This window comes from Larimichthys crocea, chromosome XXIII (assembly GCF_000972845.2).
Source record: "Larimichthys crocea isolate SSNF chromosome XXIII, L_crocea_2.0, whole genome shotgun sequence".
Lineage (NCBI taxonomy): Eukaryota > Metazoa > Chordata > Actinopteri > Sciaenidae > Larimichthys > Larimichthys crocea.
Genome location: NC_040033.1, coordinates 17,780,123 through 17,852,211, shown reverse-complemented (window position 1 = coordinate 17,852,211; position 72,089 = coordinate 17,780,123).

The window sequence follows — 72,089 nt, the reverse complement described above, 5'->3', positions numbered from 1 at the left end:
TGACTTTTTTTTAAGTAATGTTATAGAAATGCCTCTCTGTCTTTGGAGCTTTTTGCAAACAGTGGGGCCCTTCACCCAGCCGAGCACAGGCCAAACAATAAGAGGTTTATCCAATTCAGTCTGGCATGTGGGCCTGCCTTTCTGAATGGAGAAGGTAACAGCACCTGGTATCTCTTGTGCCTCCATTACGCACTGCCAAGATTGGAGAAGATTGCTCTGCCAGAACAATAATGTGGACATCCACCATGAGCGTCCATCACCCTGCACCCCATCCTCTCTACCAAATCAATGGATGTGTGTGTGTGTGTGTGTTCATGGGTTTTCCCACCTTCCAGTCTGTCCTTTATGAAACAAGTCATCACAGGTCTTTATCTCTCTTGGGCCGTGTCTCTCTCTTATAGTATTGGCTTTCCTTATCATGGCTGAACCAACTGCTTCCCCCCCACTTCCCCTTCCACTTCCACACCATAACTGCCCACCCTATACTTATATCCTTCACCCACACCAGCTTGCAATGTAAGATTCTGAAAATCGTACCTATATCCAATGATCCTGCATAAGCTGTTCCCAGATTAGGAAGTTATTATTAATTCTGCACAGAATTTGACCAGTCGCAGTACAAGTTGCACATGTCGTGTAACAGTACAATTTTGATCCTGGTTAGATAAATGTTAATGGAATCACTATGATAAGTGAATTCAGTTATGTAGGTGAAGCTCCAATTTTGTAAATTTTGACATGCAATTTCACACCAATGACCAACTGCATCCTGACTTGACAGTGCTGATCTCTGACACAATGAAGAAACCAGGTAGTCTAAAATAGGGAACATAAACTAGTCCAGTCCACTCAGGTTAATGTGTTCACATTCTGACAAAATAGAAGGTTTGCACTGGAAATGGCAATAACAAGACAATGAAAGAATGAATGAAAAGTTGGTGAGTAGTGAGCAATCATGAGCAATCATTATTTACCCCAAGTAATGATTCTTTCATCCACTTTGTGATAGTGACAAACACGCAGAGAATGTCCGAACAGGAAATTGCTTTGCCAGATTACAGAATCTAAATTAACACTACTTAAAAGAGTAGGAGGCCTTTCTTCAATCAGCTATATAATATTTTGGCCAATCACCGTCCACCTGGTCTCCAAATTGCCTCTCTTAACCACTGAATTCTGGGGTGTTTGAGGAGGTGCACATCAGCTCTGTTGGAGACGCCACAACACACAATGTAGCCTTAAATCCAAAAATGTCCGGCTACTTGTCCAGGCTACATCTTAACCTTGCATTCTCTACATAGTGCCACACGCTACAGCCCCACAGGCCCTTTGACACTCCTGACATTCATGAAGACCACCCATTCACCAGCACCCCCCACCCCCAACCCCCTCTTTATTTGTCATTCCTTGGAGAGGATGTTGCTGGGCAGATTGGTTGGTGGGCTGCAAGGCATGACCTGAGCCTGTTTGGTTTGCTGTGCAGTAACCGAGGTGTAATGCGGGGTGACACGCATGGTAAGAGGATGTGATGTCTTATCACTCTGCTCTGTGCAGGAACAGGAATCAACTGGGGGCTTTCATTAAGCACTGCTTGTTGTAGTGCATATTTCTTTGAAAACTGTATCCTGCCACAACATGCTCATATTTCATGGCAAGAGCAGAAACGAGAAAATATTGGGCACTTGCATATATACACAGCTCCTATGTGACTGATGCATGGACGTATACAAACAGTAAATATAAATCCACTCAGACCTTTATTGTAGAATAATACCTAATGTATCTACACCCAGAGTATAAAGCTGTCCACCACATTCGGGTCATTTTATTAACAGTAAAATGCAGCGGAGGCGATAATGTGGTGCAAATTACAGCACACTTGGTTTCCTGCACTGCCACTAATGGCTGTGAGTACAGTCTTTTCATTGCACAGTTAAGTTTAATAGCATTATTAAATGAGGCGAAATATATCACCGCACTCATATGATGTAAGAGTGGATCTATTTGCATGGGCAAAGTAAACAATGTGTTTAATGGATTATTGGCATGCCAAAGGGATAATCAACAGGTCTGTCAATGAAACAAGAGGTCCTGTATTGTATCACTAATAGGTTCAATGCTAGCAATCACTAATTAGAACACACGGATGCCAGGGAATGCTGTCAGGGGAACAGATACTGATTGTGTAATGGAAAAACTAGAGAGGGAATTTTTAGTTATCAATGGTCAAGTAACTCAGTGTTATTCAAATGAATAAGTCATAATCTATGAAAAATGTATGAAGACGTACGTGAAATATCTGTCGTTGGATCTATATGCTGCAAGGCAGAGAAATGCATCCAAGCTTTAATCCCAGGATCAGAAAGTTCTGCAGTCTGGAAAAGATATTGAACCGAATCCTTTAAAGGGCAGAGATTGAGAGATTTCATCAACTAAAAGGACAGTGTGAGTTCCTGTAGAAAATAGAAACAGCATGATGACTCAAAGGACGACTCAACGCCTCAGATGAGACACAAAGGTTCAGAGACAGTTCACTTGCTGACACCCAATAATCAATGTGCTTTAGCTTGACAGCATCAGATGAGTTTCTGGGACACTGCACATAAGACCCACGCCGTCAATAGCAACAACTTTACTTCGTCTTCACAAGTTCTGTCATAGGTCAATAAAGAACAGTGCGTCAAAGGTTTTATTTTGATTGACTCTTTCAGATAATCCTCCAAGAGCACATCCTGTTTTAGCAATCATTTACAGAAAATGTTGTGTCTCATGAATGCAGGAGTGCTTCTTTATTGCAGGATTTCACTGCAATACAAAACAAATAGGCTATTCTTCCTAAAAATGCACTTGTTATCAAGTTGTCAAGGCAATATTTCAGCTTTTTATTTGTTCCACCTTTCTACAAAATGGATATTTTATGTGTAATTTACCCCTTCTCATATTTTTAGGACGTTTTCTAATCTCGTTCTAGAAGGAGTTAGCGAGCAGAGCGCAGATATCGAATGAAGCATTAACACAACTTGTCAGTACAAATGTAGTTCATTGTCAATGGAAAAAGACGCATTGGAAATGGAGCTAAATTCCTTCTATTTTTCCGACTAACACACAAGTGGGAGAAAAAAATGTCTTCCTTTTGCATTCATTGCCACTGACACACACTGAAAAGCAACGCACAGCGTCATAACCAAACACTCAGCTGACTTCTTTCCAGCTTTCATACACAGGAATCTCAGCACACAAAAGCTCCGATGTTGCTGCTTTACAGTGAAGCTGGCAATTGTATCCCGAAGGCTCTTCGGCGGCTTAGAGAAATATTACATTATGTATCGGCTCACCCACGTACAATATTTCACACACACATCGTAGAGACTACTGTATGCTTTCATGCATTTGACCTTGACTTCAAAAACCATCTTTTGTGTGTGTGCTGACAGTGCTGCCTGTCAGTGAGTGACTTGACTGTTGAGTTGTGTTTTTACAGGCTTCACAGATTTACATGCTCAGCAGCCGGGAGACTTAAAGACAAGAGAGAGGGGGTGGTATTGAGGGGAGGGGTGGGTGAGTTACCTATCATTTGATGATGCCTCTCTTGCATAATCCCATGCTTTCAAATGGAGTGAAAGTGCTGATGAAGCCACGGAGCAGAACAATTGAAGACAGAAAGAGAAAGGGAAAGGGGGGAGAGGGAGAAAGAGAAAGAGGAGAGACTGCCCTCTTCTTTGGTGTATCAATGTAAACTCCTGACAAGGCAAGCCTTCCCTTCTTCACCAAGTTTGTGTTTTCGAGGCTTGCATTTTGACTGGATCAGCATTCTAATGAAAGGATGCGGTACCCCAAAGCTCTGTTTGAATCCCTCAAGAAACAGTCAGCAATTGTCTCTTTTGTTAATATGCAACTTCTGCTGTGCACCTGTAGAGAAACTCATGGGATAAGATATACGTTCTCATCCTTACAGCGGAGGAAGCGTAGTTCTTCGCCCCTATCAAACTAGTTTTAAAGCACGGAAGAGACAAGTTGAAAACTTAAAATTCGAACACATTTTGGCCAAAGATTAAAAAAGTAGGATGTCTGTAACTCCTGCTGAACTCATTCATCTTCAGCTTTTCTCCCTTCATACCTCTTTCTGCTTCCCTTCATCTACTGGGCCCTGCTGGAGCACCAGAATCCTTTGGATCAGGTACAGAATCAGCATGCAATGTACTTGAGGCTAGCGCTGTTACACTCTGGCTCAACCTGGAAAACATTAACATCTCAAACCTGCACAACTTCAAAACTGTTCTCCTTGGTCTTGATGTAACGAAACAGCCTCAGGCTCTTTCAGACTTCTGTTACGTGTGTGTGTGCATGCATATCAGCGTGGAGCATGAAAGCATTTTCCATTTGCAAATTACGTCTGTGGAAATGGGTGCTGACCAGCTGGTACCTTATGTTTGTCAGGGCCTTGGCTCGTTACACGATGAACAGCAGGAAACCCTGGCAAGTGTTTGCTGTTTTACATTACCAAACAACAATGCAGAGCCAAAATCCTTGTCGGTATTACATACCAGTTATTTACACACTGCAACAAGCGCACGTACATGGGGATACGATTCAGACAAAGGTGTGATGGTGCATATTTTTAATTCTGCTCCCTTCACGCTGTGGCTGCTCTTGAGTTGAGTTGTTCATGAAGATCCTCGCTTGCTGAACAGCTCAGGGTGACTACATTAGTCTGCACAGTAGGGTAGGTAACCTTTTCCTTGCTAAAGGTCATAATAACTTGTTCAACTGACCTATGCCTTTGTCGTGTAACAAAAACAAAGCCATGCAATGACTTATTTCTGCTTCTAACATTTGCATTTTTTTAAGGTATATACAGCCATGACTATGCAAACCATGTTGGGATAATGCGAGTGGTTGTCCACAGGAAGGCGTAGGGGCAGGGCATTGGAAAATTTGGGGAAATGAACCATATTTCACAAACTGCAGTAGAGCCCATTCTCTGCTGCTCTTCATCTAACAACTCACTGCTTCCATTTCTGCTTACTAATTTTCCCTGCAATACATTGAACTGATCTGCTAAATAAATAGACCCAAATATATCCACATATTTTTGTGTAAACCATTTTTTAATGGAAGAGTAGTATAGCAAAGAAAGTTCTGGTATCTCCCTGACAAACACACTGCATTATCTATAGGTGCTTTGCAATAAAACTCCTCCTGCCGGTTCACTGGTGGAAAACGTCTAATATGCAGCAGCAGCAGGAATGTTTATTTTGCATTAGGAAAACTTTAACACAGCTCCGATTTAGCTCTGAAGGCAATTAGTGAACAGTAATAGGGATAATATCTAAAAGTAGGAACCGAAACATGGGTGTGAAACAAAACGACAGAGACTCAGTTAGCTGTGTGATGAATATAGTGAGAATCTTGTCACCAGCACATCACATGTGTGATGTGATGTTCATCCGTTTAGCACCAGATATAAGTCTGGTTTAAGGAACTGAACCACCTCAGAATGAGGGTGTCTGTCAGACGTTTAAATAAGTTTGGAATCCACCTCGCCCTTCACCCTTTATACGTCAGATTAAGGGGAAGTGTCAGACCCTTTATTTAACATTCCAAAACCGACAATATGACATTCATACCCACCTCACATTGTGACTTTGTGGAGAGGAGCCAGGGGTTGAACTTCCCTCTGCAGCTATCTTTTTATATTCTATACACAACTGTCACTACATGTGAACAACCAAGTGCAACAGTATGAAGGAATTCCGGGAAAGACTGACTGTCTGAAAACGTGCCAGCTTTTCACTCCGCTTTAAACACTGATGCCAGTCCGCTCAATTATTATTACAGTGAGCTGTACAACACAGATGACAAAATGCCATTAGTGCAACATTTATTAGTAAGTGTGTGATTTGTGTCATAGCAAAAGTAACAGATGGCCTTCAAAGATATATAAAAGAATAAAATATACTAACTACAGTCATCAACATGCTTTGACCTTGAAACTCCTTCCGGAATGATGAATGAATTGAATGAGCCCCAGTGAAGCGACAGTCGGAACTCAATGCGACCTTGCTTAAAGATAATGGCATAGAAATACAATTTCTCATGAATACATTTCAGAAATATGAATACAATGAATGTACATACACTCTTTCCCCCTCTTTACAAAGCACAGTCTAACTGGTAGCCACCAGCACTTAAAGCTGAATCTGCAAATCTGACTGTACTCATCACTGCATTAAATATGCAACGAGAAACATCCGCTGGGACTTGTACTGTCTACCTAATATGATTGAACAAACTAGGGCAGAGAACGCTGCTCCCTGTCTATTTAGAAGTTCGGCTGGCAGCCCACGAAATCAAACTTCCGTGTACTCACTAGTCTGGGAACTACTTGGCAAGAGATTGACATATCGAAGGGTGAGGCCTGATAAGTGAAGCTGGCATTTGTTTGAACGTTTGGCCATTGCCTCCCAATAGCTGAATTAAAAGTGGACAGGGAACTGACTTAAAGCAATCCACAAACAGGCGACCACTTCCCCACCTGTTCCCTCAATGAATTCATGCATTTTTTCAAAAGAATACAAATCAAAGTGACTGTCTCCCAACAAAATGATGTTATCAAAGGATGAGGACAATGCGGTAGCGGGAGGGAACTGGGAGAAATTGTTGTTTGTGTTTCTTCAACATGGAAAAAACATAGAAAAACAGAATGATTGCACTGGAAGATCAGCCCTTTCTCTTGTATTTTCTTTCAGATGAAAGACTCATACCTGTTTTATCACAAACACACACATTTGGCTTTGCACTCTACCTTCACAGTCCAAGTGTATATCAAACATTCCTCCGCTTTGCTGTAATTTCTTTCACATGATTTTCTTCTCTCCTTTCATTCCATCTTTCTGCATGCCGGGGATATGAAAACAGAGGTGGAACCTGGCGACTGAATTGTTCTTTATTCATGCTGTCTTCCTGTGTAAATACGGAACTGTCATGTGTAAACTGAATTCTGCAGCTGGTGGTCACAGAGAACTTGCATGGAGATGTGGGATACCTTGGGGATACCACACAATCCCACACTCGTTCCTGTCACATTTTCCTGCCATTCAATCCCAAACACACCTCCTCTAAACAGGAACAGGATCTCATGATCTCATTATTGTGATTTTGTTTGACTGTTGACTGAAACCGGCATCAATGGAATGTATGTGATGTTTAAACACCATTATAAATTCTTTTGTTTGTTTTTAGGTTCCTGGGTTTTTTCATGTTACCGACTGGTTCAAATATAGATCTAGGTTAAATGCTGAAAGAAGTAATCAGCATTGCATATGTTAATTACAGATATGAAGATAGCAAACAGCTCCTTCATAATGACCTCCCCTGGGCCTCTGCATGGTTATCCAGCAGTGTGCTAATGGGGTTACTCTCAGTCCTCTGTGGATTTCCTACCATCACCATCATATGAAACCACATAAGCATTATCAGAGTAAACATGGTACATTTACATATTCATTATTACAAACATGACCTAAAATAGTACTATTAAAACACTGACATCAAAGTTAGAAGATCCTTGAACATCCGAGAGTTTAAGAGTAAAAACAAAGAGTTGAAAGTAAAGTGTCAGGTATTATTCCATTATATGCAGGTAGCAAGCCAGGCAGATCTTCTGGTCTCATACAACTCATTTTTGTAGTTTTGACCATCATTTCTATTGAGAATAACTAATCAGCTTATATGCTGAGATCTGGGAACTTGAAAACATTGCTAAAAAGACTTGTTAAAGGAGCAGTGTGTAGGATTTAGTGCCATAGTGGTGTACTTTCTGATGGCAACCACCTGTGAAAAATGTGAAAGGCCCAATCTCGACCCAGTGTTTAGTTTGTCAGTTCCGGGCTACTGTGGAAACATGGAGGTTCAACATGGTTCAACATGGTCGACTCCATGGAAGAGGACCCGCTGTGTGTAGATAAAAGTCTCTAAGATTCTTTTTTTTTTTTTTTTTTGCACTTTTTTTGTGCAAGGCTGTTAACACAATGGACATTATGAAAAAGTTGTTATGGCAAATGTGTGTGCATTTTGAGCACTTTTGAGGCTGCAGAAGTGGGTCAATCTCCACAAGTGGCCATATTAAAATGCCCAATTTTACAGCAGAAATAAACATGTTTACAGCCTGATTCAGGCAACAGTCTACACAATTTTGGTCTCTATAGCTCATTTCCCCATTCATGACAACTGTGAGGGGGGTGAATTGTTTTTTAACTCACCCGTTCCAATGATATTAAGGCTTAAAGTTACACATAATTAACAGCGCCGTCACTTGATTGACAGGTGAGTGCTGTTACAGATGGCTTATTGGAGCACCCAGGCATCATTTGGCGTCATCTTTGAGGCAGAAGAATATATTTTCAGCTTCAAAGCGCTTCAGAAACCTATGGGTGACGTCACTCTGTCCATTCTTTATACTGTCATTGGTCTCCACCAATGCCTAGGAAAATTATCCATCTCTGTAGCTGCTAAATGCTGTATACTGAGAACAATGAAAGTGAACCAAAACAGTGAAGTTGTGGCTTGTAAAAACCAAAACAATAAGCTCAAAGATGATAAAAGGGGGAGGGTAGCAGGATAGTTGGGTGATAAAGTGATCTCTTTTGAGATTACGCTCATCTGATGAATCGTTCACGTAAGAATATTGATTATTTCATCGCTGTGTATATTTGAGGCAAAGCCACCTCCTCAGTCTATCTTTCAACTCCTCCTGCATTCCCGCCGACCTCTATGCTCTTCCTTTTGTCCTCTCTACGTGGAGAAAGCTATCTTGACAGAAGGAGATAAGCATCGACCAAACACAAGCAAGAGGTAAGAAACGGAGAGAATTTTGCCGAGTACACACTCTCCCGTTGCAGCCCCATCTTGTTTGTACACTGGGGAGGTGGCAGAATCTCATGTTTCACCAGCTCTTGTCGCGTAGCCTCACCGCTACACCGTCTGCTGCTGTCATCCTTGTATACCTTGTTGTTAAGAACAGCATGCAATGTGCAGTTGGACTGTTTTGCATCTTTCAGGTTAAGGTTTGCGCTGCTACAAACAACAGAAATAGGGGAATAAATCAGACCAGCAGAGTCAGGCATAGGATCTGCTTTTCCACGGTTATTTCATGCTCCATCCTTTGTCTCAGGCCTTCTTCTCTGAGCCTCTCAACTGATGTAACATGACTCCCGGCTGATGTCTATCACGATCCTCATTACACCTCTGTTGTCCTCTCCCACATAAGAGATTCTCTGTCTCAGGTGGTCCTTGTCTCCCTCCCTTTCCCTCTCCATTCTTCTTTACCATCTCCATTTTTTTTTACAAAAAGCCTCTCCTATAAAGAGATGTGGCAGCTTGTATGAATTTAAAAAGGTCAGGCTTCTAGTATTGTCATGGTACCAGAATTTTGACTTGTTACCTGTAGCATTGGAGCAAATTTAGTACAGCTAGGTTGAAATGACATTTGGGTGTCTGTGGTTGTAGCAGCACTGGCAAGAACGATTTGTTTGGAAGGAAAAGAATAAATCTTGAGCTGTACCCAGAATGGCTGAAAAGAAAACGAAATGGACGGCTCCTAAAAATTATCTAAGTGAAAAGACTTGCCACGCTGTTTGATTGTTTGAAGGGACGTGTGGTGCAAAAAACGCCACAGTGAGTGCTTAAATGTTAACCAAGATAAGATAATTAGATTAGCACTTTGACTCAATGATCATAGGCTTCTAAATGAAAGAAATAAAAGCCACATTTAGAAGTAGTAGAAGTTTTCTGTGCAACAGATAAACAAACACAAATGAAACATCTCAAACAACTTAATCCTCAAAGATGTTCTTCAAACTCTGTGATCTTGACAGAGTCGCTGCAATCGAAGGCGCACTCTCCACAGCAATCAAAGAACCTCTCCCAGTACTTTGAATGGTCTGTGATGATGATTAGTTGACCATGTTGCACATCCGAGGAGTGGATGCAGATGTGGCTAATTCCAAAAGGTGCATGGAATGCTGATTGTGTGGCACCAAGTGCTAGCAGCTAATCAATACAGTTAGCATTGCTAGCCCTCGTTTCTGCATTTGAGAGCTCAGCACCTGTGACTGTAGCCCTGTGCTAATTTCAGCTTGATTATCATCAGAGCTCATCTGTTTCCTTGTATTCCAAAAACTCTCCAATTAGAGGACTTGGGTGCTGTTAAATTAAAGTATACAGCACTATACTGTATACAGCAGTAGAGACAATTATTCATCTGTGGGGTTTTATGTGGAAACCTCCTTTGAACTACTGTATGCAATCATACTTTCAGCCGAGAGAAGAGAAACACAACTTGCTGAAGTGATACAGAGTGAGTCACATAATGCAGGATGTTATTTTGTAACTGAAATCTTTCTGTCCTCTAAAGTAGTTCTACTCCATTTAATGTTTCAACCTAGAAACCTGAGGCTGCAACATTGTCAATATTTCATTTCTACTTTCTACTTTCTACTCATATTCATGCAGGGTTATGTTTACCATTAATGACTTGTGCTTTGAATTTGGTAAAGGCACAGGAATATCATTTGAATAACAAAATAAGTACCTCTGTATCATGCACACAGGCCTGTACAATAATATATAGCCATCACACGTTTTCTATGTGAAGCCAGTGCTTGCGGCTATCATTTCCCTGCCTTTGTTTCCCCCTCTTTTGAAGCAGGAGACGAGCCAGAGAATGACTCCAATAATGCAGAACCTATTTCTTACAAATCAAAAGAAACACCCCACCCAGTGTAATGACAACCATCCTCCTCGCCTCTGGTGCTTCTTTTTGCTCATCACAGAAAAGGAGGTCATGAAGGTTGGGGTGTACAGTATGTGTGTGCTGGTGTTTCCTGTGGTTGACAGTGTATTTACTGTATCGTGCCATCAAGCTGGTCAAATGACCAACAGAGATTATAAAACTATATAATACTGAGATTCTCTGCACTGCACTGGCCATGGAACTTCTCTCGGTTGTGTTTGTTCAGCCACAGTTTTTGTGTGTGCTAAATATACTGACTTTTACCTTAATGTATGTCTCTACTATTTTAGATGTATTTCTTTTCTCTGACATTAGGAGGTCCGCTCAACAGGCCTTTAGGGGTTGTTTGGGGTTCTCCTTTTCTGACTACACTGAACAATTAATTTTCTGAGAAACAGTTTTTCTTTATATTAATTGTATTAACAAACAGATTTATACACACAAAGAATGAAAACTTGATTACTAGGGCCACATGACATGAACTTAAATCCCATGCTATTTAATTCTACTATGTATTTAATCCCTCTCTGCAGATGGTCACCTGTCGTGGGAGTCTGCGCTCAAACCACTGATGGTTAGCCACTGTGGCTAGAGTCCTAATTAAGCCAATGCGGAAATATCGTTAGCCAGCATCGTAATGATGCTAATTGTTTGCTTCAACCCAGGAAAAGTGCATCATGGGCATAATGGGATAATAAGAAGCTCTAATGTGGCCCTCAATGGGATCACACCTGCTTATTACACACTGAAAGCTATATTTAGTCACTGTAGGTACTAATATAAATTAGCCATATGTATACATGTGCTTTGGATGTTTGTGTTTATTTATACTCCAGTGAATACCTGTGCATCGTTCAGGCTATTTGTTTTTCTGCATTGCAGTTTGTAGGTTTTGTCTAGAGAGGAAGGGAGAAGACGAAAGAGGAAAGAGAGAGAGAGGTTGTGGAGGAGGGTAGGGCGGGATTGACTTTCATATTCGCAGCGTGAATCCTGCAGAAAGTCATTAGCCACAACAATAGAATTTCTGCTCTATTTGCCCGGCATATTTTTCCATCTGGCCTCTGAAGTGTGCCACCCTCAGTCCAGAGTCTAAAGAAGTGCCCTCACACAAATAACTCAGTCCACTGCTGTTACAAACATGCGCTGTCCTCCATGTGAGGATGTGATGGGAATACATGACAATGTTTTCTCATGTATCTTAGGCAACAATATGATGGGACACCTAAGGTGAGAACCCCTCTGTCATGATTGCCACGAACGTCTGCTGGACTGGTGATTTCAGAATAGAGGCCTCTTGGTTTGACGTCTTATCCAATGAATTTCAATATGTGAAGACATCAGCATTTAGTCTTGCATGGTTGAAAACCATTGGAGGCCTGGGGTCCATGCTGCAGTGCGGGGCTCATCATTACCAAGTGAACAATGCAGTATCATTCACATGGAACAGAATAGGCTCTCTAAAAATGAAATGAAAAATAATTTTCCCATTGTGTCTGCATTGAACTCACGGTAATCATCTCTCGTTGCTCTCCAACAATTAAACAGCTTTGGGAAAACTGAGACGCAATAATGAATCCAAACAAAACAGTCCTCCCACTGAAAGCCCAGTATATGGGAACTATGGGTGGGAGAGCTCTCATCTTTCCTCCCATCTCTCCTTCTATTGGTTGCTTTGCTTTTTCACTCTGTCTCCTGTTAGCAGTCCAAGAGAGAGTGGGAGGAAGGAGGAATGTTTCCTGGCACGGGGGGGTCCTTTTGTTGTCTTGGTGACTGCTGCTCAGCCATCTCAGGGCCCTAATACATCATCACCCTTACTCATGAGGCTCTGATATCATTCTCTATAGAACGCCATTCTGTTCTACAAACACAACCCAGAACAACGGACCCCAAGAAGCCATTTATCCCAGAAAATCTGTTTCCTGGCAATTATCCACCACCTTAACATTCACCAGAAATGTCCCTGTTTCTCTGCAGTTATTTGAGAGAAGATTGTTTTTCTATGTGTGCCCACTGGCTTTGAAGTGCCTGTTCTGCACCCTTTAAATATCTCTGTGTTTTCCTCCAAGACAAAGCCTCCTTCTAATTTCTGTGGCTGTGTGCAATCTTGGCGGACAGCCTTCAGATTTACATAGCGAAGTGGCCCACCTGCTCAGTGTTTGTCAAGCAGAGAGAGACGGATACAGTGTCTTTGTTTAAGATTGTAGATTTGATTAGAAGATTACTAATTCGTCCTTACAAAGCTTGGGTTACTTGAGTGCTTCATGTTTTTGGATTTAGAAAGATCCTGCATTTCTATTCCTGTGCTGTGTAAGTAGATAGCCTTATGTAAACAGAGCTATCTGTAAAAGCTACAGTAGACTTCTGCGGAAAATGATTTAAGGAAGCACAAGACAAACATTGTAATAAGTTTCAAATAAACATTCTTTAAGTTATGGAAAGGTCTCCATTAACTCTGGAATGCACATCTTACTTCTCCAGTGTCTGGCTCCCTCAGCTTTAAATGTACAAAGACCTTTTATTACTCCAAATGTGAGACCTTCATTCAGTGTTTTTCATTCTTAATTTCTCTTAGAATTTCCTGCTGAGAACACACACCAACAAATGCTCACGTGTGCACGTTTAAACACACACACTAGCGTTATGAAACATTTCCCGGGAGGCTTAGTGACTGAGGAAGTGTCATGTAGATCATTTTCTCATTTCTCCTTTTGATGAAAGCTTGTTTTGAGAGCCCCCCACCCTCTCTGAAGGCAGAAACTAAAGGGACTGGATTGAATGAAGACACTCAATGGGATATCATAGCTGTCAAGGCAATATTACATTCCGTGAATTGTTTCTTGGACCATTGTTAAATTGAATTACACTGCAACTGAATGATCAACATCATCTGCATACAAATACGTATTTAGATTATGCAGGGATTTAATAACAAAACTCTAACTCGCCGTTGCAGTCTGAGCATAAATGGCAATCTATTGCCCCCAAACCTGGTTTGAACTATATTCAAAGTCAAAGCACTGAAATAATCTCCTCCACTGTGAACTGACCTATTCTCAGTAGCGTGTGGAAACCAATTCATTCCTGCTTCCCAGATATGTGATGTGACTCCAGTCTGGCAGGGGTGGACAGGAATGAACAGAGCGATAAGGAAGTCCAGACCCAGTCGCCCACTGCCCATCGTAGGAAGGCAGACGTGTGACAGATCATAAAATTAACAGGCTGCTCTTTTTTTTTTTTTGACATACAGAGCCACTGCACAAACAGAACTGCTTCCCAGAGATAGCAGGCGAGGCAATCACCACGAGAGACGAGTGGAGGAGGGGGGTGAAGGGGGTAGAAGATATGAGGAAAGAGGAGGGTGGAAAGATGAGCCACATATCCTGCTAAGAAGAAGTACTTTTTCCGGAAATTTTACCTAAGTAGAAGCAACAGGGATGCTGGTTTGTGCTATAGGACAACCATTTGGCCCACGACTGGGAGCCGTCAAATGTTCTTAAATGAACAGCGGATGCTTAAACTCGGACATGTACAGGTATCTAAAACTTGGCCATGAGGCTATGCAGAAGTTAAAAGTATACATTTGCCTTAGCAATAAGCAGCGTGTCATGATGTCATAACATTGCTTGTTTAGTCTGAAGATATTTGGTCATGTACCACAGTACAGGGCAAATTCTGACCTGATGATGGCGCTAGATTAAAAATCAGGGGATTACCAAAGCCAACTGTGAAAAAAAAAAGTAGAGTAGTGAAGATGGCTTCTTGTAACTGCACAGCAGCAGTTACTATAGGTTTTTTAACATTTACCGAGGCAGCCTTAGGTGCCGTCTCCGAGATACAATTTAAAGATATCCATCACCCACGTCTTCTCCCCAGCCCTCTGAGCTGCTCCTCCAGGATGACCAACAGGCCTCAACCATGGCCATCTCTGCTCCAGCTGATAACCTCTCCCAAAGCAGGGTGCCGGTGTCACCGCTGGCCAAAGCAGTGCAGTGTTCGGAGCATATTTTCTGCTTCGATGGACCCAATGTTTTTGGAATTCTATTGACTCTGCTCTTGCTGCTGATCTGAGTAAGGAGAAAAAATGAAATAAGGTGACAGCAGAGAGATGTATAAACCTGCCCTCCGTGATGGAAGTAAAGATTGAGAGGACTGGTACTGAAGTGGCTTCGGGCTCCAGGGTGTACAACCTGTATGTGCCTTTGTCCCTAACACCACTGAAATGTCAAATCTGACCTTTTCGTTCGGTCCAAATGTTATTATTTTCATCACGTACAAGTCCCACTTGGTTGCCTGTCACTCACATCCCTCAATCTTATTCAATCATCCTTTTCTTATCTAGCTCCTGGCTTCAAGAACATCCAATTTTTATGTCTCTCTGTGCCGGTCTATGTACTGCACATCTTTTTTTTCTTTCCCTCACCATGGTGATGGGTAATTAAGTTCTAGTAGAATGTGTTTACTTTCACAAACATATTTTCATCATTATTTTCACATTGTTTCAGTGCTAAATGCTCAGTCCTTAAGGCCTGGTCATAACACAAAATACCACAGTAAATTTAATCCGCACTTTCTCAAAATTGTGCTAGAAGTTTGGTGATGTAGTGACTACTCACAAGGCTAATTGCTTAACTTAAGCTTTATATACTAAATGTATGTTCTGTTAATAATGTGTAATAATCAAACTTGTAGCTGATGGGATAAGCACCAAAATGCTAGCTACTGTAGGCAGGAACATGTTACCACAGTCTCAGCAGACTTTCTTGTAGAGACTGTACACCAGAGTTCTCCACAACCCGGTTGATATCATGTGGTACCTCTGATCAAGCCATCTGACTTTGTGTTGGCTCCCCGCACACAAGAATGGAATAAACTATGAAATGTTATTGGATTGAATGGATTAAATTCTGATAATTCATTAATATTCTCCTTTTCGACAAACGTGCGTTGTGCCAGTGTGCAATATGTGATGCTGCCAGAATCTGCAATAGCGAGTGTGGCTACAGCCCAGCAATGTTCTTGGGTTCTTGGACACAATCACTCTCTGAACTATAGGTATCCTTTACCTGTCAGCTCAGTGTCTAACAGGACAATACATTCACAAAGTTTAGTCAAGAGGAGGAGGACAGCAATGGAGGTTTCTTTGGTGCAGCAATATATATTTTCCCAGAAGAGCTGTACATCGTACAACAAACTGGATTCATTCTGTTTTGGACTCTTCAGCTTTCCTGTTATCTGTCAAGGTGGTTTGTCATTGGTCATTTGTCGAAATTTATCAACGTTGAACACAATTTTTGCGAACTTACTTCGCCCAGCAAGCCAAGTGACCTATCTGTTGAAATGAAGTGATTTTGTTTGTAAAATGTGTTTTTAAATGTTGGTGTGACTGGGCCTTTACATCTTTCAGCTCAACATTTGGACAGAAAATTGGTTTCAATATGACAACATTAACATTGACATTCCCACAAATCGTTGCTCACAATGTCACTGGTGCATTGCCTGTATATTATTCAGAAAACATCATCTTTAAAGCACTGATTAATATGTATAACTCCCCAACCTCTCAGAAAGTGAGAGCTGCTCTCTACACCAGAACCAGCACGGTTACAGTACCGTGAAGAGAGCACAGTTATGAAATGCCACATTGAATTTGGGTATTATGTTGAGACACTGGAGCTGCCAGGCTCTGTGGGATTTATAACGTAATGAAAAAAAACTCCTCCGTGCCATGGCCTGTCTCATTTGGCCCCCACGTCCGTTTCCCATAATGCTGGGCCACAGGGAGTCAAGTGCACTGAATGGTCCTCTCCCTCGGATCTAATGTGTGCCCCACGCTGTTGTCAGAATGACTTAGCTGTTACCTGGTGAGAGGTGCTAAACGTCATTTGAGTTCTTTCACAACAGAAGGCGTGTGGGGTGGCTTGGTAGAGCTGCTTCCCAGGGACACGTCATGCTGCTGAAAGACAAGACTTTAAGAAACTGATGCTTGCTATTTTTGGAAGTGAAGCAACAAGGACACACGAACCCACTTCATGCGTGTACCCATGCATCTGTTCTTCTGTCCTCATCCTTCTTCCTCCTCTTGCCAGACATGCTCTCATGCACGCAGGCACTGCTCAGAAAAGCTCTCTGCCCGGTCCCACTTCAGCCACGCAACATCCTGACTGATGACTCCCTCAGTAGCTCTCTAAATGACTGTGCCCATAACCATTAGAAAATATGGAACATGAGCACTAAGCTAGCGTAGAGAAACATACACTGCCGATTAATCAGGGAGGGGGCCTTTCCCCTGTCTGACGCTAGCTGCTGTATTACATGGGCACAGGGGACAACTCAACACTGAGGAGGCCAATAAAACAGCACATTCTCATGGGGAACTGAATGCTGCCAGGCCATCCGCCGTCACCGGAGTCTGGTGATGTACTGGGCCATTAAAGCCCAGCGATACCCGATACTGGATGCCTGTAGGGGGCCGTGGGTCTGTTCTCATCTCGCCTTTTACAATCTGGCTAATTTCTGTGGAGGAAATCTATGTGCACAGTTCAATTCTAATGAAGTCAGGGACATTTGTGTGAATAAGCAGGAGAAATGTAACTCTATAATCCATATGGGTTTTTGTGGGATGCTGGATGTGAGCTAATTGCTGAAGGTAAAAGTGACATTGATTCAAATTACTTTAGAGAACTCTTTTCAGCTTTCAGTGCGACTCATCGTGAATTGTGATTACCTGTTTGAGGAAAACAGAATCTCAATTCAAGGATGCCAATTTCATTTTTTTTTCTCCTTTCAGTTTCACTACAAAAAGAACAAAGCAAAGGGAAACTGCTGGGATTGTTTTTAAGTTACCAACATGGCCCACTGCCCAACAAGGAGCTTGGGGGAATAACATGTTAAGTGGAGTTGTGAGCTAGAGTCCTGCACTGTTGTGCTAATGTTTATTGGCCACAAACAGCCAGGCACAGACTCTCTACCTTATCCTACACATGAAAGCCTGGCCCGATTTCAAAGTTTCCAAAGAGAGCACAGTCTGCAAAACACCTGCGAGATAACACTCAGGGAGGATTAAACTGCCATTTGACTCTTTCTCTCCCTCTACCTCGCTCTGCCTCTCTCCCTCTTTTCATGTGTTGAGTCTCAAGTAAAGACTGCGACCGTGGCATTCCTGCTGCCTCCAAAGACAGACTCGCCGATATCATTCAGAAGTGAGCCCCTCGGATTTGTTTACTTAATCCAATATTTATGCACTGTGTATGTTAGCAAATGCAAAATAGTTTGTGCCTCCAACAAACAAAACACATGGTCCCTAGATAAATGCGAGGAAATACAGGAATGGTTTGGAGGGAAAAAAAGAAATGGGGAAATAAGAGTATTAAGGGAAAGTCTGCGAGGAATGTTTGTGGCTCGCAGTAAAAGCAGTTAGCTGGAAGTCCAACCTGGGAGGAATTATCACAGCAGGCAAATTAAATGTGTTCAACATCTCCGCTGTTCACTTTTTACCACTGCTTGTTGACAAAGTAATGCACGGGTCTGGCCAGAGCTTAGTCAAATTGCAGCAGGAGTGTGCAAAATCACGTTAAGCAAGCGCAAAATTATAAGTCGGTGAACAACGCGTGACCAGATTTGTCTGTCTGCGCATGAAAAACAAGTGGAAATGCAACTTCAAATTCAAGACTGATTACTTTCTACAGCTCAGAATTGAGAGCATAAACTAATCTAGCAGTCAGTGTGAGAGTGATGCTACAACACCTCGAGGACACGCAGCCCATCTGAAACATTCTCCATCCCTTTGATCGCATCTGATTTTCTCAGAGGGAGCCGTGTGTCTGATAGCTCTTGCCATATCTACACCAAGCCATGATGTTCTCCCAGAGGGGAGTATTGGGATGTCTCTTCTCTGCACCCTCCATGTCCAGATGAATTGGTCAGAGGACTCATTTGCCACTAATCTACCACACTCCAAGCCCCGGCCAAGAATGCGTTAATGGTCACGCTGCCTGGTAGGAAGTCGGGACCCCTGGTATGGATGTCAGTGAGTCGCCCACAGCCTGGGTAGCAACTGAGCATTACAACTTGTTCCAAGCAAGAAAGCTTTTGCTGGACTACTCCAGACATATTGCTGTATGTGTGGATGATATGGTGATGAGGCATTTCCCTTTAGGCAAAATGAAATCACATTTATTTTTAACATGTTTAAGTCCTCCAAGGCTCCATAAGTGTGGACCTTATCAGCTGGCAATAACAGATAAAACATCTTCCCCATAAGCATCACATGAACACAGATAAACACATGCACACAGTTAATATAAATCTGTAGTGTTGTATGCTACATTTGAACATGTCATATATTTGTTTGTATGTGCTGCAACCAGTACTTTAATGTTAATATGTTGATACTCTACACATGGAGTTTCCATTTAATATAGAATATTGTTTTTCATGGCTGAAATAATGGTTCTTTGAGCATATGTATTTTAAATGCTCTGTGAAAAAACGCACATGCACATGCATGAGCACATGAAGATGCAATAAACATTCCTGCTACTGACCCACAACAGACAGCGGTAACATGCAAAGAAATGTAGCAACGCCCCAACAAAGGTGAGGAAGAAGAAGACTGCTAGCTCGCAAACATGGATGTAAACAATGCACTTGTCAAATGTGTTATAAGAGTAAAAATTAAGTTACTTTTGATAATCTACAGAGTTTCACTATGAACAAGAAGTAGTCCCTCGAAAAACAGTTCACAGCTGTGGTTGATTTTCTTCATTTTTGTCATTTTTAGTGTTAGCTCCACAAATTAAATTCCATTCACATCTATTGGTGGCAAAAAAAATCACAAAATCTGGAAAAATAAAACTCTTCAAATCAAACTATCTGCTGGATAGCATTAGAAAACAAAATTGTTTTCTTTTAATTTGGGGGACCCCACCCTTTAAACAACCCTGATCATTACCTTTAATATAACTACAACAACAACCCAATCCTGTTAACAACTCCCCCCATTTACTTTCCCATGACCTCAGGCAGGATGATGAGCACAATGAGGTAGAACGTCATGTAGACTTAAGCTAAATGAGTTGTGAGGGTATTATTTATCATCAAAGGACTTTCTAATTACTCTTGATAGTTTAACATGTTGAAGAGAACACCAGGAAGATGAACTTTAGCTCTTATCGCCAATCTGTAGCTGAGGCTAAATTAAGGATTGGCCCTGCACATAATCACTTGGCACAGTCAATTATAAAAATAATTAGAATATTAATTAGAATTTCTCATTAGTGCGCCCTGTTGTTTTAGGAAATGAGTTTAATGATAGGAAAGCCTCTGGTCTTCAACCTTCCCAGCAGGGGCACAGTTTGCCCTGAGAGCAGGAGTCATGGCCCGGGGATAAGTGGCAGAGCATTGTGGGAATATTATTGAGAAAAGCAAACAATGATGAGGTGGAGGCAACATGAGGTATAGCAAAAAGGAGAGGCTTCGACTGGGGAGTGGCATGTTTAATTGTGGAGCTAGGGGGGTATTTACATAGTTAACGTCTAACCCACATTTGTAATAACGACATTGTGCCCACATCCTATTCCCATGCTACGTGGGAATATCATCATCATCATATCATCTGGGGTCCATCTGAATCAGAGGCAGAACAATGTGGCTCAGTGCTTTTGTGAACTTCCTTCCACTGACACATGCTTTCAGAGTCCTGCTCTAAAGCAAATCTCATTTTGTTTCCGTAGGCTTTCTTTTAATTCTTTCATTTAACTCTGTACTCGTGTTATCTACCATATTTCCTTTTAGTCTGAGACCATTCTGTATCCCACAAGACATGGTGCTGTAAATTCAGCTTGAATGGGATCTTTCAATTAGCCCTGGCCTGTGTTTGTCTATAGAATATTAATGCTTCCATTTCTTTCCTTTCGTCAGTGGCCGCGTGTTGCGTTCATCCCACAGCAGACAAGCAGAGAGGCAAAGTGTAGAAGCTGGAGACCTATTCATCTGACGGAAGGTTAGTGAATAATCAGCATGGGCCCACCACAACACTGGAGATTGCACTGGAGACTGGGCCAGGTGCTCCGGTTCACAAAGTTATTTATTAACTCAGATCAGCATTCAAATTTATTCTGCTGCCACAGCTGCCATTCCCACGGTCATCTCACAGAGACACTCTGCGTGTTTATCATCTCTCTGTCCCTCAGTCTTTATCGTTGCCGTCTCGCTTGTTCTCATTTGTTATTTTTCTTCCTTAACCCCCCCCTGCTTCCCCTCATCTTACCCTGTCTTCATGTGCTCCAATTGAAAGTCCCCAAAAAACAAAAGTCTTGAATTCAAACAACACTTCTGACACCGGATGAGTTCATGAGATGCCATACATATTAAAATGCTGTGTTGACAGCCACAGCCGTGGGACGTGAAGCCCTATTTTTGCAGCGTGTCTTCATACTGATAAATAATTTGTCTCTGAACTTTCAATTCCACTGTTAATTTATAAATAAAACCTGCCTCACAGGATCCCATGATGCACATGTAAGCTGTCAGTGCATGCAAATCCATATGCAACACGGAGAATCCATATGGGCGATATATTCACACTTGTCGGATTGAGCCTCTGGAACAGCTTTTTGTAACCTACATACAATAACATGGCACAATAACGTGTCAGGCATCAAAGTGATCCCGCTGACTATCCATGGAAACCCATTTCACTTCAAATCAGCCTGCACACAATTCTTTTTTACAAACCCTTCCATCTGACTCCCTTTGAAAAATAGATCATCATGTTTGACAAATAAACCCACATGGGTAAACAGGTGCACCCATGCCCTCTGATGTGAAAGCGATGACGGCGGCGATTGCCAATTTGCATGAGTGACTTGAGGTGTCTAAACAGTGAGGAAATAGAGCGCTGCCTATTATAGTGTGCTATTGATACCACTGCCTTGTGTGCCTCCTCTGAGCGCAAGAAAACGCCTTTCATCTTTTGTCAGGGCACACAATGCTGCTCATATTGTGATTTATTTATTTTTTTTGTAGCAGGAAAGCTGAAATGATGGGATGTTCCAATGTGCCATTGTATGTTTTTCCATCAAGTTTTCATATGTAGCTGACAAATGACTACACAGACCTCCATCGCTACAGAGATCGCTCTCTGGGCGCCGCAATTTCTCTCTTTACATATTCGGCAAACACACGCTGGTGCAACAAAGAATGATAATGCTTTTTGCCTTGGGGCAGTGCGCTCTGCAGTATCACAGTGCATATCCAACACTGTTCAGCAGCGTCAGCTGGGGGAACAAAGAGGCCACAGCCAAAGGAAGGAGAGTCCAACTGCCCTTCACAACCTCTCATGGTAAATGACAGTTGAGACCTTGCTCGTGGAAAATGTCATGCAGACAGCGACAGAGAGGGAGCAGAGGACGTGCCACACAGGCTACTCATTTGTCTACATGTTGATGTTATTTCACTCTAGCACCTACCTATGGGAAATTTTCCAAAACATGTACGGACTGCAGATTTGTTGTTCTTTGTTTAATAAGAAATTTTATATTTACATACAACTACAACGGTGTATTGTTGTAATTTTGGCATCTGTACCCATTACGATGAAACTATACTGGCCAAGAAATTACTGAGACTGGGAAACATATTTGTTGGAGGTAAAACTAAAAGTGCCTTCACCAACATCCTTGTAATAATCCCTAATTGCACAGTAAAGCTCAAATAGGGTACAGTTAGCCAAAGCTGTATGAATTTACAACACTCATTTACTGTTTGCCTTTCTAACCTCTCTGACCCTAAAAATATGATTATCTCACTTCTCATGTGTCCTTCCCTTTTAAAATCAGCACAATTTTTGAAGAATATTATTGGAAAAATCAATATGAAAGCCTGTCATGCAGACACAGGAACTGGCTGATAGAAAGCAACCTTGGAACCCCATTGTTTGAGTAATGCACTACTTGACTGACCTCATCATATCAGTGCACTGTGACCCTGTACATCAAGGTGGTAATACGTAAAGTGGAGGCTGTTAGCGCCCTCTCCTCCTCTACCCCTCACCCAGTCGTTCATAAACCACTTCCTCCAGTTTGTAACTGGAAGTAGCTGTCTGCATGTTGACCTTGCCATGCTCCATTGATTTGGGTTCTCGAAGCTCAGGTTGTCTGCATTTATTAAGATCGGAAACGGATTGGGGGTTGGTTTGAGTTGACAGGTTTGACACCAGACACCAGGTACCTTCCCCTGATGCTTTCAGGTCTTCTGACACAAGTCTAATAGGCTCTGACAGCGTCTCTGAATAGAAAATGTTAATGACCGAGTATGTTAGCAAGATGTTACTAACGCTAGCTGATATTATCAAAGGGTTTGGGGGCTGGGTGGGAGTCTAAGAGGTGACTGGATATCCAAGGTCCATGACTGCTCAGGATGAGAGAGATGGAGCTGAACAAAGGGAAACAGCGCAATGTTAGAAAAGAACACAGAAAGGAGAAATTGTGGGTCCTGAATATCTGCAGCAAACATAACAATATGCAATTATGGGCCTTCAATTGATCTATTTAGTCCATTTTAGATGGATTTTAATGCATAGCAATAATCAGTACATTTTCCATTCAGCAAAAACAGTCTGGCTTTGAAAGCAAAAGACAATTTTGATAGTTACACAGCAATTTCAGTTATTTTTAGTGATGGAGAGAAATTCTTCAGCTGCAGTTTTTAATAGTTTCAAGGCATTCATGATGAAGTGGCTGATCAATTTGGCCAAACATAGAGGAGTTACATTTATTTTTCAGCTCGTTAAAAAAACAACCCTTCCATGTCTCTAACATTCAACCTTGAAATCAGAATGTTAAAAGCTACACCTTGATGAAACGAAAAAACATTTTTTTTTAAACAGATGACTGTTTTAAACCAAACGCTAATGAGCATTTCCCCTGATTTTTATGAAAAGATCAGATGAACAGAATAAGGTGGTTTACTTTTTGATTTTTTAGTACTGCATGTAATTAATTTTTTTTCCAAATTGATAAATTACCTCAATACAAGAAGAAAAGGAGGAAAAGACTTGAATGTCTTATTCATTTTTAGGATAATTTCAGTAAAATGGATTTTTGTTCAAATTCACAGCAAGGACTCTGAATTGCACTTGCTCTCGTGCTTCTAATCAAAAAGGTACACTTCAGCACACCAGACACTGCTTGTCCAGCCCACGAGTGACCTTAAAGGAGCTAACTCCAATCACTGCAAAAAAAATCACTAAATTACACGTCACATTCAGGTTAATTTAAAACCATTTTCTAAAAGATAGCTTCCCGCTGAGTAAGTAAGGAGTAAAAGTTATTCTTTTGTTCTGACTCCGCCGCAGAGAAAGAACGTTTGAATAAAAAGTCTCTAAGGTTATAAAGGGTGAAATGAAAGATGCAAAAGCTTATGGCAGATTTGTGAGAGAGGTTTGGTCAGGGCATGTAATTTTGTACTGAGTTAGACAGTAAAATCAACCAAATGTGGCTTTGAGTTCAGGTTTCAGCGAGGATGTGCCAGGTAGTGGTACATACTGCTACTGTTCAGACCACGTTGGACATCCAATTAAATCCGACTGTCCTCATAGGAAAACATCAGCATTGGTTGTTTGCAATGACATTAACAATAGGTTCAGAGCAAACATGTAGATTTACATTTCTACATTGCACCAAAAAGTCCAACATAGATGTTTGGGTACATGATCTGGTGTACAAAGCAAGTTTCTTTGCTAGAAACTGCAGTCCTACCAACAGTCCACTTTGGTTTCTTTTAGACAATCATTTAAACATTTAGCAAATAGTTTTAGTTGCCTAAACTAAGTCATACTTCAAGCAAGAGAGTAGCAAAACAGAAAATGTTCGAGAAACAAGGGTGGCCTTGAAAGGGATCAGGATGGAGCCTACAGGCACTAAATTGTTTTTTTAACCATGACCATAATCTTTCTACCCTTAACCATGTAGCCCTTTTAACCACAACCAGGATCTTTTCAGAATCCCAACAAAGCAGTTTTTGTACATAAATCTTGACAAACCAATATCGATGGTGTCATTTTGGTCTGCAGTCATTTAGTTTAAGTTGAGTTTTGGAAGCATTGACAAATTATGTTGTCCAGCTAGTACGACTGCCAGATCATAAACCACTTTTATGGAATGTGTCGCAATGCAATCACAAACAATATATATTGGTTGTGTCTTTGTAGGACTTCTTTTGTCATATAAGTAAATCTGGGATGCATTGATTTTATACCTAGTGTATTTTTGGGACTTTTTTTTAAACTTTCTTTCATGCTCACTGGTCAGCCTTTGAACCACAGCCATAAAATGGGGTGCTTCATGTGGACCCACTTTCATTTGCCGAATCAGAATGAATTTTACTGGCAGTGATACTTTGACACATACAAGGACTTTGAGTCCAGTTCTCAGTAGCTGTCAATATCCTTAAATACAGTACAGAAACCAAATTCACGAGATGATACAGACACATACATACAGCTAAACAAAGATCTAATGTGAACACTATCCAATGCAATAATGCATTCTGTTGAGCTGAATGATATACAAAAAATGTGACATATATATTGTGATTCCAATGAGTCACAATATTAAATTTTTGTTGGGGTTTGTGCAAAAAAAAAGCATGTTCTCTAGCGTCTAGCAAATGTGATTTGCAGGCTGTAGCAGCACTATGCTCCATTAATAATGATATGTTGTGACAGATTTGAACTCATCAAAAAATAAATTCCAACTCCCGTGGTTTGGATATTACACTTGGTATATTTTCAGAGATTTTGATCACATTTCTATTAATTATTCAGCCCTACTTTCAGTGAAAACTGAACACTCTGACATTTCAAAAATATTTAAAATTGCATGACTTAATAGTTTCAGGGAAGTCACGAAAGGTTTCTATACTTGTTTTCAAACAAATAAGCATTAATGTTCAAAGTAGGACAGTTATTTTACATCTCAGCTCACTCATCCAGTCCAATCGTGCCCTCTGGGAACAACATGTAAATTAAGAACAGTGAAGGATCTTTTCTCAAATTTAAAAAGCGTGCTCAGTTTGTTCAAAAGGGTTAGAGTAGCATGTTCGTAATGCCACACCTGTTGTGATCCTCTCTCTTTCTCTTTCAATTCCTTTACTCTTCATTTTGTGTCTGAATCTGGTTCCAAAAGATTACCGCTCACTAAGCCTTAACAGGAAATCTTAAGCAGTATCCTTTCACATTTTCTATGCTGTGATGAATCAGGCACCTGTTGATTCACACGCTGTCTTATTTGGCCTTTTGCCTCAATGGGAAACTGTCACATTGGGCCTGTGCACACACGCTGATGCCAAATCTAAAAACTAGATTTGACTGAAAAGATTTTTTTACAGAAACCCATGCTAACTTAATATTATATCAACCTATGTATATTTTAAAGTCAAACTCTGATTCTTCTGTAATGAATGAAGGCAGACATTTTGAAACAGGGTTTGAAACAGTTTCTGAAAACGGGTTGAACAAGTTAAAGCACTGATGTTGCTGCTGCAAGAGTTTAGCTGCTGGAGCAAAAAATACAGAATAAAACATATTTTTTTGAAAAAAGAAATGTTTTTGAGAACAGTGTGTAGCTAATCATACATAAGAGTTGCCTGGTTCCACGCACTCATACTATTTCAGGCATTGAGTGTCCTTTTATGCCTCTACCTCCTAATAGCTAAGCTCTATTGATTTTCCCTCCAAACATCTGTCCTATTAGTATGTTCTCATCAAATCTCTGATGAGGCCTATTTCCAAGATGAGATGGAGCAATCCATGCAGCCATAACAACAGAACCCCATTAATGCAACCCTGAAAATGTACCTACAAGTAGATGGAAAAGGATGGAAGAAGTAAACAGGGACCATGGGATAAAATGGAAATAACCATGAAATAAAGGAGTTCAAATCATAAGCAACATTACTTCTGGGTTAAGAGTGGTCTCTTCATAAATGCAATCAGTCTTAATTTGGCTAGGGCCCGTTTTGAATCAGGATGGGCCTCATTTTACCAAGGTAACTAATTTCTATTAGCTTCAAGCTGAGAGACGAGAATTTGGGGTGGGGGGCGGAGAGGGGAGTGGTACGCCCAAGCTTGGACAGCATCTGTAATTGGGTCAGGCATACATTTTTCAAAGGCAAAGACAAAGTGGCAGTTCTGTTTCTTGTTGTTTTCTTGTGTTTCCATTATTAACAATGAACGACAGTATAAATGGCTCTTTTTTAACAACTACATAAATCTTTCCTAAGGTTTGCAAATCCATTCAGGCAAAGGATGAATGCCCTGTGTTATAAACAGTGACATTTAGGGCTACTCTTGCATATTTAGCTCACCCAAAAATGGGCCAGTAGTGTTTGTACATTGTCACTTCACTTCTGATGATTTCAGAGAGTAAAGTAAAAATCAATATTAGCCACAGAAGAGGTGCAGATTTTAAAATAAATACTGGGCCACATATGGGTGAGACAATCACATAATAACACATTTTAAATTATGTATTCCTTTCTCCATCCTTTCTATGCCTAACTTCTTCTGAGGAGAGAAAAATTCAGCTTGTGGAACACTACTGCATGATGGGCATCAGAGGGGATTTAGAAGTGGATATAGCCAATGCTGACTGAAAAATAGGTAGGTATGCCTGCATGTAGGCCATGTAGTCATCATCCAGAAGATGAAATGTGAAATTTATGAAATAATAACTATGAAAATGCAGCAGGCTGAATGCTTGAGAACTGTGGGCAATTTTGTTTTAATGGCTGTGTTTCTAAAAAAGGCACATGTGGACTGCAACAATAGGTTGGATAACAGTGGCAGGAAGAAATAACAGCTCCTGCACTTGTAATAACTGCTCTCAACCTTTGTAAGCCTATTTCCACTGTCCTTTATGTTCCCCCCCCCCCATTCTCCTCTTAGTAGTGGGAATGTGCAGTTTATGGTGTCAGAACTTGACTTTAATAGTTTTAATATTTAATATTTCCCATCTCCTCCCCAGGATAAGAGTATGGAAGTGTTCATGTTGAAGAGACCATAATGTCACCAACCTGAGGAAACAGTTATCCTCGTCCCTCCTAGTTTCTGGGAGTCAAAGACTGTGTCAGACGACACTAACCAAGGTTCCACCTCTCACCCCTGTCTTGTCCTACATGTGAACATGACTCCGCTCACTCAGTTACTGCAGGTTAAGAATGTCACTGAAAACCATCTGGCAGAGCAGGTAGCACAGAGAGTGAGGTCTATATCAGGGTTTATTTGTGAAAGAGAAGGTTCCTAAGTGTTTGATTCCATTAAAAAGGATTAGGTAGCAATGCTGTTGATAGAAAGAAGAATGGAGGCGAGGGGTGGGGGGGTGGGGTGGCGGGGCACAAGGGGAGAGGCATGAATCATACAGAAAACGTGTGTGTGTTGGAACCTCTGAAACAGCTGTGCAGTGCCTCATAAATGCACCATGGAGACAGGTGCTCCCTAACATGGAAATACAGCCGCCATGCCAAAAGGAGAGGCCCTATTTCACGCAGCACCGTGGGACGGGGCGGAGTGGATTCACGGTTCATCTCCGCTGACCCTTCTGTCCTTCAAGAAGATTAGCCCGAGCACATCAACTCCGAGCCAAAATGGATGACAGCCCAACCGCGAATGTCTGGGTTCATCCTTTTTCTGACACTGTGGCAGGGGAGGGAGTGGTGGACATGTAATCAGTGCTAAAAACACAGCGGGGGGAAGCAATACAAGAGGTACTGATGCGTAAAACCGGACTGCACAGTGAATGCTGAAGCCTTCAGCATTCTCAACAGCTCTTCAATCAAATTGATGCAATTGCCCTTTTTTTTTACAAAAGCACCGAGATGGTGACAGGCCCCTTGCCCCGTGTCGCCCCACCCAACCCCCCCATGCTTAAAATGAAGTCTGATTTCAATATGAAAGTGAGCTTTGCACATAATCAAGCAGAGAGGGGACCTGGAATTGGACACACACCAATGGTTGCAATCCAGTGCTTTTAATTCATGCTGATGTCCCAGCGCTGCACTTTTTTTTCCCGCCTTAGCTGAATGTTTTCCATATATTACACATGACCATGGGTTGAGATAATAAGGTTTCAACCAGGACAGATACATATATGCTCCTGTGCCACTATGACTAATGTGAATCCAGAACCCTACAAAGGACAACAGGTTCTCAGAATCTCAGAGAAGATTAACACAATTTTAGATGAAATGTAATACTGAGAGCATGTCTGTATTGAATGTACTATCCGAAGCCTGCTGGGGATTTTAAACACAATGTTTTTTTTTTTTCTGTTTGATTTGCGATTCCAGATACTATCCTAAGACAAGGTCTCGCCATGGAATTTTGTATTCAGGCACTGCAGCAGTTCAAATGTGCAACAAGGAAAAGGGAGAAAGTAAAACTTCAAAGACTTCTACGTGAACCCTCCCTCCTTCTACGTGAACCCTCCCTCCTTCTACGTGAATAGACTCAAGTTTCTCAAATTTATTTGGACCGACGACAGAAGACGGAGGACACACAGAGGTGGAGTCTGGAAAGGGTTTAGAACTCCCCTGGCATCACCCTGCTGGGTTAGGAGGTTAGCAGGTTGGTACATGACATACATATCCTGCCAACTGATGCTATTTTTGTTTGGGCACCTGTGTGGAAGCTGGTTGGTGTGACAAACAAGTGCAGACTCTGTCCTCCAACACTTCAGAGCCCCTGCACTCTTCACAAGTGACAGTTGCTGGCATGCTACAGTGACTTTTGAATATAGTGTTGACGCGCCCTTTTGCTTGCCGTGCTATATTCAGTTGACTTGGAATTCTGATTGGAGTCTCACCAAATTCTTCATTCGAAACTATGGTTTTACAATGGAGACTTGTACAATTATTTTGGATTCCCACTTGTTTTAATGCTGTTTATTTATTTAGGTGGCAATAACTCAATGTTCTACTGCTGCTTAACACAATATGAATATGTTTTTTTAAAGAGAAAATTGGCAGGATCTGACTGTTGATCAATACCAATGACTTAATAAGTACTTTTCCAGCTGCAGAGATATCTGGCCTTAAAATTCTTTGTTTTGGCCTGTGCTGTCTTTGGAGCTAAAATGTCATACTGTGGCCAAAAAACAAATTACAAATCAATGTTCTTATTTTAGCATTTAACAGCATTTGGGCTGCATCCTGCACTAACTGACAATGCATTCATTCTTTTAATGAAGGCAGTCACTTTAGTTGTACCTTAATTGTTGTACTATGAGACAAAGATGAAGGTTAAAAATGATCAAAGTTTACTTCATACACCTCTGGTGGTGTAAAAAAATAATGAATAATTGGTAACAAAGGCAAAATTTCAAGTGAAATGAGATTCCTGTCCAGACCATTGTTACACTTTATTGTGACAAACAGAGTGCAGGAAGAAATATTGTCCAACTAATTTTACGGCGTTTGAACTAATGGTTACTTTTTAAATTGGAACTGATTTAGCTGCAAATTGGCTGAGAATCTTTTTTTTTTTAAGTGAGGCAGTGTGAAAAAATGGGAGCTAATTCTGCATTAGAGGGCTCAGTGGTTTTAAAAAGTCACGAAATATATTCACCTGAAAGACGACATTACGGTGTAATGATATGATTATATTAGGCATGTACTGAATTTTTATACATTCAAAGCTTCTGTTGAGGTTTTCAACCAAATCTTTAAATGTCACCTTAAAAAATCATGAATGAAATGACTCAGGATGATAATGATGATTAATTCATGATCAACTTTCTTTAATTAATATAACAGTTTCCTCAGAATATTGTAAATACATGTAGGTTACAGGGTAGTCCATTAAGGGTATGAAATGGTGCTGTGAAATCGCTGATAAACTGGCCTGTTAATACAGGCACACGCCTTCCTTTTTGTGTGGCAAGCTGACCATTTTAGACAATGCTTGTGATCCCACCGGAAGCGCTGTGGCGCATTTCAGGAGCGTCCGAGTAGTCGCTCTTTGCTCTTCACGTAGCTCTGCAGTAAATCAGTGGATTTTTGACGGATGCCAGCTCAGAAGCGTCAAGCAGCACAGCACAGAAGCTGGAAGGTTAAGTCACAGAAATCGATTTTCAAAATAAAACACCCTGTACAAATTTTTGAATCATAAAAACAGCCAAAAGGGAAACAATTCAACTACATAGCCTATTTACTCATAGTAGAGACACATAAACGAAAGAAAAGTGATAAAATCTGAACAAGTCAACAAAGTCTGGCAGCCAAAATGCTCTGCTACTGATACGCTCCTGGTGGGATATGAAGCGCATAACAGTGCCTGGTGGGATTCAGACATAAACACCAAAAAATACAGACTGAAGCAGAATATTTAGTTTGAACTGTGGAAATTATTACATCTACCTTTTTTAAATAAATTTTGACTTTGGACTTTATAACACTCTAGAGGAAATTTTGGCTCACACTAGTTGGAAACAATCCCACACAGCCACCACTGGAATATAATTCTACAACTAGTATGATGCTGATAATATTAGTGTGTAATTTTTATCTGCAACTGTGCAGAAACACTAGGTATAAACAAAATGAATTCCACTAGAGCTCTGTGAAATGTTCATATGATGTCTGCTTACATATACTCTTAACAGCACAGGATGTTCTCCCCCACTAAGTCATAGAAATGGTGCCATAAGGATGTTCTAATGGCGTCTGCCTGACGTCTTCACCATGTCACATAAACCTTCATTAGTGTTCCCTCTGTCTACATGCTGACGGCTGTGCGTGGCAGGTCAAAGCCATTACTACTCAGCATTGCCAAAGACAATAGCATGTGTAGAGGTAGGTTTAGCTAAAACCACTCCTCTATTGGATTAGGAGGCCAATGAGAGGGAAAGGCGATACCCCATAATGATGTGTCGTGGCTGCCTGAAAAGGCATAGTCTGTGATGAATCGGAAGGTTTGGCCTCATAAATTATAATTATTTTGTGCCAGCACGGTTTGAGCGAGCCACTTAGCATCGCAGCATCTATCAGTCCACCCATATGGCACAGAGATTAACGCTGGACATTTTTTTCCTCCTCCGAAAAAATGTCATTAGTGAGAGGGAGGAAAACAGAGTGATGTGGTTAAGGGAGCAAGGAGGCTGCAGTGCTTGTATAAATCATACAGACTATTTTCACAGCAACCTCATGAAGGTGGTGTTTTTACACAGCAGCTTTCCTTTCCTGCAACTTATTCACACTCTAACCTGAGATGTCCTGCTCCATGATTGGAAACTCGCCTAAAAAATAGATGTACTCCTTACCCTGCGCAGAATTTCACATATTTATATCGCTGAGACAAGCCGGACCTGAGTGTGAGGCCCGTTGCAGCAAGGCAAACCAACATTTCTGAAACCATCTGAGCTGCTGTAAGAGGAAACACTGGTTTTAATTAGACATGCTGGCATAATATGGTATGTTGTCTTGTAACTACTCAAATAACAACTGTTTTGAGTTTGTTCCTACAATTCGTCAAGGTGTGCTGAGGTTTCTGAAAGAAACCTGCAGTTGACCGAAGACAGGAAACTGTTTTACTCTGGAAGAATTCTGGAAATATCATTAGACTACAATTCCATGTAATTTTCATAACTCTCTGTATGTGTGGCACAGTGAATTGTTTTCATATGTGGCTCAGTTTAAATTCCAATCCTTTATAAAAAATGCCTGACTGTTCCCGTTCATACGGAATCAAAAATGAAAAACCCAGATACAATGCTTATGAAATCCCACTTGAGCAGACTGACACATGCTCAGACAGGCTTCTGGAGCCAACACTTGTTCTGGGTTTCGTAATTTCCAATTAGTGTGCAATTCCAAGTCCTAATTCCATCTCAGCTAAACTCGTTTGCCAAGTCATGTGGCAAATGGTGTCTTATCTAAAAATAACCATTCAAGACATCTATGAAAAAGCACAAGTGAATGTGAATATGGTATTGTCAACCCCGGTTGATATGAAAGCCTCAAATGCCAGCAGTGGAAAGAAAGACTAACCAGGTCAAAGACACAGAGAGAGAGGAAAAAAGAAAAAAGAGATACAAACAGAGGGTCAGAGAAAATGACAGGGTGATAGACCGAGAGACTAACGTATAAAAGGAAGGAAACCTCAGAGGTTGATGGGTTATGATCTAAACCAAGGGAAATGCTGCTTCCTGCCTCAGCCTGGCGCCTGTCCAGAGGCTCATCCACAGCTTCCCCGATGTTTTTATGTGACCAGACAGCAGACCGCAGGGCAGAAGTTGCTCTGATGAGCAGCTCCTTACTTCTCCTCAGTGGTTTTTCCCACCCGTCCAAGCAACCGGCACTGAGAGAGGACCTGTTGTTTGAAGCACTGAAGGAGCTTGGCTGCCGGACAAAGTGGCTGTAAAGTTTTCTCTCCAGTCAGAAAGATTTGAAACGCTGTAATTTGGGATCAGCCTATACGGCCTGCAGAAGGTTTACAGTTATATATAAAGAAAAAAACAGAAAAAAAAGAATAAAAACAACTTTAAACAAGTGCAGGCAATTGCTCATAGCTGACTACAACAATAAGAGGGTTATTTTCATATTTTGATTAACACCATACAACAGTTAATTACCCAAGTCATTTCATTGCTGTAAAGTGCAGATGTCTATCTGCAGTAAATATTTATGAAATATTAATGACAGTTCTCAGTAGCACTTTGTGTATAGTAACCCCTGCCAGCGCAGGCTAAATAATGACAATACAGGGAAGCTGTTCTGGCCTACAAATGACAAATGCAAGGAGGAATAACAGGAGTGGTGAACATCAGATAAATAACCTGCAATTTCTTGGCACAGAAGTAGCATTAGAACACAATGTCAGCATCATATTTGTCAAGAAATAGGTCTCACACACACTTTGTGATGTTTTGATCATACAATGGCTAAAACTAAGTCAGTTATAATGTACACATCTTTTATTTTTTTACTTAGAACAGAGCTAGAGTAAACAGCTAGCAGCTTTGCAAGCATCCTAACAAATGATCAACAATGTGTTGTCCATGTCTCTCTATTTTTTGACTTCCCTCACCCTTTTGGCTACTGGAGACATAACTTTAAATTAAAGCTGGGCACTGACCTTTTTACCAAACACTGGAACATGACAGGAAACCAAATCCATGTTTATTATATAAAGTATTCCTAACCACACACTGTTAATGACCTTTGACCTTACAAACAGAAAAAGTGTTTCAATGTTTCAAATTAGTTTCAGTTCTGGTAAAGGGATAAGTGCCTAACCAACATACAGCACACTTGCCAAAAAACTAAACTTTTTTTGTTCCACTGCTACCATATCCTTTGCTGTTGACGGCGTGGGAATTGGGTGGAAGTCCAATTACCAACCTGGCATTTGTTTGTTTCCTCTCAGAGATCTCGAGCCACACAGGGCTTTACGAGATGGAGGTACCTCTCCCCCAAAAGACCAGTGTTCTTTTTACCAGCAGCACCACTGAGAGGAGAGATTTTTGGATGGCAGAAATATGCTTGAATTGTAGCCACTGCTTCGAGACGTCCTGTTAATGAAATCCCTAGTTAAGGAAGCCTTCTGAGATTTTTCCCTTGTGAATGTGAGAATAAATGCGCTACTATAAACAACTAGACCTCTCTGTCCATATATAATTCTACCATGTATGCGCTGGTGGTAGGTAGAAGGTAAACATGTTTTACCCTGAAAAACATGCCCTGTATGGTAAGTTTCCTCTCTACATCAGTGCACTCGCTGTGAGTCCTTGATGTAGAGAGGAATAACAATCAAACTGCTGTATCAGATACCACTGGGATATAGAATTAACATTACAAACAGTGCATCCACAACACCTCCTCCCCGTGTGCAGCCTCTCTGTGGAGTTGGAAGAAAAATAAGAACAGGCAAAGAAAAGAAAAGAATTTTTCACCTTTGGGCTATATGCTAATTTGAATGATCTAACTAGTATCTGATTTGGAAGTGCATGCTGGAAGTGAAGTGAATAAAGGGGCTGGATCACACACAATGTGAGAATGACTCAGGGTGAGACAGAGACCTGATACGGACTCTAATTATCATAAGCCATATGCCTGCAGCCTGTGGAGTGGCTGCAAGGTAAATAAAGATGGTGACAAACAACACTGCATATAGTACCAGTGCCGCCCCCTCACTCCTCTCCTTTCTCATCAGAACAACACAGGCTGCCAACTGAATTAGCATCAGCTGGCTGATACATTTGTAATCTATTCTGAGCATGGCAAACAATACAAATTGGATTTCTAATTTATCCTGACTCATTTATGCAAAGCAAGAGTAATGGAGTGTCGCCATAGTAACAGCTTTGATACGTGGCAACTTTCATCACAGAGCTCAGAAATACCTTCATCTTCAGGCCTCAACAGGAATTGGTATCAAAGTGTGTGATTTTTGGAAAACAAGTTTCACATATTTGAATTTCAACCAACTCTCTCTCAGCTCCTCTTATCTCAATATGCCTGAACACACACCCACACACACGCAAGCGCACATCTTGTGTTATTCTCACTAAATCAAACACACTCAAGGTCTTTTTTTTTCTTCTGATGGCCGCCTGCTCTCACAAACACATGCAAAGAACATCTCTGGAAAGACAACAGGTGAGCTGACTCGTTGCCGCGCGCCCAAGGCATCAGCCATTGATTAGCCAGATTAATTACAGGATAGCCACTAGACGCCACCATTCTAAAGCCAGGAAATGAAAACAAAAAAATCTGCTCCTGAAGCAAATTCAGAGAAGAACGGAAAATCGATGGCCAGGCCTCACAATGCAAGCAAAGCCTGTGCCCTCACTCTTTTGATTATCTAACTCCCAAGAACAACAAACCCAATTAATGATATCGTTTTCTGGCTCCATTGAGCCATTTTCTACATCCGAGATAACCTAGAGACACCAAACATGCTGATAAATGGGCCGTAAACTCCTATCCGCTAAAATAACAACACTGTCTAATGTGTCCGCCAGGATGCTTATCACAATGTGATCATTATTGTGTTTGCACTGGGATTACGATGTAGGTCAGTGCTTTGTATAGCGTATTATGTTCATTATTTACCTTTGACTTGACATTGAAAGTATTTCATGTGTTTTCCCTATAGCATTGCCGATAGCAGAATGAGTTCAGAAATGAATGCCGTGCGGGTTCAGACTAAATTTGACCAAATAAATCTCATCCAGTCAAGTGGCACTCGAGCACAGTGCGTGTCAAACATCCAAAGATATATTTTTAAATCAGTGTTGATAATGTGGCTCCAGAGGTAATCTAATTTCACTTTCTAGTCCTCATCATGTATAATGATAAGACCGGGCTGTCCATCGCCGTATGCATTAACGGAAATGTGTCTCTCTGTGTATCTCTTATCGGTGTGGGTTTGTGGAATATAATTTTCATGCTATCAAATTGGCTGTGATAATATGTTCTTTTATCACATCAGAGAAATACATCGTAAAATGAAAAATTTCATGATTAGCATAAATAAACAGTCATAATGGCAGAAGGGGAAGAGAGTAAACAATATAAGTGTCTCATAAAAATTTCTATTTTTGACTGTGTGGCATGATGGGTAGTGAGCTAAATTCAGCTATATGGTTTAAACTCTTTAAGTGCCCTTGAGCAAAGAACTGAATAAATCAGTTTATGCTGCGATGCCTGTCAAGCTTTCCATTCTTCTGAAGCACAGATGCATTTCACAGTGATAGTGACTTAACACTCTAAATTCACAGTAATGTAGGGTCCTTGATTTCACACACAACTAAACAAACCCATGCTTCCTATTTCTAGCTGCAGACTGTGGACTTTTTTTGATGACCGTAGCTGATTTTATCAGCTGTAGCTACCTGGACTAGGCTAATGCTAATGTTAAACATCACAAGTTGGTATAAAACTCAATACAGTACAATATTACATGACTCTAATAGTTTGCTTGCTTCCTGTTGAAACATTGGACATTCAATAAAATGGCTAGATGCATGTTTAAAAGGCCATATTTTCAAACATAAGGTTTGTTCCTGTTTTTGATTTTGCAAAGGTGATGAAAGCACACCACCCATCAAACTCCTCAGATACAGTGCTGCTTGTATTACATGCCCATGCTCTATCTTGCAGCATGTTGAGAAATCCTCAGTGAACCATTCGGCGAACAGAGAAAACATGAATATTCCTACAGGGATCCGTAATCAATCATATATTATTTTATCGCCTACAATGATTTTTATTCATCAAAACCAACTTTGTGCTGTGTAGGAGGGATTTGGGTTAGATACCTTAGACACTGACAGTGCTTACATGGTCAGGTTCACTTGTTGATGTGTGCCTGTGGGACATGATGACATTGTTCACTGGCTTTCAGTAGATTTTTCACCAGACAGTGGTAAGACCACTGTTTCTATTTCAAGTTGAGCTCACCACAGATTGTTACTGGGATACATTTCTCCTACCTGTCTTGGCACGAATTCCTCAACACTGACCTCTGAATCCAGGGGAAATTCATAACTAACCACAACATGGTCAACCAGCTGCCAAATCGCCAGGCAGGGTTTTTTTTTCTTTTTCATATCCCCTTTCAAAACTTGTTAATGTTAAGTATTGTTAAAACCAATCTGCACAATGAAATCAGTCATAGAAGGAGCTGGAAGCTGGTTCCAGAGAAAACAAAGAAGTGAAGGCGTGGAAGTGAAACAAGTAATTGAGAAATTGGTCTCAATGGCAAGTTAACTTCTCCTTTGTGTGTTTTTGGTGGATGAAAAATACAAATGTATAAAAGCTCATCATGTTCCAGTAACAAATCACTAAACACAATTATACAAGTTCAAATTTTGTGTCCTGTGTTTTTCTTAGAATGTGTCAAATAAATGTAAACATAACATATTTTCTATGACTTACCTTGGACTTGCACTTGACCGATGTGTGTTTGGAAGCGAGTCAGCAAAATCTGTGTTTATTCATATTTTCCCTCATCCTCCTTCTTAAAAAAGCAGAAGTCAAATGCATTCAGCCCTCCGTATGCACTGGTGTGAAGCCTTATATCTGTACTGCTTACCACACAAAATGATCTCCATTAAGTAGCAGACCTTCCAAATCCCAATTTGCCACAGCAGCCATTAAGCAAGCATACACACATCCATGTTTATTCATAAATGCTTTCAATAGAGAATGTTTGAATACTGGACGCACCCGCTTAAGAGTCATTTATGGAGCTACAATTGCAATCTGACTATCAATGCGCTATACTGCCAACAATGAGAGATCAACTGTCATATTTCTTCCACCCATGATAATGGCACACACAGACATCACCAGCCTATTGGCTCATTTAACCCCTGAAACAAGAACACGGTCTGTGTGTTTGTGTGTGTATGTGTGTGTGTGTGTGTGTGTGTGTGTTTCCATTCACTGATGTGCATCAAGCATCTACTGCTGCGAGCTTCTTGTGGCAAAGGTCATGGCTGACGCTCAGCTGAGTGCTCATTCATGGCATTTACCTTTTTACTGTCAGTTAGGATCATGCGCGCACAATGCCACGATAGGTTATCCATACCATTAACGGAGGATACAGAGACGACAGGTGAGATGGTGATGTTGTTTACGGTGGGGGAGAGAGGGAGAGGAGGAGGGAGGGATGGGGATCATGAAATGACAGTGAGAGAATTGAAGCTGATCTCCTCCCAGAATGCTCCCTGTTGCCATCCTGGGAGGGAAGAATTTATATTCTATTTATTTCATTTTTATTTGGGTCTAGTTGGTTATTTATATATTCATTTGTGCCGCCATTGGTGTCTGAGAGGGGAGCCGTGAAGTGCATCACATTAACTGTATTGACATAAACAGCTCGCCGGGCGCATTGCCTCTGCCTTTGATGAGGGTTTAAGTAGGAAGCCATTGAGAGACTTATGGAGAAACGTTCCCACGGGATCAATAGATTACAGACCTAACTAATCTTAGTGAGCTAGATAGCAGAGCTCATAAGGCAAAACGACCGTCATATCAGCAACACATGGTCCACCATCACTCCTCTCTGCCCTCAAACTGTAATTATTCCTCTCTCTAATATGGGTCATGAACGAGTAAGCACAAGTAATAGTGTCTGTTGTTTTCCAAGTGTGTTGTTATTAGTGCTCTATTACTCTGCAGACCTCATGGAATAAAAGCATATGTGCTGGATTCTCAATGTTTTCTTCTTTCTGTCGCCATTTTTACATTTTATTGTATCTCCAGTCAAAAAACTGTGGTGGCATTGACATTGTCAGACAGGCTCTGGAGTTCACTTCACACTCTAGCAATATAATAAAAAAGCATACCTTTCTATGATGAATGAAACTTTACAAAAAAGGGTCTGGACTTGACAGTAGATCAATGTTGTGATCCCTGAAACAGTTATAAATGTCAGTACTGCATTGTAGCTGTTTGTTTCTTGGCATTTTAGTTATATTTAGCCAAACAGCTTGGATCTGATATCTTGCGTGAGGTGGATATTCATTTTTCAAAACTGTAGCAAAGCAAGGACAAGTAGATAAAATGGAGAGAAAACAACCTTCTCTCAGAGAAATTATGTTTATATGCAAGTCATTTGAGACAGAAAATACATTTTGAAAGACTCAGTGTTGCCAGAGAATGGTACAGTTAAATTCAACATACACAATAATGTAGCAGCAGTATTAATCTAAAAACATCATATACAATAGTAAATCAATGGCAGGAAATATATACTGCTTACTTACTTCAATTAAATTTTGCTATAATAATTATGTATTTGTACCTTCAGGTGTAGTATGAACAACTTCAAATGCACCTGTGGTTCGTGATTGAACCTTCTACTTTTAGGAAAGGACATTAATCGATATTCAAATATATTTGATTTATTTATTTATTTATATTATTTCTACTGTTCTGCTTTAGCACTCACAGCACTCGGTTTAAGGTTAGGAAAAGGTTGTGGTCTCGATTTAATATTAGGGTAAGGGTAACAACAGTGTCACAATACAGGATGTGTTGACTTAACATTTAACCAAAACAACAATCTTTTCCTAACCTTAACCAAAGTGCTTTTGTTGCCTAAACCACAAGTGAGACTGTTTCTTTCTGATTACTGGTGTCAAATCTCCAGCCCCCTGCCCGACATCCATCACAACCATCTCCAGATGACTTCTGGGCAGTACAAGAATGTAGCTCTACACTCTCTGGAAAAAGTGTTCCCACAGAACATAGTTTTAGTAGCCACTTTAGTTTCCCTTTAAAATGGTATAATGGTTGGTATAAAATGTCTTTTAACTATGCACAGGCGTGCTACAATGAACAGTTTGTATCCAGATGACTAGTCTCAAGAAGATCCTCAGTCAATCTTGAGAATTAAGTCCTTCCCTGTCCAAGGATGTCCTCTGTCCCACCTAGACTTTGTCCTACCTGTTCCCCTTGACTGAAGTGGCCAGAGGGTGATAGATCCAAGGTGAGGCACCCAGGACAGAGGCCCAATTAGACCTCTCTGTGGGGAGTGAACCCCTGCACCATTCATCATACCATTTCAATTAAAGCCATCTAAGAAATGATTAAATAATCAGCTGCAGGCTAATAGACCCATATATCCTTGTTATGGGGGGACATTGGTCATCCGCTTGGGAATGTCTGGCCACTGCCAGATGTCACACAGCAATGCCAAACAAGTAAGACAGATGATAGAAAGCAGAAAGAGGGAGGAGAGTAAATGAGAAACAAAGAAAAAAGAATGCTCATTAGGGCGGGATGGTATGTAAATGTGAATACACCACTGGGAAAATTTCCTCATTTTTGATTTTGGTCAGACTCCGTGCCCGTTTTTAACGTCACTCACATGGGCAGCCGTGGCTGACGCTGCAGACTGAGGCAAAACGATGGGGTCAACAGTCCCCCTCCCCACCCACCTGCATGCACGCATCAGCAGACAGCGAGGGGTGACACAGAAAATGTCATGATTGTTTGTTTGTCTGCGGTAATGCAGAGCCCTGTCCCTGACAGCCTGCTAGCTACAGTACACTGCTATTAAGCTGGACAGGGGACAGGAAGGGTGCTGGGAGGAAGAGCCTGGCCTGTTGCAGATGATGACGGACAGAAACAGACTGAATTTTTTTTTCTTTCTCTGTCTGTCTGCACACATGGGCTTGTAAATATCAATTTCAGTACATTTAATGTTTTCCATCACGCAGGCTGTAAACTGAATTCTGAAAATAATCACAATTATTACTCTTTGAAATTATGTCACATGAGGCTCACAGAGCACAATATTCTGGGGGAAATCTCTTCCCATGCAGACCTTTTCTTATAAAAACATACACGCACGCACACACACACACACACACACACACACACACACACACACACACACACACACACACAGAGAGGACCCTGTACAGTAAGACTGGTTGGGTTAAATAGCTGTCATTATCAGGCTGGGTGGCTGTAGAATGGAGGTGACCCTGGACAGCTCTCCATCTTCCTGCTCTATGGCTGCACATTAATGGTTAATTGATGTCACAGGGGACTGCTGATCAAAGGCTTTCTCATCAGCCCCCTTTTCACTGCTACTCTATTAGCAAGGCAGGCATGTCAGATGGAGGTGGAGTCGGGGGTGGTGGTGGCTAGGAGTGTGTGTGAAGGGGGGGTTGGTTGTTGGGTGGGTTTGTTGCTCCCGTCCTTCTCTTCTCTTCTCACTCATCTCCGTACAAAACAGATAACCCCTCCCTGCACACACACATACACACACACACACACACACACACACACACACACACACACACACACACACACACACCTCACACTGCCCTCCCTCCCTCCCACCCTCCTCCATGATAATTAGCCCCTGCCATGCACAGACCCAAAACACACAAGGATACAGACACACACCCTGAGCTGCCACCATATCTGCAGCTTAAAGTGCTGGTGTTCTGACAGCCATCAGCAGAAATAGAGGCAAATCTTATTTACCTCGCTGGGTTTTCAATTTTTTCCCCCCCTCCCCTTCCATATTTATGCCACTTTCATGATTTCTCTCCTCACTATTGTCTGTTCACCCAGATTCCCTCTCAGCAATCATGCTAATGCAGTAAGCAAGTGCCTTTTAGGTGCTTGGCTACAATGATTGTTGTAACTGAAGATCAGAGACTTTTTTTATATATATATTGGAGTGATGGAGAGGCTTTGTCACCACTTCTCTGTAAATCAAAAGGTAATGAGGGATTTAAACATCATCATGCATATAATGTGTTAAATATCACTGTGTAATGGCGAGTTCAGGGTTTAGATTTCAGGTCCAGATGGTTTTATTTGTGTTTTTTGTTTTTTAGTAGGATGATGCCTCTGGTCAAAATGAGTGAGTCATCTTTCGTGTTGTGAAACTGGGGTTTTACAGTACAATAAATACTGAATACTTCAGGTCTAAACATGCATCTGTGATTATCCATTACAGCTGCATTTCCTGCTTATTTAGCTATTTTACCACAATGAGACAGAGATGGGAAAAGAAAAAAAAATCACCTTAAATCACTCAGTAGTGAAGACATTAAATCAACAGTGGCTAAAACGCCGCTAAAACCACTTCATCTACAAAAGAAATCTGTGTCATTTCTATTTTTGCACCTGGTCCTTCTGTCTTCTATGGACAGTTCATCCTCAAAAGCAGAGCTGCTGCCACGCCACGTAACACAGAGCAAGCACATGTACTAAGATGGCTTTGTGAAGCTGTAATATTAAGAATTTGGCGGGCAGCCTGGAATAATTAGTGTTGCCCTGGGTCTGAGTTACTGTTTGCTGGGCTCGCAGAACATTCCCTCTCAGGCTCTTTGGCTGCCAATTAACTCACACACGCACAAATGATCTCGCATGGGCCCTGAGCTGTAATCTCATTACAGATTGGAGTGTACGAGGCTCATTTCGGTGCATCTTCTAATGGTTCGCCTTCTGATTTCCAAGATATTTCACAAACACAGATTTGTCTGATTGCAGTGGTTGTGGATGTGGGCAGGAAAAAGTGTCATGTCACCCCTTAAGGCAGATTATGGTGATACTATTAAGTGAGGAGGATGCTTCTAACGCATCTGCAGAAACATCCTTAACCCAGTGAAGAAAAAAAAGAAAGGGGTCAGAGTTGCTACAATCTACTTCCACACTTTAATTTGTTTTAACTAAACACAAAACTCCTGCAATATGTCAAGTGAATAAAAAGCATCTAATGTTTGATGCATCTGAGCTGCTGGTTCGAAGGCATACTGTGCGCTGCGAGAGCGAGGCCGGCGGAGCCAGTTATGCATCACAGAGGAAGCTAGATAAACGCATCATCCTCATCGCTCTCGCACAGCGATTTCCCAGTAGTAGGTCTACTTGATGAAGTGCCAGATCCCCTCCCTGTTATTCTCCGTGCGCCAGCCAAGTGTCCACATGCATGAGTGTATTCATCAGTCAGGTGGCACTAGCTTGGCTTTTTTTTTTTTTCCACCCTCCCTCTCTCCGTTCTATTCTTCCTTCTCGCTGTGCCCAGGTGTGAATAGGACCGGGCTGATTTATCTCTTTTGTGCTGCTTATCAGTGAATTGTAGCGATAACCAAAATGAACCCAGGCGATGCAAAAACACACACGCTCAAGTGATTAAATATGTTGTTAGCATGCAATTATGTTCTGTAGCACATTTTTAGGCCATATTGCACAGAAATATAATACTGAGTCTGCAAAATACGTACATGATCAATGAGTCACCCAGGAAATCCTGGCCTATAATTGACTTACGTGAAAGCCGAGGGGAGAAAAAATGAAAGGAAAACATACATGGCGTAAACTACAAGAGGATAAACATAATTGCAGTAATCAAAACAAAGCCTGGAGCCGTTGGCACATTAGCCTGACATTTCGGTGTGTCTGACACCTGCATAAACCTTGTTTTTGCTCGGTTTCTTTTGTTTTGAGGCCAAAGTGATTGATGGAAACAGAAATACCAGGTCTTCACATGCACTACTGTTTTTATCTGTCAAATTTAAATCTATGAAACATACCTGTAATTACACTAAGTCCTTGAAACTGCAGACTCAAACAGGGAGCAGAGAGGTTAGGAAACATCCGATCCGGCCTCCACCCTGCCATTACAGCACACATTACCTCATATCACCTCGCATCAACACCCATCTCCCCCGCCACATATAAACTGTGAACTCTGGTGAGTTCTCACAAATATTTCTCACATCATCCACACCCCCTTCGTCTCTTTTCAGTCAGGGGTTACTCACTAAGCCATCAAGGCTTGAACTAATGAAAGTGCCTGGATGAAGGGGCCCTCTGATGAGCAACCTTGGAGTTCCTCTCACAGCACTTCAAAGGAGGAATTAATAGAATTAGGTGGTCAATAGAGGGAGACCGACTGCAAATGTCAGATGGAGCTAATCATCCGCTAGAATAACATTCGCTGAGACAATGAGTCATTGCGTAAGTTTCTGGACTTAGTTTGAGTTTTCTTTTTGCTTGTCAGCGTATGTTCACAGCCAGACGGAGCCTGACATCATGACTGGACGTTTTGTGGATCACGTCAGAAATGCATTCAGCAAAACATCTTTGCTCATGCAAGACACAGTCTGGCAGCCGGCAGTATTTAGAATCTGAATAGCTTAAACAGAACAATGTGGTACCAAAACTTAAAATATAATGTGCAGAATCTTTAAGGGGGATGGGTGACCTTTAAGATAGCAGCAGAAAACGTATTGGCGCACAGTGCCTGAAGCTTGGTGGAACAAAACCACAGTACAGTTTGTACAGACACCATTGGTTTGCTTGTGGCAAAATGGACACAAAGAGGAAAGCTGTGCTGTCATCGCTTCGCGTCTGGAGGATAAAGGCCGTGGAGAAAAGGTTGTAAGTGCATCTCATTCTCTGTGCGAGAAAGGAGCACCACATCTTTGAATTTCCTCTATTTTGGAACTGTTTGTTTCTCTCAGGTTCCCTCAGAGGTCAGAACTGCAAAGACAGTTTGCAATCAGTCAAAGCAATGGGCAGATTTATTTAGCCTCAGCGAGCGAGTCCACTGATTGCGGTGGTGCCGTTAAAATGGACTGATTTAAGCCTCAAACATTTTGCTGTCATAATTTTACAGTGCACTGACATTACCTTTGTGAGTGAAATACTGTGAAGACTTCAAGTTGCACCACTGTGAGTAACTGGAGTTAGAGTTTAGGATAGGTTTGAGGGACAGTTTTACCCTAAGGTCAGAAGGTGTAGGAATCTTTGAAAATATCACAGTTTAATTTCGATTCTTGATGTATGTGTCGGACAGTGGAGAACTCCCTCTCTGCTGCAGTGAAAACTATCATTATCCACAACGCAGTTCAAGTGCATGGCTTATTAAATGAAACAGACTATGGACAAAGTAAGTTACTTCAGAGTTGGATGAAGTTTTTCTAAAGTGGTGCATTGCGTGTTGGTTGGTCAGCTCGTTTTTTGGTGATGAAATACAGTGCGCCACTTTTCTAACATTAGCCTCTGGGTGATGGCATAGAATGCTATCACAAAATACTTTACCTTCGTCTCATTATTATATTGCTGAGTCCAAAAGGCTCCCAAACACTTACTTTTTTTGAAGATAACTCCAGTATGTGCACATTGTACTGACAGCGGATTCTCACCTTTTTTTCTCTGTCAACATAGTGTTGTTAACGACAAAGAAAAGTGTGTTTTGAACTGACTCAGAATAAGAGAGGATGAGATCTTTTTCCCCAACACCTAAAGGTCACAACAGAGTGGCACCTGAACTACATCGAAGGCCACTCGCGTAGGCTGAACAGAGCAGCATTTAGACCCTATAATTATGCGTTCACATTTCTAAATCCCACATGTGTATCCTTGCAGTCCTCATTAGTGTTCAATATCTGTTGATCTGTTGCATCACTTTTGCGCATTAAGTCAAGGGCAGCTCATTTAGAGTATGAATAAATAATTGAGTGCGTACAGAGCAGAGAGGCAAAGCTCTGCTGAAATATCAGAGAAGGGAATGTAGACTTCTGCAGTTAGGAGGCCAAACTACAACTGTAACGTCTGCCTTTTGCAAGGTTTAATTAGACATGATATCTTAATTCGAACACAGATGTACCGCAAAGTAATTATAGAGTATTTTCCAAAGACTAAGCAGAACATAGTGAAATCCCCCAACTGCCTGTTGACTGCTAGAGTAAAAATAGCTCATTTAAAGACAGTGGAAGGCTGTCTTCTTTGAGTAAGACTTCTCGTCTGGTCTCTTGGGATGAGGCTCACTGCAATTTATCACAGTCACTAATTATTCATGTTATAAGCCACTCTCTCTTGATGGAAGAAAAAAATAAGCGGAAAAAAAACAGACAGACACAACAATGAAATCACCACTTGCATGAACGCTGACACAAGTGCAGAGCAATGAAAGCGCCATATGTCTGGATTGTGTGCTGCTGGCTGATTATAAGACATGTGTCCCCTCCAGAGGGAAATGAAGACTTGTGCTATTTAAGTGGAGTGTCTGCTTCCAAGTCTTGTTTACTCAGAGAAAAAAAATATGTCACTGTGTAATTGCTGATTTTTTTATTTATTTTTTTACCCATGATGCCATTCCTATCATTAAAAATATGAGCTGTTGACAAATGTGTTTGTAAATGTTATTTCTTTAGATGACCTCTACTGTGTGATTAACAAACACTTCTATCTATCTAATTCAGCTCAAAGAGTTAAATGATAAATACATAAAAGAACATGATGTCGTGCTCTTTTACTAAACTGAGTGAAAGCTCGAACATCCTTCTTCAAATTCAGTGTCTTGGTAGACTTTGAATGTGTTTTCGTCTTCATTATGTCGCAGCACATTCACATTATTCTAGGTCAATGACTCCATTGAAGAACTATCTTGCAGAGAAATCAGTGCAGGAGCTAATTACACTAATAGGCTCTGGCAAAATGTTTGATATCAAACTACCAGCTATAATCTAAGGGCTGATAGGAGACCACAAGCGTTCATGTGTTTCTTTGACTTTCATCTTTTCAACAATGTTTTCTTTAACTCATCACAATGCACTGTCACAGTTTAGGAGACTGGGTAATTTTATGCAGCTGTAGCATCTGGGAGGCAGAGTTCTACTTCTGAACAAAATCTGTTTGGGTCTGTTTATCAGGAAACAACAACACTGTGATATCTATGAGCTTACTATATGGTCAAGTGACAACAGTGAAACGTTTCATTCCGTTAACGTAAAACCATGATGAAAAATGTCTGAAACTTTCAAAACTATGACAAAATGAACAATTTATTTTATTATATTTACTTCTAGGTGTGTATTTCAACAAAAGTTATGTATCTTGGGGGGATATGAACAACAGTTCCTGTTACTTTTGTCCTTCCAGGAATCGCTAACAAATTCAATCTACAATCCGACTGTTAGAAGAGATGTGGCTACAAAACACCTGACATAAAGTACAAAAAAATTAAAAAATATTTTAAAAAAGCCAACATTTCCGTTGTTTTTCTCGCGTTAAACATGGACAGTATATAGACTTTTATTTAACTGATGAGTGAATTCAGCTTTTGAATAATTTAGAGAGTCACAACTAGTTTTACTAAGGAGAGTCAGTCTGATGCAATACTGCAGAGCAGAGTGAGATCAGTCTTAGAACCCATTGGCTATTGTCTGACCACATTTAGCTTCTGTGGGGGCAAAGGCCAATGTTTCTGGGTTTCTAGTATGGCCAATGAATATCTGGAGAACAAATAACGGGTATCTGGGCCAAGACTTTCCCTGCAGACACATTTCTAATGCTAATCTCTATAGACTGACTGCATATGCATGTACATAACTTTAAAAAAAAAGCAAATAAAAAGCTAAATAGTTGCCAGACGATCACCAGTGGGTTCCAAGATTGCATTTCGAACAATGTATTCCGCCTCTTTTGCTCTCCACAGACTAATGCAACCAAATCCCACTTAAATGTGATTGATCAATACTGCTCGAACTACAAATGGAAATCGCTTCTGGTGCCAAAATCTTGATACCTTGCCTAGAGGTTCTCTATTCACGTGCAGAATGCATTTGGAAATGGGAGGCTGGTGGTTGGGAACAATGTGGCACGTGTAATGGAAACACTCACCCAGGATACAATCAAATGGGGCTGGAGGAAGAAACTCCTGAAATACAACTGACTAAGTCACCCAATTTCCATGCAGGTTATGTGTTCTCACTTGCTCAGGCTTAAATTACCAGGAAGTGTGCAAAGAGTCAAAATGTCATTCAGTGTTTGTCTAGCAGATTGTACACATGTTGTAAGTCTTGAGAAACTTGTTTGTGTGCCTGACACTGCTCAGGTTATGAATTACAGTCCAACCAGAGCTGAACCTGCACAGTTACTCCATCTGCTATAGTCATATAATAGCCATCTCTTAGTGGCAGTGTTCTGAGTGTGCTGATTGGCTGAGGGGAGGCCAGGGAAAGAAAACAATTGGCGGCCTGGGCAGCAGATCTGCATGTAGATCTTGCACAACATTTAAAAATAAGAGTATTTAAGTCAGCTAAGACTAAAACTAAATCATACCAGAATTAACACTGTCATACAGTAGGCTGGGAAGGTTTGTGCACTGAATTGCATGTGCTATTTCCTGTGGTGCTAACTAACCAAACAACAAAACAAACTGTGAAGCAGCTGTGTTTCTTTAAAGTCATCTCAAATGTTACTGTAAATGGTGGAAATTGCAGTACTGATGTTTATCTACTGCCTCAAGCTTCAAGGTAATAATTTTACATGCATTAACATTTTTTGTATGTACTGTACATTATTTTGATATTTAAGGTTTTAGCAGAATGAGAAAGGTAATTACCCACCTGGTGTTTGAACTGTTTCTTTGTGACTCAAACATCTTTCATACATACAGTCTACACCTTCTGCATTGTGACAAACATCACCTCTCACACAGTGCATCACTTCCTTTCACAAGCACAGATGAAAGGACACACAATCTCAACATTACATGAGCAAAATTCCAATAATAGAAGCTAATACATGTGATGGCATGAATTTTGTCAGGGGATCTATACAGGGAGGCATATGGTGGAGCAGCCTCAGAGAATCATACTGGTTAAAGGTTGCAGAGAATCTGTCCATTGAAAAGCCTTCATGGAGGGAGAGTTCATCCAGAAAGATCATTTAACAAAGCAACATGCAATATAAAATCCCCTCTAAAAAGGTAGCTGGGCTACAATAAGAGTGCAGCAGTTAAAGAAACTCTCAATCACTGCAGCGGGTACTCAAGTGTCAACCAGAATATGTCACTTAAAATTTGAAATCTGGCGGAGGCCAAAACTTTAACTTTTCACTTTTTTTTCTGTGTAATTCATAGAAACATCCTACATTAATCAGATACATCTGTAAAGCTGATCGGCTGTTGGCTTTCCTGCAGTGCTATTAAGTACAACCCAGAGCATATAAAGAAAGAGATCAATTTATCTGGAACTTCTAAGCACAGCAAGTTTAACAAAAAAAGCTGCACCTAAATCTCTACTCTTAAATGTCCAGTGTCGATTAAGTGGCATCTCGCTGTGCAGTTGCTGATTGCAGTCTATTCACTTCAATGTGTGTAGGAGAAACTGTGGTGTCTGTAAAAAAACGCAACAGGTCCTGTAGAGTCAGTGTTTAGATTGTTAGTTCTGGATTACTGTAGAAACATGGCAGACCCCGTGGAAGCGCAGCATTTCTAGACATAAAAGGTTCATTATGAGATAACAAAATCACAATACTTATTAAAGTCTGCCCTATTGTCTAAATAGAGTCCCCTAAAATCACACTGGAGGAGAATAATATTATCCATGTTGTTTCTTTTTATCCTGTTTGTACCCCCTGCCTTCCACCCCAACTTCCAACAGGTGACCTCTGTACAGTTCCAAAAATGTTGCCAACCATCATCCTTACCCTTATAATGCCCTTTAGTATTTGAACATACTTTATTAATCACACTTTGGGATATGGTGTGATATGACAATATATATTGTGTGACCACAGAATAATGTGTATTGTTTCATATTACACGATAGTTCATTTCATTATGTCATAAATCACACTCTTCACAGCAATATCTTCTGTCATTTGGATGACACTTTGTGACACATTGCAGACGCAGGCTGCAGGCAGGAAATTTGCATACACAAACATAAGGAGAGTGAACGTGACAGAATGAGGTAATTCTGCACAGGAGAAAGACTGACAGCCAGAAGAAGCTTGTACCTAAAACGGGGGCTACCTTTGTGACATTGATAAAGTTTTGGGCAAAAGTCGAACATGGACCAGAAAACTGAAACTTCTCAAATTATGCCACAGATCGGTCCCCACAACAGACTCAAGCGCCACATAGGTACCGAACAGCCAACAAGCTACTGCCGCCTCATGGCTGCTGCATCACTATGGCATCCAAAATCCTAATGCAATAACCAACACAAAATATAATTATACTTATTAAATTATGCTTCATGCTGATTAAATTATATGCAAAAAGTTATGTGTTTCTAGAAAATTATGCACACTTGTTACATGTTTGCACAGGCTATGTTTTGTGTACAGGACAACAGTCAATGAAAAACTGTCACAGCATGTAGAAAAATGCTTTATCTATCCCCTCTGTGCTGCATGTGTGGGAGTCCATCTGTTCATTTCAATAGCAGCCGTGATAGATGCACGGGCTTTGGATTATTGTACATAGTGACAGAGGAACTGCATTTCAAGCTTATCTTCCCAGTAGCCGTTCATATTGGCTACTTGGCCAAGGATCCTGCTTAAAACCCAAGGAAATGATTAACCAAGAGGCCCGATGATTACCACTGAGCTTCAAGCTAAATCTCACAACTTGCAAACCATCCGCATCCATTTTAATTTTGGCCGCAAGTGATACGTGAGCGTGAATGTGAATTAAAATTCAGCAATATCAACAACATTCATTCACAGAGTTTAACAATAAGTCAACAATGAGAATGTGGGATGAATGTGCTTGATAGTGCAGATATTCAATTATGATGGACTGAATGAATGGCTTAGTGTGCATAATGCTGTCGCTCTTCCCTATTGGGCTGTTTATTTTTGGCTTATTGTTTGCTGCCTGTGAGTAAATTGTGGACTAATAAGCAAGACACCATTCTTCCCTGAGCTTCAAAACCAGTCCCACAGTATGTCTTTATACAGCTGAAGTAATTCCAAGTGGGCGGATTATGGATGAAACCACTTTCTACACCCAGTGTGTTTAATCACCTTCTATTTTTCTTTCTATTGCACCACTTGACTTGCAACAACAAATAGCACAAAGCTCATCATACCTGGGATGCACATGGCTTTTAGTCTCTATGTGTGCAAATATGTGCAAACAGTAGATTTAAAAAAGTCCATCATGAAAGCATGAAGGAAGTTGTCTAATGGAGGAAAGACATGAGGGAGTGGAGGGGTGAAATTGCCTGCTAATGGCCTCGCTCTCTCCCAGCTGTGAGAGCTGCAGCTGTCTGGGGGTGCTGAGACAAATAGAGGTGGCTCATGTGGGGACCACGGCGTCCAGACAACAGCTCACATTTTTCCCCTCACACACTATTTGGCCACAACAAATTAATTTCGGACTGCTTGGGAAGGAGAGCGATCCAGCTGGGTGTTGGCTAACAAACATGTAATGCATTTCCAGTGTGCCGAGCCTCTATCAAGGAGATGCATGATTGAAAAGTTGGGGGAGTTGAAAATATATTTGCTCCAGTTACAAGTGATTTGCTGGAATGTGACCTAGAAACTATGGCTGTGAAAAACTGGGAGGGACGGGAATGTGTGTGGATGATGGGAATGAAAATGATAACTAGTACATCCATGCTTGTTGAAGGAAATAAATCACTGCTAGATCATCAAAAGAAAAAAAAATGCAACCATTCCTATCAGTACTGTGGCCAACTCATTCGTATAACCAGTGCCTGGACTGAATATAGAAAGACACTAGGATGCGGCTCTCTGGCTTACATTAAAAGAATGGATGATAAGAATGAAATCCACTTGGCAGAGACTGAGCAGGAAGCCATTTCTAATACCAACAATGTATGTTTATACTGGAAATTCCACAACTCAAGATTTGCAGTCACTGTCAATGCAGCAAGTAGTGTACATGTAAATGTTGGTGGAAAGTAAGGTGGAGATCAGGCAAGTTAGCAACACGTTCATATTAACACCTAATAAAGCTATGATAGTTATTAAAACCAAAGAGTACAGCAAATATGAAGCTATAGTCATTTAAGGTCTCCAATAAAGGAATGTAACTTCAAATGTGAAGTTCTCCTTTTAGCTCTGTTTTTGGTCTCCACCAGGTCCTGTGTGAAATATCAGTCTCTTTAGCTGCTAAATGCTCCAATAAGTCAGTGGTTAGCCAGTCGTTATTTCTGTCTGGTGTTCAGCAGTTAGTAGAACTTTCTGGCTGGAAACAGACGTCTACTGCAACAGGAAATTAAGTTGATAAGTGTGCGTAACCAAAAGAGTAAAGGTGGAGTCTGTAAAAACCAAAACGCTGAGCTAAATTATGCAAAAATAGCCTATAAAGCTGAGGGGGAGTCGGGTGATAATCCTCTGTGGGTTCATCAGTATGAGAACCACATTACCACAACAAACGTAGATTGTGGGGGTGACGACATAACAATGAACAATGAAAAGGAATACTACTCAAACTAAGTCCAGTAATAATATAGAAAATAATCAGTATGCTGATCATGTGTACAGTAGCAATACCACAAGTAACTTCAAGTAGGAATGAAAAACAGCATTTTATAGGAGAGGAGAAAAACATAATTTTACATCATTATACAGTCATGTACTTTATACAGTCATGTACTACTTTCCAAGTTTCCAAAGATCTGACCTTCATTATTGTCACTACACTCTCTACTAAGTTTCCCAAGCAATAAATAAGAAAGACATATAATACTACAAACACACACAATACATACACCTTCCCAAGGGACCATGGGAATGAGGACCACCTGCCCACACAAACTCAATAATATTAACTTTTTGTACACTGCAAAACAATGCCACATGAGCACAAAAGAACAATCAACATACATGTGCAGATTCCTTCTGGACGTCATAAATGTGTTGTCACTAAACTAGTAAATCACAGTTGCTGAACGTTGACTGAACTGAACCATCTGAACTTATTCTTGTTGTTTTCTGTTTGTTTCTAGACTACAAAAATATCAGTATTTATTCACTAACAGTCTGTCCATGGCCTAAATAAATCACGGTTCCTCTCATTTGGAAGCGGAGCTATACGAGCCATTGGATTACGACGGCCTTTGAACTATTCCACCAAGACTGATGACTAGTTATTAATTCATCCATTCTTTTGAAAAGAGTGCCTCATTATCATCCCAATATCAACCCGTCCCGTGAGAAGTTTCGAAGCCAAGCCGTCAAGATTTTGCACTCCAGCTTCACAGGCTTGTCAAATTAAAAGGGTCTGCCAGTGACACTTTGAGGATGGCTCTCCAAAAACGGAGGGGAAAAAAAAGATGAATTATGTAAGATCTCTTTGAATATTGCATTGCAGAGGAGGGCGTCCCATATGCCCACCGTTTCCAGGCTCAGACGAGACATCAATTGGAATGCACTCACACTGCCACAATACAGCGGAGGTAAACTCTTCCCGCTCTTTTTCTATTCCCCGTTATCACTGTGAGCGGTGCAGAGTCGGCTCCTGTGGGTTTTCTAAGAGAAAAGCTTTGGGAGATAAGGGGAGAGGAGACGATCACAGGGTGATTGAATGCGATCTGCATTTGGAGAGTAGACTCAGATAACATCAGAGGTTCTTGGAAGATGACCGGGGTTCTCGGAAGTGCAAAAAAAATAAATAAGATGGAGCTCCTGTCTGGTTTCTGACAACTTCTACTCCTCAGTTTGCTTCACTTAATGACGAGAGAAAATGTGTACATGGATATGATAAAGTTAGAATATGCACTTGTATTCCACTGACAGAATTATTTGGGAGCAATTTCTGAAAGAGCTCTCACAAAAGAAATGGGTAAAGTACAGTGCAGGCATGTGATCTGGAACATCAAAAACACAGCAGGGAAACTTCAATTTCCTATTAGAAATGAAAAGAAGTTGTTTCGAAAAGACACTAGTAGAGAAAAACCCTAAAAACTCCCATTTTCAACTGAAACAAAACAACTCAAATGGCTCCCTTAGTACAATATTCCACAATCTATTAGTTTTACTGCTAATCACTTTTCTCTTTCACGCTGCTGCTTTTATTGACCTTTTATCGGTACCAGCAGTCTCCTGCTATTTCACTGTGTGTTGCGTTTCCATCTACTCCCTTCATTCCCTGCAGCAAAACAAAGACATAATTGAATTGCACCCAACAGGCCACCTGATAAGTCAATCTCATATTCTGAATTTTTGATGAAGTTTCACCGTATGGCCTGCATCCTGTTTCTTTCTGCCCATGCCTAATTGTTATTATTATAATTATTGGAATGGTAACAATTGTTTTGCAGGGGACCATGAGGAATGTGTTGCAGCTGTTTTTTACACTATTGAATTAAACAGTGAGACACCTCGGTGGTAAATGGTGTCAGTAATGGAGACGGTACAACCCGACTGGAGCTCGAGAAGCAGAACTGTGGGGTTTACTATTTGAATTCTGATTTCCTGATTATAGTAATTAAAAATGGAGATGATAATAATTTAGTATTGTGTGAATCTGGGGAGGTGTCCAAAAGTAATATGAATAACTCTTAATAGCAAAGCGAAGCTTTTCATACAAAAGGGTGAAAGAAGAAGAGAAATTAGATTAAACACATCTTCTGACTGACTTTTTACTGTAATGTATTCAAATATATGGTGCCATAATCCTATAAAGGGCGTATGGTGGTATACGAGATAAGCGAAAACTGATTGCACATCTAGAAAATGTGGTGATGACAACCGCCAGCTATTTCAAATCATGCCTCTTCTTGACTAAAGAGCTTAACTTGAGCCTTTGTTGTGATATAAAAAAAATGCAAAGTTAAATCTGAAAATAAGCCTTTTGGACGAGGAGTCACCAAAGAGCCTGTCAGCCTGGTTGCTTCAGAGAAGAACACGGTCCCTCATTCTTGTCCTGCAAACCAAAAGATTTTTTTTTTTTTTTAAATTAGGTGAGCCTCTCTAATGAGCTGAGCAACTCACTGCAGGATGTAAAGGTAACCTGAGGTGAAGTGCATGCTGGGTTGCCAGGGGCAGGGACATGTTTATCACAAGTTGGAGCAAGGCAAACAATGAATATCAAAAGCCCGGAGATACACTAAATCTTAAGTTATAACCCTCTTTCATTTCAAGAAGCATTCTGTAACTTTTCTACCATAAAATAACAGATTATGAATCATGATGTGTAATCAGGTGAATAGTGTCTCTGTCAATCCCACTGTGCCCTGTAGGCCTGTTCTGGCACAATGTAACTTTGTTCTACAGGTATGTAGCACTAACTACACCACTTTTATGGACGAAATGTCTCATGGTATTCCCTCTGAACTGTGAGCTCATATCATGGCTCAGAGTGAGGACCACTAGGAACAGGAGGTTTTCAGACTTGATAAAGCAGAATGCAGGTGTGGAGTGATACTGAAACGGTCACCAACACTGAAGCTGGGCGAGTGTTGGTGTAGCGCCGCGGTTCTCAAAGTGTGGGGCGTGTCCCACTGGTGGGGAATAGAGACGTGACAGGCAGGGCGCACGAAACAGGAGGAAATTTTTCTTTCTATGCTTAATTTTATCCAGACATTGCAACTCTCCCAGAAGTTCTGGGAGTCTCCCGCATATTGACAGCGGCTCCCTGACGCCCGCAAATAAGATCCAATCTCCCGGAATCTGGAGCAAGATGGCACACTAGACTAGAGAGTGACTGCACGTGTACAGTGGTGGACAGTAGTAGAAGTAAATTTACTGTACTTAAGTACAGTTTTTAAGTATCTGTATCTGTACTTGAGTATTATTTTGGGGGGATACTTTTACTTTCACGCCACTACATTTGAAGGACAAATATTGTACTTTTTACTCATTGTATTGCCGTACCTGTACTACGTCATGCCATACAATCCATACAATGGAGGAAGAAACTGGAGAAACACATGGAGAAACTCCCACCGAGCACCCGTGGCCTTATCTCAAACCCATGTTTGAGATTTTTGTCACAAAAAGGGATTTGTTTCAGTTTAAATCTTTGCTGTGCTTACTGTGAACAAATTATATCACGGCCTACAAAACTCATCTTCCATCTGAAAAGGCACGGTAGCTACTGACGTTAGCTGGCTTAATGTTTGTTAAATTGCAGATGAACATTTGAAACGTAATTGTATGAGCTTGTAACATCATAGTTGCCATTTTTAAATGGTTTAAAAATATGGCAACTGTAGCAGTGCAGTTGAATGATTAAGTTGACTTTGTGTTCATGTTTTTTATACAATTCATATCAAGTCCAAGGTAGGAATTAGGTGTGTGTGTGTGTGTGTGTGTGTGTGTGTGTGTCTGAGAGAGAGAGAGGGTGTGCATGCGTTAGTGAGGTGCGGCTGTCTTTGACGTGGGTTACCCGGCTTATTTTTGGCTGTGATGCATGATATAAATATGTGTTCAAATGTACAATATGTAGAAATGTCATTTGTTGATGAATGCAGATGAGTGTGTGTTCTGAGGCTTCTTGCCTTTATTTGTTCATTTTTTAGCTGTTTGAACATGTCTGTAACAGAATTGCATCAGTGTGTTGTATAATGACAATAAAGCTACTTTCCTTTTCTGTATTTCCTGAGATATTTTTTTTTATACTTTTACTTAAGTAATTTTTTAAGCAAATAGTACTTTACTTAAGTAATATTTTGACTAAGCTACTTTTACTTGTGTTAGAGTAATATTTGACAAGGAGTATCTGTACTTTTACTCAAGTAGTGAAGTTGTGTACTCTGTCCACCTCTGCATGTTTGTGTGACTCTAAATGCAGCGCTTGTGAGAGCAAAGCTGTGTGTTGCCACTTATTAGACACAAGCCTCATTAGAAACAAACCTCCCTGAAATGACTTTTTGCAGGTTGGGATGTCTGCTTTATCAATGCCTTTCTTTAATTTGATGTTATTGAGTTAAAATCTAGATACAACATGAAGTTACTTGAAAATGTTAAGCTTGCCATATTTTATTAGCATTGTGTTGGGGAGATGGGGAAAATTCCCCCTTGTCCAAAGTGGGGAATGACCGAAAAAGTTTGAGAACCACTGGTGTAGCTGGGCTCAGCAGAGGCAGAGCATGGCAAAAAGAGACCAAAGAGAATTAGAGAGGAAGAGAAAAAGAGAGAATGGCCGAAAAAAAAAATTAGAGCTGCCAGGGAAGAGTAAATCTGGGGCTGCATGTGTATAGCTGTCCATATTTACGACATGGTATAACACTCTGAAACTGGGGGCACTAAAACGCGAAAATACCCATCTTGAGTCATTGCTCATGAAAAGCATTTGCGTGTCTGAATGCATGTACAGGAAACCAGGGAAGATTCTGAGGGTGAGTTGTCCCACATGTCCACCATCTGTTGAGGATCCCTACGAGGCGCATTTAGACAGCGCCTGGCAGTTCCAAAGACACGCATGGCAGTGGGCCTCTGCTGAGTGGTCATCAACTCCCGTGGAGGCACTCCGAATGTGCTCACGCTCTATTGCTTGTTTAATTTCTCATTTGTTGTAAATCCATCATCCCCTCTCCCTGTAGTGGTGTGCTGGCTGGTTTTAAACAAGGGCCTATGGGGCCAAGAGGAGGATAGAAACTCTGAATGACGCAGTCCATATGGAGCTCTGTGGATGTATGGATGCATTCAATGTCAATGAGGACAAATTAAGACTTAAAATGTGGTCAATGCCACCAACTTTAGTCTTTGGTAGTTTTGTCCATGATTCCAACTAGTATGTGACAGGGCAAGAAACTCAAGAAAGGTTTTTAAGACCTTACCCACAGGTTAGCCATCTTATTTGATGACAAACTTTGAAATTATTACCCAGACTATCTGTTGAAAACATGCATCACATTTTACAGATTGACGCCTGGTTCAACTTTGACCTGTACTCTGAGTAAAGTAGTTGTGCGTATACACAGTTTTTCCTGATATTTTCTGTGTGCACGCCTAAATAAAATGGTTTAGATATTATGACTAAACTGTTGGCTTGTTAACAACCTCATTGTCTCACTGCTCATGCTTCTTGTCCCGTTGGATTGCTTTAGGGATATCATATGTTCTTAGATCTCAGCTATTTCTTTGGAATGTACAATCTAATCATAGCCAACAGCAACAGTGGCCAAAACTCTGAAAACAAGACCAAAGTTGTAATAAACCAGAACTTTCCTTTAAACACTGTAGATTAAAAAACTGCAGCCAATTAAAAAAAACTATTATCTTTACTTTCATTTTCTCTCAGCCAATATTGACATACATAATTTGCATATAAGTAATCAGGTCACTGTCTTATTAGGATTATGTGCCAAACTGTCATGCTGTTGCAAACGGAGCTGTGGCTGTGTTGTATTTAATAGGGATCTAGACCTCTTTCATATTTTTTCTTCAGTACCCTTGCCCACAAGGAAATCAATGGCGTAGCAAATCAGAGCTCACAGCATTAACACATTAAAGTCACAGTCAAAAAATTAAAGGTTTCAAAACAGATGGTCTCATTTTATGCAAATGTTATTATGCAAAACTAAGCCTGGAGGCTTGGCTATTTTTTCAGCCTTTTAATTGGCAGAGAAGAGAGAGAGGTGCCAGACGTTGCAGGTGGCAAGGTAGCCCCACTTTCTTTTGTCACATCCTGAGAGAGAATTTTCAGAGAATTTTATTTAGTGTTATTTCCACCAGGGCCTCGCTACAACCATCTGTACGCCAAGAGGGGAGTCCATTGAGCTCTGTGTGATGCTGCAGCTTCTCAAAGCCTGGTGAACTGATAATGTAGCACGCTTTTGCTCACAGCGGGGGCTGGCTCACCAAGGCAACAACGGCTGAGAATAAACCTTTGGTTAAGAAGGTGAGCATTATCCACTCTGCTCCTTTCCTTCCCCTTTCATGCCCCTGTACACTCTCGACTGATGATTAGCACCATGTAGTCTGGAGTATGTCAGGATAATTAGGAAATATGATCTGAATAGACCTACGCCTGTTCAAGTTTCCTCCTTTCGGACAGAGTAATAAACATTTAGCTTCTGACACGAAACATTTCAATTCAATTTAATTTAAATTGTATTTTCCTTTGAAGAAAACATGCCTCACAGACATGGTTTACGATAAACACACACACACACACACACACACACACACACGCACACAGTAAAAACACAATAAAAAAGCACTTTTAAACACGTAATAAATTGCCACATCACATACCAGCGTAAACTGACATCAGCTGATAAAACCAAAGTTGCTTACTGGTACTGGAATACAGAGCTCTTGAACAGGCATCCACACAATATATCATGTCATGTGCAAATTAAGTAATTTAATTAAAGAGAGACTCAAGTTGTGTGTTCTCTTCTTTTTGTTTTGAAGCATGCAGCACACACAGAGCGTCAGCTCAGACTCAGAGAAAAAAAGCTATTGAACCCAACAGACGAGACAGGCAAAACCAAGCAAGCAATTCGTGCAAAATTACCTCAGTCAGTGATGATGAAAGCCAGTTTTTTGGACGCTGATCAGATAAACACATTGAGAGGAACATATAGGACTTTGAAATCTTTAAATATAGAACTCCTCCTTCCTAAAATATTAAGGAGAGCTTTTGATGTCGGCTCCTCTTCCCGAGATCAATCTTTTTGAAAATGTGCTCTTCATCAGTGAAGTCTCAGATATTGTGCTTGGCTTTTCTTTTTTTGTTTTCGTTCTCTAGAAAGTCTGCTGTTTGGGCATCAGTCATCTGCTCACCAGGGAACTGGAATTACAGGAAATAGTGCGATTAAGTGTTGGCACGCACTGTACACATAAAGAACATATGTGTAACTGCTGTATCTGTGGCAGTAACGTCTTAAATGTGATAGTACAACATTTGGATTTTGGCAGCATAAACATGCTTTTGGCTCGTGTAGATGTGCTTTTTATTAGGTTTGGTTTTCCAACAATCGACTCTGACTGTCCAAACAAAATTATTATGATTTTGCACTTTTACAAAAATGCTTTCCACTACCATCCAAAGCAGACTTCTTAGAAGAAGTTACATGCTATCCATGTGCACTATTATGCATTCAATATGATCGAGAGTGTAACAAAGATATGAGTGGCTCACGTGTTTCTGCTTCTCAGTGCTTGTAAAGGGTAACAAAGCGTAGCCTACATGAGGAAACACTAGATGCCATGATCTTACTGTAGCTTGACCTCTGGGGCAGCACAAACAGCTCACCAACACCTCTGACTCTATAAATATGTAAAATCCCTGGCATGTACCAGGGGCCCCCCGTTGAGCTGGGGCCTCTGAATCATTCAGCCACCTCCTCCCTCCTCTTCCAGTGGTGCCCCTGCTTGGCCTCTTTGGGGAATAGTCAGAGTAAACAATGTAAATAAGTCATGATGACCAGAACTTGTTGGCACATGCTCACACAACCTGCAACATTCAGTGCAGCTCCCAGTTCTCAGTGGTAATCAGGTGAACAGTTATGGTGATGAATGCAGTGATTCGATTAAATGATTTCTTGAGTACTTCTCAGGTTTTTATCATGGTCGATTTGATGACCTTGCTCAGTTTGTTTAACAAGAGAAATGACTAAACCCTGAGTTCTAAATGAGGACATTCTGCCGTTTATTACAAAGCTTAAAATTTTAAATCCTCCTCAGCGAGAAATATTTAATCATTTATCACTGCAAGCTACATATCAAGGTTATCTTCAGAATATTAGCAAACTAGTTAAAGACGATATGGAGCAAGCAAGCTATTTCCAAACACATGCTGGAGATGTGCAAATACAAACCGAGTCCCTGTCAAACATGGCTGTGAATAACTCTGAATGGGATTTCCTCTGGTGGATGTGTGTATCCATGATGTTTCATTTCCAGTCATAGTCGACATATTTCCACTGGGTTTGTTTAGACAATGAGATTGGATGCTTGACAATTAAAAAGCTTCCACTCAAGTGCTGCCAGATTGAGTTTTTCTAAATAACTTAATTAAAAGGTATCTGATGAAATATATATTTTGCTTAATGGCTTAAACCTATTAGAACAAACAGGAAGAGCTTGTAAGATTTGTTTGTGTGTGCCAGAACTATTACCTGAACATTGATAGATTGAATAGATTATTTGTATGTGTTTTTTACTTTCAATGCCAACATTTAAAAATATACCACTGTCTGTATTGTATCGGTTTAAGGTTAGGGAAATATTGTGCCACTGAACGTTGACATTGGACTTAAATAATGAGGTGCGTAATTGTCCAATAAGGCCGTAATTCTCAGGGACCCTGGGCTGTATGGACCTCAAAGAAATACTTGCATTGACGTATTATTCCCATGGACAATGTGAACTTGAATCTATTCAGAGTAGATGTTCAGTAAAATACATTAGTGCACGCATTGCTCCTCAGGACTGAAATGCTTTTTTTCCCTCTACAAGTGTGAATGAATAAATCAAGCTAAAACAACCTGAAACCAATTATGGTCAAGAGTGTCATTATTGTTCAGCCTTGCGCTCCTCTTTTAAATGTATTTCTGTAAAGCCTAATCTAACAATCACCACTACTTCTCTTGGTCAGTTTGTAAGGTTTAATATCATATCTACAAAGGTGTATATAATTAAACTCGATGACTGATTTAAAGCCAACATTTGGCCGGACCATTTGTCTCTCCTATTTTCATGAAAATCGCCTTGCAAATCTAATTGCATCTGTTCCTCAAAATGAAATAATTGTATCAAGGCAAGCATCAGCGCTTGGCTAAAGAGCCATTCTGTGCCATTCTGGCGTTTAATTGTTGATGGACTCCATGTATTCAAGGCATTCACAGTGAAGGCAGAGATGCATTTGCCAATAATCCCTTATTATGAGGCAGGAAGGGGAAAAAAAATACTTGAATAGTAGTAGCAGGAGGGTTTTTTTCTGGTTGAGTAGAATGGCTACTCACTGAAATAGAAAGGAAACACAAAGTGGACATGTGAGGGAGATGATTAATAGTGAACTCCATTATTGAAAGGCCTCACTCATAAGATGTTCTCATCTCCCTGGGGAGCCAGCACAGGACTTCAGGCTAGGTTCACACTGTTGTTGTTTTTTTTTTGTTTTTTTCATTCCCAGAAATTTCCTCATAACACCATGGCTGAGAAAACAACACCCCTGGGGGCTCCGATGCAAGAGAACGGATGCTTTAAAACACCTATGAGGCCTCCAATTAATCCTGAAAGCGTGTTACTGATTCGGTTTTTGCTCTCTCAATAAAAACACGTCCAACCTAAGAGTGGGGCACTGAGAATGAGGATGGGAGCTGAATTTATGGCCACGTTATGGCCCTGGATATATAGGTTTATAAGGTCAGGCACAATAACATACATGTCTTTGAGTGTGTTTTCACATGATACCAGTAATCAAAATCTCACCATTCAATCAAGTCCATGTACCACGTTAACTGGGGAAGATATGCATTTTTTTAAAATTGTTAAATCTGAATTCAAAATTTAAATGGCCCTTTTTGAGAAGGGCCGTTGGCACTCTTATGAATAGGTTATTGGTTAAGTAGACTGAGTGCTCAAAGAACATTTTGAAAGCTTTTTGGAGCCAATAATGGACTGGGATGGATGTGTTGTAGACCTGAACATAGCTCATTAAACGCTGGGGTGAAAAGCTCTCGACAGGCTCTCGACTGCATGGCTGAGCAGTTTCAATCACTTCTGGTGAACCACTGGCTAGAAGCTCTGGTTAAAGGGGCTACTCCAGTCAAAGGTGCTTTGTTATGTTAGTATATAGAATAACAAGTTAGAGTCTGCTGCAAGGTCGAGGGGAACAGCAGTGGACCTCTCAAGTGACAAATCATTCTCTTTTTAACAAAGAAAGGACTCTTTCTCTTAATCTATTCTTAGCTCAATGGCAGTGGACTGATTTATTAAAATATACATTTTACAGTCTTGAGTCTTGATCATAAACCAAGCCTATATTTAGATGTCTTAAATGCCTCCGTAAGGGGAAACAAGCTGCCCCCACAGGGGTGATTACTCGCGTCTTAAATGCCAATGTAACAAGTGTTTTTGGCATTTAGCATCGGCCATAAAAACATTTATCCACAATTCATGTCGGCTTCAGCTCTCGATAGGTTCTGTTTGGCATAATACGTGTCCGCAAATGCACCAAGAGAAAAGACAGCTGTTTTTTATTTCAGCAACCTTTATGCCTCCCAGTTGGTCTTATTAACCACATACTTACTGGTTCCCACATGACTTGTTATCAGGGTTTACATTAAAAATGAATTTGCAGGTTCTACCGGTTGATAATTCGTCATTAGGCTGTTGTAAGCCCTGCTTTATCACCTGTTTAATTCTTTATGCAGATTGCAGGGTCAGTGACCTTACAGGATGTGTCTAGCTGTGGTGAGCAAAAATGACGGACTTAGTAATTATGCTGTAAAGGGGCCAAGGTCAATTAGACAGGAAATTCTCTGAGTGCAATTAAATTAATGTTAATATATATCTGTTACTACCTCAATTAGGTGGCTCAGCTGTCAGATTATTCTGTTAGGAAGGTTCCGGAGTGGCTAAAGGAGGGCTGTTTCCACCTTTATAAAGTTAATGAACGCCTCTCAGCACCACTCACTTAGCATTTCCTCTTGATTGCTTTAAAGAAAAGTGTTCCTTTTACATCTGAACATGCGGCATTGTCTTTTTGTGCTGCCTGTCTCCCTTTTTAAAAAGACGGTAATAGACATTCAAATTCATCACAAATTTGACCCAGATCGACTGCCAATAAGTGACACATTCTAATGGGCAGCAGGAAATGGGCAGAAATAAAGAAGACCATCAGTCAGCCACAGACAGATAAGTAAGGAGCAAGTAATGGGAGGAAGCCAGCAGCGGCTGGCGTTGGTGGTGATATCTCTATGGAGCAGACGTGATGCTTGAGAGGATTTGGGAGACAGTGCTGGCTGGCAGGAAGCATCCACACTGGAGGATAGATGCTGTAGCTGTCTCAGCGGCTAACAAATGTCTACTGTAAGCAGTTTTTAAATGTTTGTAAATGAGACGTCTTCAGTCTTTTAAGGAATGTCATTCTATTTTGTGTGAGAAAAATCTGTTCTTCCACCTAGCAATCGCTGCCTAAGGTGTTTTTGAATCAAGACTGATATCTCACCTAAATCCAATTTAAGTATATCCTCGAACAATGCAGAAATTTCTTAAAGGCAAAAAGAAGATCACCTGCCTTCTTTCAGCACTGACTGCAACTGCCCTTTACCTGACAATGTGTCCCACATAAAGTCAGTCCAAACCCCAGACAGAGGGAGAAGAGCTGTCACCATATCCCTTATCATCCGCCACAGCATTGTGGATGTCAGGACTCCTGCTCTTTTCATTTCTTCCACCCCTTTTTTCTTCTCCTCCCTCCCACCTTTGCCGTTTTCCCCTGGTATTCAAGCGGTTTAAGCAACGCATATAATCTTCAACCACCCAGCCAGCCCTAAGCCTCAAAGAGTCACCCAGATATGGGCAGATGGAGGTGAGCTATCAGCTAACCTGTAACCGTGGGCCTAAGGCGATAATCATTTCAAAACTGCGGGGGGAAATGGTTTTAATAGCCCTGTAAAGGTAACGTTTGTCTGCCTTATCACACCTGGCAGATGCATCGCAGAGAGGGAAGGGGAAAAGGAAAACAGGGGTGTGTGTGGGGGGTGGAGGAAGAAAGAATCAGCTGATAACAGTCCCTCCCCAGGGAAGGATGAGTCTGGAATTAAAAAAGTGCTTCCTTCAGGAGAAAGTTTAGGGGATTAAGGTTAGTCGCTTTTCCCCTCTGTTCCACCTGCACCTCATCCTCATCTTACCTCATCCTTCTGCACCATCCAGCTGTTAACCTCTGGAATGAGCTTTTATGAGGCATGCAATATATTTGACAGACACCTTGTATTTTTACCCCCAGGGTTCAACTCCTTTCTTTTCTTTTCCATCGTGACCAGACACCATTTTGTCTCATTACATCCTGTCCTCTCTGTGTTTTACTGACCAGTGGCATGGTAACTGTATGCGACACTACACCTGTCTTCATTCAACGCTCCTTTCATGTTGGAAAACTTTCCGTGATGGCTGGCCTTAATTGAAACACCAAACCTGTGGTTTCAAAGGCCCCTCTCTGTCGGTTTATACTTGACCTGTTGGGAGAGTCATGGGTGATTCGGAAAGTTTCAATTGATGTTTTATGGGGAGCATGGCCCTCTGTGCAGTGTTACAGCACAACTGTAATATTCCACCATGCACGGACCTGGTCTCAATCTCTGACTTCAGCTCTTGGCATTTGAAGGTATTTCTCTTGGGGCTGTTTCAGTCTATTACATCAGTCTTGTTTGCACTGGTTTGTATTTATGTGTGACCCCAAATTGTTCACTTCTGCTTCAATGTAAAACTTTTATGGAGTGGTTATGGAAAAGTTTATTGTTTTGTTTATTGTTCCCAAGCCAAGAGTGGACCAGTTTTGGAAGGGAAGACGGGACTCAGTTTTACAAGTTTTTGATTGGATGCTTTTTGTGTCAATGCTACTTTATCTCATTATCAAATATATTTTATGTAATACACTGTCATTTTTCATTTAGTGCCGTGTTACAGTCCAGATTCATTAGGGGCTAATACACAGGCTAGTAGTTTTAAAACATATTAATATTGGAGAGGTAATATTAAACTGAACAAGGTATTTGTTTTTGTTTTGTATCACACCCTCAACTTCCTATGAAGGATACACTGGTGTAAAAAAAAGGTGAAAGGCCCTATCTAGAGCCAGTATTTAGTTTGTCTGGTCGGGGCTACTGTAGAAACATGGCCATGTTCAACATGGTGGACTCAATGCAAGAGGACCTGTAGATATACAAGTCTCATTCTAAGATAACAAAAACATTTTACGGTATTTATGAATGAAAACAGTTATGAATATTATATTCCATCTCTGCCATATTCTCAAAATAGAGCCACCTAAATCAACAATATAACCACTGCACCTATTAGGATAATTTCAGATATATGGCTTTCACTTGTAATGCAGCATGTTTATATTGTTTTATAGTTACTTTTAGTATCTCAGTACTTGTGGTTGCAAGTGTAATCAGAATCAAGAGGACTTTGCACAACATGTTGGATATCTTTGGATGAGTTTAGAAAAATATTGAAATCATGTTTGGTTAATTCAGCCACTTCATTATATTGCTTCATGTGCTTCATGTTTTTTAATGCTTTGATGATAATGTTAATTATCACTGATCATTTATACATAGAAAATATGTGCTAAAATAAAGTTGACGCAAGCTGTTGTTCAGCAGTGTTATCAGTTGTGTTATTGATTTTGCTCTATAGTACATGCTGCTGCATGTAGAAATCTCCATCATGTAGGAAGGGGATCATGTGATTGGCTGATATCCCATATTTAATAAAAGCAATGCTCTTACCTCAGATGAGAAAACTCATATGCTGGTCTAACCTTAAACCACAAACTTTCCTTTCTATCACCTTGGGTCAAATTGGGCGTATGTGCTTCATCCGTTTGATGACTGATTGTCGGTCGCCATGTACCGCTGACAGTGATTTCTCTTTAATGGCTGATTGAGCATGTCACCAGTCACACTATAACCTGCGGTTTGATATGCTGCAGGCCGAGCTGTTTGACAGCCATGACAGCTACTGTCACCCTTAGTCAAAGAAATAACGTCCCAGCAATCAGATGGAGATGAAAGAGGAGCAGCTTTCTGTGTACCTTCATGTGCAGAGAAAAAAAAAAATACAAACTGTACAACATCTGCTGAAGATGGAACTTTAAGAAAGTGGGGCAGAGTGTGTAGGTGATCTATAACCACACTCACACCCAGACGTGAAGTAGAGGTCGTTCCGCCGAGCGCCTCTCCCTGTACCGAATCCCCTTTTGAAGTGTTTAGCTGTGTTTAACACCCCCATTATGCTGCAGGGTAGAGATAACTTTCGACACACCGATCTCTCTCTTTCTCTTTCTTCTTCTTCTCCGTCTCTGTTTTCTTCTCTCAGAGGCATTGAGACTGTCGCACCTTTAATACAGTAATTAATTCCCTGACACCTTTTTCATCTCACTTGTGTAAATTATTCTTCTGCGTGCCTTAAGGTATTGCTAACACTCTTTATTTAGTAAAGAGGCGAGGTGAAAATTAAAGCTCTTTCATGAAGACAAAGCTAGTTTGCATAAGAAGAGTGAGTGATGTGTGACGGCTTATGTTAGGTACTAACATTTGGTATTTAAATATCTTCTAACTGAACTTTTTGCCATACGTACGCTGTTTAAAACTTGTTGCATGAGCAGTCTTAGAAACTTAACAGAGATGATATTGAGACATTCAGTAAATCATTTCTAGACCCCTTTCTAGAGGGGTGATCTCTGCAGACAGCAGATGAAAAAGCAGGAATTAACTCTTTTGACTTAAAAGAAAACAATCTACTTCCTGAGGTGGAATTATGGTGATTCACAAATAAGAAACATGGTCATGGATCATCTCTCGGCTACACTTGGTTAAATTATGGAAAACATTTGTGTTTGGCATTCACATTTGAGGAAGCAGGGCATGTGCTAGGCCCTAAATATTAAAATGAAACAAATCCTGCATGTTTGAGATGCCCTCGTTGCTGTTTTGTTATGCCGAAGGAAAGAATGGGTCAGTGTTCCGCATCGTGCCGCCCTGACGCTAATACCCAAAGGGTTGACAGCGATGCCTGGAAATTCAGTAAATCTTCTGTAAAGTCCAAGAGGGCTGTCAGTTTGAAACCAAAAGAAATCGTTCCAGTGGGTGTTCTTGCTTCTTGATCTGTCTGTGTGCATGCCAGCACAGTTTCAGAAACAGATTTTTTCAATGCAAGTTTGTTTATATGAACAAAGTAAAATCTCTAAACAGACTTCCAAATGGACCTCATAGAGCGCCATATCCCTAAATGAACCCTGAATGTGCTCGGTAGGCAGACATGATTATTTAATCATAAGTTCAATTATTTTTCTCTTTGCTGTAACCATGGACACTCAGAAAATGACCGAAACTGAATGAGAACTGAATGCACTCCAGGCAGATTTTAACAGACACAAACAACCCAGAAAGCCTGTATTTGCCTTGAATGTACCTTGGAGACACATCACTGTAGAGGATATCGATTCTTTCAAAAGAATCCAAGGAAGCAAAACATTCCTCTTATAGCTCCAATGTCTCAGCTGATAAATAAAAGCTTGAAATTGCAGAATAAATGTCGATGCATATTGCATTTAGTTGAAGGTTAGATTCTGTCTTCTTCCCACTCAGGCACACTGGGTCTCATCTGAAAGCAGCAGCCGGGTTTTACTGCCCAACATCGAGCAGAAGACTGCTTTCAGGCCTTGCTAAATCTCACTTGCCTTGATAAGCCCTACTGCTCACTGTTTTCCCTTAATTCTCACCGTTTGGCTACCCTTCACCAGCATCCAAATCCATCTTCCTAATCCTGCCTCACTCCCCCCACCGCTATCCCCCTCTGTTTCTATCTCTTCCCTCTTTCTCAGTGCGGCTGTCTTGTTTCTCTTAGACAGATCAACAGCGGTGGAAGCTTAGCTGCAGCAGCTAGCCTTAAGCCCTCCGCATGACTCCCAGTCTGGACGGAGAGGGGCTCGGCATCACCGGTGGAGGGGTTTCATTGGCTCTGGTGTCTCCCACTTTTAGTCTCAACCCCTGTCTGTCTCACATGATTATAAGTGTGATGGACTTAGCTGCAGTGCTTGCTGTAATTTAGCTTTTCTGAGGAAATAGCTGAAGCTGAGCACCAATCCAGATTTTCCCTAATTTTGTTATGCAAGAATATTCACACATGAGTAACTGCTGGCTATCAAATGTCAACATCTGTCTGCTTGTACCCGTAAAAACTTATGTTTTAGGTTGTTTCCTGTAGCTGGCTTGGATTACCTTCTCACTCATTCCTAATTACTCCGAGTTCTCTTGGGTAAAGAGCAGGGTGTATATCACACATCTTGATACAGTTACTGGCTGCCACCTGAGTGTTGTCACCTGCACAATCAAACTTAAGTGAAAGGAGGAAATGCTTCAAGTCTCAATATACTGCCTCCAACATATCTGGTTTTACGTTGAAAATGCTCCTTCTATCTGTCGCCCCAGCTGGGTCTCCATCACCGAAGTAGATACAGTCAACCGGCCAGTGCCCAAAGGCGCAAGTGAAACCAATTACCCTGGTTACTTCCTGCTGCCTTCCATAATTTCCCGAATGTGATGTCACTGCATCCTTAATGGAGTTTTTGGGAGAGGAACTACTCATTCAGACACTGTAATTGCAAACCGACGAGGGTGTGTTGCATGAAATTAAATGGCAGACAGTTGCAAATAAATGAAGTATTGCAAAAATGTATGCAGCCAGAAAATCTTCAAATTCTCTCCAGATATATTAGCACATTTTTATATTAACCATGTTAGCAGCATGGATGGCAAAGTTGGTCTGTTGGTTGGCCAGTCCTCTACTTTGGTCCGGACTGAAATATCTCAACCACTATTGGATGGATTACAATTCAATTCAAAACGACATTTATGATCCCCACATGATGATTCACTGTAACTAGTAGTGAACCCACAGTGTTTTTTACATGTGAAATATCTCAACATTTACTTTACTGGATTGAAACTAAACATAATACAGACATTCATGATTCCCAGAGCATATATTCTACAGAATTCAGTGACCCCCTCACTTGGTTTTGGTTTACAACCAAAACTGCTGCAAAATGAACAAAACTCAAATCAGCTTTCATGTTGATATAGCATAGCGTTACAGTACAAGCATGTACAACAGCATGTAAGGATGAATGCATTTAGATGGCCGCATAAAAATATTCTATTTTTTTCTAGGAGTGAGTGAGTTCTGGAGAGACTTTGCCTGGATACATTTTTGCAACATAGCCTCAGATTGACAGTGGATAGGAACGATGTTTTGTTGTGTATTATCCTGTCTGCCACGTTGCCCTCCTCTCCCCCTTCATTCCCTCCGCTCTTATACTCGATGTTGTGGTCATGACAGTTGTCAGGGGTCTGAGGTGTCTGAAGGGAAGACAATTACTTCCCATCCTTTCCATCACTGAATGCCAAGCACTGACAATCTTGGAATGAAATGAAAGCAGAGAGGTGCAGCCGCCCACCAGCTTCCAGACAAATGTCTATGTAAATGTTTGTGCATACAGTACTGTATGTACACTTGCTTGTCTGTGTCTGTGTCTGCTTAGAGTCTGTCCATCGCTTGCTTTCTGATACATTCTGCTGAGTGTAACGGAGAGCCAGGTGGAGTGGCGGCCCACGCTTCTCGCTCTATGTTTAACCTGTGAGATTCAGCACCCCCTGAGGTGGTGTGACACGTCTCTCTCCCAATGGGTGCCTGCTTGAGTATAATTAAACTTTGGTAGAAACTAAACTTGTGTCAGTAACTGCCACCATCAGCGGTATGACTGAAGTCAGCTTTCTTGTTTGCTCGTTATTCCCTTGATAGTGAGGTGTGCCATTTTTTCACACTTATGTTCCTTTTTTTAAATGACTTATTTCAAGAGTAGTCTTTTTTTTCTTTTCTACAGCACAATTGTCTTCAGCAGACAATTCATTTCTAACTTAGGCCAATATATCTTGCAAAATGCATGAGTGCACTGACATTACAAAGATTTGTGTTACATCGAGTCCCCATTGTTTGTGATTGAGTTTTCAAATCAAAATAGGTTTTAAATTGGTGTGCCCTCGTGGCCTCTTTGTTTGAGACGCTGATGGTTTGCAGTATCAGCAGTTTGAGGTCTATGGACACCCGTGGTGCATCTCCATCTCCACGGACGTTTAGATATTTTTCACAAAACTGTTTGGGCTTGTCACAGCAGGAAAAGCACAGGTGTAATTTAAAATAACTGCATTTAAGTGAGCTAGTTCCAAGGTCCTGGTGTTGTGCATGCTGGCAGACTGTCATGGCACTTTTCACTTGATGGAATTGAGCCCTCGTTTTACTGAATTTGTTCTTTTCCTGCAAAGGCAAGTCAACATGTCTGCCATGAAAAAGGTCTAACAAGAGAGCTGGATACACAGCAGCCAGTCCACCACTGTGGGCAGCCACACTATGCCCACAGTCAATGGTGGACAGTAACTAATAAGGGGAACTATATCTTTTTGGTTTCATCAAACAAAAAGTCTTTGGTTTCAAACTCTGAGTTGTAAGTAGTTTCCTCAAAGAGATATTTCCACCACATAACTCCTCAGATGGTTTCATTTTAGAAACTGTTTGTGGCCCAAAGAGTTAAAATATGAAATATGTTATGAAAAAGCAAACATATGTAATATATACTGTATTATCTCATAGACTTGTTTCAAACTAGCTTCACCTCAACCAGCTACAACATTGAAATGCTGCTTACACACTGGTGACAATCTAATAATGTTATAAATAAAAATATATCAGCCACATACTTCTGGATACTTTTCCACCTTTACTTATTATATTACTATTTTGAATGCACTTTAACATTGTGCAATTGGAATTCTCTGGAACTGGTATTGGTATTTTACTTGAGTAAAGAATTTGAATGCTTTTTCACCACTGACTGTGGTATTACAACAAAAGAATCCTCTGTGGTCCAAAAAGCATTTTTCCTACAGAGCGCCATTATGACAGACACATGTTTTAAATTGTTAACAGGACACCTCCAACTGCAAGCAAGGCCAGTTTTTATGCTGTAAATACTTATGTTTGAAAAATGCAGAGAGCCTAGAAAAGTTTGTTTGTATTTTCCCGTATTTCATTTTTCTTGACTCTCGTGCAGTGATCTGCCTCATTCTTTGTCTGACGATACATATTTTTGGGAAATGTTTGAAGGAAGCTGATATCTGTCGGAGCATAACTTACGTGCGCTGTCAGATTTCTTTCACTCACTTTCTCAAGGTTTTAAGACAGAATCATATTTTTGGCCCGATAAGCTAAAAGTCTTTGGCTGTGTACTTTTGTGCCTGTAAATATCTCCAGCCCTTATAAATAACAGCACACAGAGCACATTGTTTGTAACTTTCTGTATGCTAAT